This window comes from Suricata suricatta, chromosome 6 (assembly GCF_006229205.1).
Source record: "Suricata suricatta isolate VVHF042 chromosome 6, meerkat_22Aug2017_6uvM2_HiC, whole genome shotgun sequence".
Lineage (NCBI taxonomy): Eukaryota > Metazoa > Chordata > Mammalia > Carnivora > Herpestidae > Suricata > Suricata suricatta.
In genome coordinates this window covers 66,646,481-66,718,569 of record NC_043705.1, presented here as the reverse complement: position 1 = coordinate 66,718,569, position 72,089 = coordinate 66,646,481, and positions in this window count along the sequence as shown.

The following is a 72,089-nucleotide window of genomic DNA, read 5'->3' as shown; positions in this document are numbered from 1 at the left end:
GTTGTCTCCATCTACTTCCATGAGGAGTTATTCTGTATTCTCTGCAAAAGTAACACCCAACTGTTTTCATCTTCTCAGAGTGGGCATTAACTAAGATTTAATTTGAGGATCTTTTCTGCATAGTCTTTTGTCTGTATTTACCTCTGTATCACCAAAGACGAAATCAGTGCTTGGAATTTCAAAGGTGTTCAAAAATATGTGGTAAATGAATGCATGAGATAAAGCTGAATAAACTATGATGGATGTAGAGGGCATAAAGCAGGAGAAAAGGGGACAGCAGGGGAATAAATACAGGAAGTGCTCCATGAGAGCACTTTTGCCACATGACACACTGAGATCACACACACTTATAAAGTAAATCATGGCTCTATTAATAGTAAATGGAACCTTTGTCTGGTTAGAATTTATTGCCAAAATATACACGGTTGCAAGAGAAACAATGTATTTTTTTTTAACTTATCCCTTTATTTTCAGTGCCTTGAATAATGCCTGGAAACATAATACACATTCAACAAATATTTCCTAAGGTAATAAATGAAGCCTCTCAGTTAAACTAATTTGTGAGTAAAAATAATATCAACTTCTTTTGTTGTTTCATTATTTTAGAGAGAAGGAGCATATGAGTGCAGGAAACGGGCAGAGGTACAGGCAGAGAGAATCTTAAGCATGGTCCAAGTTCAGTGCGGAGCCCCACACGGGGCTCAATCTCACGAGCCTGATTTCATGTCCAAAGCTGAAATCAAGAGTCGGATGCTCAACCAACTGAACCACCCAGGCATCCCCAAAATACCATTATTATTATCATAATACAATCAGTAGAATTTACCCCGAATGTGGTGCAGATAAATACCTGTCATCAATTCAACAAATCACAATCACTGCTCAGGGAATTTCTTGAATTTTGGCTTTCTCTTGTCTACATTTCTTAACCTTATCTGACTGTGTTTATATTAACACTCCAATCACAACAGAGGTTCAAAACTCATCCTAAGAATAAGTTTAATCTGTTTATATTGAGATCTAAGTGTCCAGACAGACACGTGAGACTGCTGCAAATATTGTTCACCATTTCCTACGCACAACATGATAGGTCAAAAATTTAGCTTGTTACTGAGATATTTTAACTTCCCTTAAAAATAGAAGTGGTGTCACATCTTACCATACACAGCATCTAATTTTTCATTTTTCAAATAATTGATGTTTTATTAATATCTGTTAACTAATGAATGATGAAATATCAGGGTTCACTGAGACTTTATGCGTCATTCTTTCCAAAGTTTCTTTAAAGTTTGAATTATTTTCCAGCTTGAATCCACTTGAAAGATGACGATGCCGGTGTTGATCATCTCTTGACCCTTTCTGCCAATGTGGCCTCCCCCTCCTTAATCCTAATCCTTATCAACTAAGAGTTGAACCTGATTATGCCAACGACCTAAACAAAATTTTACATCTCTTCCTTGCTTTTCCTAAAGAAAAGTAACCTATATTGTCTATTTTCCTAAAAAGCCAGTTCTCTGAAATATGAGAATGGTCAAGTCCAGTCTTCTGAAATATTTCTGTCTTTACCAATGCTCAAGTGCAATAAAGATACTGTGCATTGATATTGTGTGTATAAATAATACCTCACTGGACTATATTGAAACAAAGACATTAACATATACATAAATTATACAGTTTTACCAAGTAGTTGAAGGTTTTGAATAGTTTTTTCCTTTTCAGAATTTTTTCATTATTGAACATAATATATTATCCTCCCAACAAGTGAGATTAAGACACAGAAAAGTGAACTGAAATGGACAGTAAGAATTAACAGATGAGAAATTTCAAGCTTAAATTATATAATTGTGTATCAGGACTTTTGTTGAAATTCAACATTGATTTTTGCCAATAATGACTTAGATGGAAAGAAATCAAAAGTTCATTCATGAGGATTCTAAAGTTAGTTTTTTAAACTTAAAAAATTCAAATTCAAATAAATTGGATTACCATCTTATAATGCCACGACAAATAAACTAAACATGCCTATGTCTTGTTTGTCCATCTTGAAAAATCGCTATGTCAAACTGACTTGACACATTTCTAAGTTCAGTTATAAAACTACAAATTGCATTTAGAATGTTAACATCAATAACTGCATAAGTTAAAAAAGCTCCTTTCTGGTGTCTTGTCTGGTCTTCTAAAAGTTCCTGGATGGGTAATAAAAATCTCTATTAATAATTGTATAATGAGCCCTCACTATAAGAAAAAAATATGTAGCATTTTAAAGCTAGCTGTCATGTAATGTAAAGTAGTGAACACATTTGTTATTCATTACCTGATACTTCATCGTTATGAATTTTTCATATCCCTGTAGTGTCATCTTACCCCAGCTGCCCTGGCATACATCCTGGTTCAAATCAGGGCCAGCCAAACATAAATAAATAAATGAAGTTGAACAGGTAGCCTTTGGAGGTCCTTTTCTATGAGATAGAGAAAAATCTTCAGTTTGATTTTAGAAAGGCTGTAGTCAGCTAGGTATTGATTAAAGGGATGGTTGGTTGATATAATAAATAATTCAAAGTTTTTCATATTTTAAGACAGCTGTTGGATATTAACTCTAGGCACCTCAGAGTGTCCATAGAACTAAATCATTTACATGGAGCAATGGAAATTAGTAAGTCCTTAGGTATCCATTCTGCTGTATTTGAGACATGATCTTCTGATTCCTAGAAGTCATGTTTTTTTGCCTTAAGAATTGTATTAAAATGTATTTCATAAAATCCTCTTATTGTCCTTTACGTGGCAATAATTTCCTGTCATAATAGCTTGTTACTATTTAAATATCCTTTTCTAAAAAATAGGTAGATTTAGAGGCCTTCCTTAAATTGGGATTTCCTCCATTAACAAATCATGTATCCTCTTCAGTGAGTGGGTTCTGTTTGCACTCTTATTTTCACGTGACATATAAGAAATAATATCGCCTGAAAGATACATTGTATCAGTGCTATCTACAACTTCCACAAACTTACTGTAACTTGATTATCTACTTTCTTGTTCAAGAATAAAATATCATCAAGTAAGGGTAACAATAGTTTTTTAAACCTTGAATCGTTTCTCTTTTTATGTAAAATAATCACTGGCAAACTTTCATATTCTAGTTTTTATTAAAGGCAAACCACTTGGGATGACCATCTCACATAGGATTTTGCCGTATGCTTCTCTAAGTGTTAATGTAATGGAGCTGCGTTCTAAGTTAACTGGACTTTTGCGGAACTAAAATAAATTGTTCCGGTATTTTAATCAAAACAGTTTCAGTGTTAAGCTCGTGTTAATGTTGAAGTTCCACTGGCTCCTGTGTAGAAATGGGCCTGAAGTCTGTTCTATTAAAGATGATTCAAAGTTTCTTATCTCAACAATTAAATCAGAACCATACAGGCTTTCTCACATTTTAATAACTTCCAAATGGTGGATGAACTAAAATAAAACTATGATTTCAACAAAAGTTTGGGAAAATATTAGCATAGTACAAAAGACTAAGAACACTAAGGAAGTTATTTTCAAACTAGTTTTTCCTTGCTTTAAAAAATGCCACTGGCAAGAATAATGATGCTTCCATAATGTTACTAGAGTGCTATATTTGTAAAGCAGCATGTAAGCCTCATAAAAGGGTAATGAGTTCCTTAAGTGATAGTAAAATAAGCTTTCATGTAGAGATATGCTGAGGTATTACTGTTCATGGCCAGCAGAGGAGTTGCATTACCTATTTTGTATTGCAATTTTCACTAACAGAAAAAAAGAAAAAAGAGGAATTACGGTAATGGTCACAATTTCCTTCCTCTGACACAGAAAAGGACTCTCGTGGAGTTCATCTAAGTAGATGAAATGATAAAATCTTATATAACATTTATACTTATTTGGCCATTCTTCTTTAGATAAGCATGTTGTTTGAGCAGACTAGGAGTAAATTTTGCTAGCTGATCTGAGAATTACCCCCCAGATATCAAATTTTCAGTTGATTTGGTCTGTTATATTTATCAATTACTGCAGCTTCATAAAATACGCATGGGTTCTTTGGCATTTATATTAACACTTGACTTCTCCCTTCCATGGTTGCATGTAAAATAATAGTCCATAAAAGGAATCACTGAGTTTTGGTGAAATAATTTATTTTAATTAAAGATACGTAAAAAAAATTTTAAAGTCTTTCAAGTTTACCTTATTTCTTAGAAGGGGCAAAACTTTGCCTGTCACATAACTGAGATTCCACAAGATTTTAAATTCCACATTAAATTCTACTGGCTAATTGCCTATAAAACCAAGACAACTATTCCATCCTCTTTCACCATTCTTAATTGGATGGATTTCTTGTTCTTTAGCAGCAAGAGGAAACAGATGCTTCCAGAATTCAGAAACTTCCAGTCAGTGGCAGGTACATGAAATATACTTACTATTTTGTCACATTAAGTTTGGCAAGGCAACATGTAGAGTGAGAGAAGAGATTATATCTAAGAAGCTTGAATGCATGGTTCTAAAGGATTCAAATGGAAATTATGACTTCTGAAGCAGATATTTAAAGACAAATGCCTTTGAATGACAGACTGCAGATAAATATAGATGACGGTGTTGAGGGAAAGCTCTCATTCTGAGGCCTAAAAGATAAATTACTCCCCCAAAATAGCAGAATCCAAAAGCTAGAAGAGAGAACTTTCTATGGTTTCACAAAAAGCTAAACCCATTAGCACCAAATTATTCAAGCGCTTTGCTCCAAATATATCAACTTTTGCATGAGTGAAATCAAGACAAACACAAGTGCCCAAATGCTCAACTCCATTTTCATTGGACAGAATAAATGTACATTCCTAGTATTTAAATTACATACTTGATAAATAGGCTAAGCAAGAAAACTGGCTTTGCTCTGAGTCACTAATGAGTACAGACTTGTGCATGTTTGAACATAAAGGTGGCTTTTGAGTTCCCACGTTGGAATGGGCTATCTGCTCAGCCTGAGAGCAATGATTTATTTCCTCAGCACATAGACTCAGGGCAGAGAAAGATACGTGGCATTAAAAAAAAAGTGCATTTTTTATGTCAGATGTCCTGTATTTAAAAAATTAAATCTTATCAAGAAACGTATACCTAAATGGCTATTTCCTTTATAGAGAGAGGCAGAGAATAAGACAAGTATGCTGAGTTCTTAGGAGAGTGGATTAAAAAGAGAAGAAAACGGTTATTGGATGCAATCATAATCCTTCATGATATTCAACACAGATTTTAACATCTTATAGCACAAAGCGTATTATAAGCCAACACTCCTCTAATAAGTCAAGATTTTTAAACACACGGGCAACAAATGCCAGCAAATATGAACACAAAGTTCAAAATAACAAAATTCTCAAAACAAAAAAACTGAATCAAACCATTCTATAATGAACAAAACACTTTAAAAAAAAAAACTTGAATTAAGTCCTATTTGAAAGGTAGATATTAAGGTTGTAAAACTTATGGAATAAGAAAAGGTTTATCTTAAGAACAAGATGACTGAAATAATATTCAGCAATTACCCTCACAAAATGGAGAGCAAATAAATGTGATGAGGCCCTTGTCTCTTATTTTACTGTTACGTATTTACTCATTTAATAGTAATTCATGAAATGACTGTTTAGGCAAGCAACCAGATATGAAGAAAAAGTAACATACAATGCATGTGTTCATAAGATATTTTAAGTTATTTGACAGTGTTTCTTCCTGTGGTTTTTATTACCCTAATTCTTCTCCATTGAAGCAAACCCTTTTGTCTTCCTATATTCCTTGGCTGAGCATGATTTGCCAAATTCTGAAATGGTGTCCAGGCCCTTTATCCAATGGTTTTAATCTTGTAATTATATTATGTGGGAAAGGAATTTTGTGAATATCATTAAGGTTACTAGTTAGTTTCCATTAAGATAGGGATATTATCAGAGCGTGCCTAACATAATCACACATGCTATTTAAAAGAACACTGTTTTCTCCAATTGGTAGCAGAAGCGAAACTTCGTGCCTGGAAGCTTGAGGGAACTCTAAGGAACTGTTGCTGGCTGGGAAACGGAAGGACCATATGAAGAGAACGTGAGCGAGGTCGTCAGAAACAACGACCGTGAGCTGCCTGCTAACAAGGAAACAGGACGTTGGTCTCACAGCTGCACAAAACCAGATACTTCAGTAAGGAGCTTACTGGGCGCCTGGGTGCCTCAGTCAGTTGAGCGTCCGACTTCAGCTCAGGTCATGACCTCATGGTTCATGAGTTCCAGCCCCACGTTGGGCTCTGTGCTGACAGCTCAGAGCCTGCAACCTGCTTCAGATTCTGTGTCTCCTTCTTTCTTTGCCCCTCCCCTGCTCACACGCTCTCTTTCTCTCTCTCAAAAATAAATAAACATTAAAAAATTAAAAACCAAAAACCAAAAAACCCCAAGGACCTTGGAAAATTTTTACCCAGAGACTCCAAATAAGAGCCCAGGTTTGCCGACACCTAAGTTATGACTGAACAGAGAACCCATGGGGCCCACCTGGACTTCTAACCTACAGAGCTGTGAGCAAATAAAGGGGCATTATTAACCTATTACACTTGTAATAATTTGTTACATGAGAAAAACAAAAACAAAAAACAGCATATGGAGATAGAAATGGTATAGTAAGCCAAGAAAATCATTTTCAATTTGGAAACTATAGGCACTGGGAGACATAAGCCCTACTCCATACATGATGATTCAAATGTGACCTTCAAGCTCCCAGTCCTTCCAACATAAGGAGATCAAGTTACTCATGACCTTGAAAGGGAGGATTCCAAAAGACACTGGTAATAATCAATACCATATTCAAGATCTCAGATGGTATTAGATATCTGAAAAGGAGATGTCACCCTTCCCTTCTCCACGAGTTGGCTACAATTAAGAACTTAATAACCATATATACCTGAGCCACAGAGAGATTGGTATCATCTTACCTATGAAGAGCCCAGGAAGGAGAAAGTCGGTATTAAAAAAGATAAATAAAGGAAGCCTGGGTGGCTCAATTGGTTAAGTGTCCAACTTCAAATCAGGTCATGATCTCATAGTTCATGAGTTCAAGATCCATGTTGGGCTCCGTACGGGAGCCCGCTTCAGATTCTGTGTCTCCTCTCTCTTTGCCCCTCCCCCACTCACTCATGCTTTCTTTCTCTCTCAAAAATAGATAAGATAAATAATAAATAAATAATAAATTTGAAACATGAGACATACATGGCAAATCAGGGTAAATAAATTATAACATTTGTTAAGTGTTCATTACATGGCCAGGCATGGATATAAAATACTTTCGTGTATTATTCAACTTAAAGACAGTAAAATAAAACTATTATTTCCCCTACTTTACAATGAAAACTTGAGGTACAGAGTAGTCACATATTTTCCCATGTCCCCAGAGCAAATAACTGCAGGACCAAGGTTTGGACTCCAGTATTCTGGCTCCTTGGTTTGTGCCCTTACACACTATCCTACAGCTTTAAGATAGGAGATGATAAACCAATGGACTACAGTAGAAAAGTACTCTCATGATGGTTTTAGGTAAACGGACCAAAAAGAGTCTGTCACACACCTGTTGCACCAATTCTAACACACACAGTTCTCAATGGCATGACAGTAATACAGTGATTCTTGTGTGTCCAAATATGCAGCCAGGGTAGGATCCCAACAGGATGGCCCCTCCATGTTTCCAATATATGGTGGGATCAGCACAGTAACTAAACAGAAAAGTGGACCCAGGAGCGCCTGGGTGGCTCAGTCGGTTGTCTGACTTCAGCTCAGGTTATGATTTCATGGCTCATGATTCGGAGCTCTGCATCAGGCTCTGTGCTGACAACAGAGACAATGGAGCCCACTTCAGATTCTGTGTCTCCTCCTCTCTCTTCCTCTCCCCCGCTCGTGCTCTATCTCTGTCTCTCAAAATAAATAAATGTTAAAAAAAACTTTTTAAACCAGAGAAGTGGACCTAACAATATTTTATTTATTTTTAATGTTTATTTATTTTTGAGAAAGAGACAATGACAGCGTGCGCGCAGAGGAAGGACAGAGAGACAGGGAGACACAGAATCCTAAGTAGGCTCCACCCTCTGAGCTTTCAGCCCAGAGCCTGATACAGGGCTCAAACTCACGAACTGTGAGATATAACAACAGAAAATATATCCTTGAATAAAAGTCTCAAAATAATGTGTTATTTTGATATTGAGATACAATGGTTATTCAAAATGATTATTGAAACTGTTATGGAAAAGATTCAAAAATGATAAATTTTACATTGTTATTGCAGCTACATAACCATGGATGAATTAATGAGTATCATGTGATATTGTAGCATTAGAGAATCATCTGGAAAATCTTAATTGTTCAAAGTTTTTCAGAATTGCTTTGGAATACAATTACAATTCAATTACACTTTTAACCTACTTGCATGCTTTATGAGTTTTATATCTGCATATTCATTTGAAATTTTATATATGTACAGAATTAATATTTTTCTTTTATTGTCAATCCGATTTTTGGTATACAACTATCAGCAACAAACAAACAAAAAACAAATTAAATGAACAAGGATTTTCTCAGAAAACCAATTAGGAAGTATGCATTACAGTCATACTTTTTTAAAAGAGCAGTTACGAATGAGATCATATATTATCCCCCATTTAATGATAAATGATGCCAGAATGTTACTTACATTTAGTTTTAAAGTGAAACCTAGAAATTGTGGTTAGATCTAAACTTAGCTGTGTCTCTTCAGATTCATCACTTCGTACCATATGCTATGTTTCTGATCACAATTATCATCTGTGGAGTGGTTACAGATGTCTCTTTTAAACAAAAAGTGATCATTTTGCTGAAGGATGGACATGGGCCACTTTTCTAAGTTGAAAAATTTGTTCCATTTTACAGATTTTTAAAAATATTTTATATACCTGATTATTCTAGACAGTCCATTTTTATCAGTTTGTCTATTTCAAGTAACACTTTTCAGAGATTCATCCTGAGGTTGTTTTGAAATTGTATTCAGTTACTTTTACTCAGTATTAAAGTGTTTTTTGAGCTTAGGTAAATTTATATTTCCTCTTTCCTGACCACAATTAGATAGTGATGAAATCAAAACATTTTCACTCTTTACTCTTAAACTGTGTAAATCTATCAGTGAATTGAAAATGTAGATTTTATGCTTTATGTTAATTCCAGGCATTCCTAGAAATCTAATCCCACATGTTAAGAATATTCAATAATTTGATGATTGTCATTGAATAATTTAACCAACTGATGGATAAAGAAATTAAGGTTTAGAGATACTAAGTGAATTGGGTCACAGCAGGAGGAAGGGACAGATTTAGAGCCAAATTCAGGAAATGTGATCCACTCAACTAAGAGCTGTTGGACTTTTACATAGTGTTATCTCACTTAGGCATTTTTTTTAAATTTCCAGGTTTCAAATACTTTGTTTTCCTTTGTTTAACCACTTCCTTGAAGTTTATCACACATGATGTGATGATCTGTATTTAAAAGAAACCCTAAAGTGTATACCATTATGTACATATGTAGAATCTAATAAATATTTCCAAAGCGTACCATTCAGAGGGAAAGCTCCACACATCCATTTGTACGTGGAAGTTTAATGAAAATAAATACTATTTCTGGATGCTGCCATATCTATTTCTAAAAACTTTGATTTTGCCTAATTTTATTGTAGTTCTATAGTAGTTGCTTACCAATAATTGAGTTAGGATCTCTCTTTGTTGCTCATATATTTATTTTTAAACTTTTCCTTAGGAATTCATTTCCTTCTAGTAATTTCCAATTAACATTTTTTAAAAGGTGCATAAATAGTTAAAAAATTGACTTCAGAAGAAATATATTTACTGGTTCAGGACACATCTGATATCCAGATTCAAAATAAATCAAGAAATATACTAGGTTGCATTAAAATTGTGTGGATTCTCTCCTGCACTATGATATTCTTTGACCATCACCTACAACTACCAGATAGCTAGACAATTCTGCTTAAGTAAAATACCATTGGTACAGAATATTGCTCCATTTGCTGAATATATGGGGCTTAAACGTTTTGTTGTTCATTAATTTATTCCTTAAAAAAATAATGGAGGATTGGCTACATACCAGGGTTTTTACTCTACACGAGTTGTGCTGCTTGTTACTTATGTGAAGGAACTCCAGGCACGGTGATCACTATAAGCATAACTCTATCATCATCACAGTGATAGGACGGCTACCAGTGTTTTCATTAGTTCTTATTTCTGCATTGCTCAATTACTCTTCTTCCTTACATATATAAAGAAATAAAACACATTTGATATGCAATTCTGTGATAATCTCATTACTATATCACTTTGTAAATTAGAACCACATTCATTGTGCAATTTCTTTTTCTACTGCAGAGTTGTTTTATGAAGCTGGTCAGTAGTTTGGAAAATGCAGTTAACTTCCCTTAAGTATTCCATTTTAAAAAAACAACATGTGGGGGCGCCTGGGTGGCTCAGTCGGTTGAGCGGCCGACGACAGCTCAGGTCATGATCTCGCATTCGTGGGTTCGAGCCCCGCATCGGGCTCTGTGCTGACAGCTAGCTCAGAGCCTGGAGCCTACTTCAGATTCTGTGTCTCCCTCTCTCTCTGCCCCTCCCTGCTCATGCTCAGTCTCTCTCTGCCTCAAAAATAAATAAAACATTTTAAAAAATTAAAAAAAAAAAACATGTGAAGTTTATTGATAAAATGAAAGGTCATTAAACTCAATACTGTTTTATGATTATTTGTTATCTATGAAATTTAGTTTTTAGAATATTGCTAACAATGTCTTTCATCTAAATAAGATAATGATTATGATATAATCTTTTTTATATTTATAATGTAAAAGCATATACGGGTGTCCAACACTGCATTAATAACACCTATGGCAAAATTGGATATGTCCCAGAAACATAAATTTGGTTTAATATTGAGAAATATATTAATGTGATTTGTTTCATATTTAAAATAGATTAAAGAAATTTATGGAGAAATGTACTTTAAAAACTCAATTTCCACTTATGATAAAACTGACAGTGAAATAGTTCAATATAAACCTTTCTTAAACCCTTACAAGTTATAAATTTAGATATAATTTATATTTGTCTTCAATATTAGAATCTAGAAAAAGAAACCCACTCTCATTGGTTCTTCATTCTACTTGAATGAAGAAGTCCTACTATGTAAAAACTGGATTGTAAGAAAAATACTTCCTTTGGAAGTGACATGAGTGAAATAAAGAAATGATAAAAAAATTACCAGGGATTTCAGTAATAGTGCTGGACAATGCACTGTATTATACACCAGTAACAGAAAATGTAATCGTAATAATACAAATAATAACAAATACCTTGAAGGAAAATAAAGTGTTGGCGAATGAAAATTCCATGACAAAAATAAACCTTCACTAGTCTGCAATCAGTGTAATTCCTCACAAAATCTTATAGACTGTTAAATGTGATTGATATAAAAAAAAAGGACCAAAAACACCAAGATAATTATGGAGAACAATGTGGGGATACCAGATTTCTAACTACGGAAAATACAGTAATTCACATTATTTGTAATTATCTATTATACATATAATTTCCATAATTATTATATTAATAATAACTAGAATTTTAGTAATTAAGAAAATGAAGTACAATCATATCAATGGAATACAACCAATAACCTAGAGACTAAACTATTCAGCATAGAAATCATGTTTATGAAAAAATGAGGCATTATGTATTGGTGGCAAAAACTTAGTACTTTTGTTTCTGTTATTTTAAGTAAAAAGACTCTAACTTAGTATTGCCCTTATCTGAATGTACCAGAGATATTTAAAATTAAAATTCACTTTATTTTTCTGTTCTTAAAAATGAGATTGGTCCTTAATACTTGATAACAACTATATAGAACTGAGTATACAAATTTGCCAAAAATACATGGTATACAAGTATACTTGCTAACAACTTATAAAACTTAGAACTCATAGATATAATGAAAGCAGTCATAAATTATTAAATATGGGCTTTGTTTCATCAACAATTATAGGCACCTTGAGGAATTTTATTTCTTCTATGCAAATAAGCTAAATTTTTTTCTAGGAAATGTATAAAATTAATTTAAATTCTTTTCTTGAAATAATTTCTAAAATGTTCCATTTTCTTAATCTGTGCTTATATAATCTTTGTTATTCATAATATTTGTGTCTACTGTCTAGATGACCCTAATTTTTCCCCATTTTTCTATTTCATTATTTTATAAAGAACTATTCTTTTTGCCTTGTGGTTCCTCTCTATTTTTAGCTCTTTACACCCTTAAATTTTGCTCTTTATCAATATCTCCATTATATATAATTTGGGTTTGCTCTGTCATAATTAGTTTTATCTCCTGGTCTGTTTTCTAGCTTTATTCCATTCTAATGTAATTGCTTAAGGCTATTAATTTTCCTTGAAGTTTCATTCTTTAAGTTTTTACATGCTGTACGTATATTATTGTTTGCTTTTATCTTCCATGAAAATGTATTCTTTGAAATCTAAGTTTAGAGGTATTTATTTTCAAATATATGGAGTGCTTACAGTTATTTTTATGCTGCATACTCATGTAATTTATACTGGAGTCACAGGGAACCATCTGTGTTAATATAGACTCTTGGGCTTTTATTAATGCTCACTGTATACAACAACATAATCAAAATACAGCAATGTTCTCGGTATGCTTGAATTTAATGGGCATCTTAAATAGGATATTTTACAAATCTTCTATGTCCCATTCAAATATTGATTTCTTGATCTACAAATATTGATAAAATCATTTAAAACCTCCACTTTGTGGGTGAATTTCTCAGTAACTTTGTGATTATCTTAATTTTCTCTATATATTGGTCTCAATTGATACATGCATTATGTGATGCTCTCTCAGATTATTAATTAATTAGGTAGGCTTACTGTGGTTTTCCTTTCTTGAAGTATTTTTCTAATACTCATATAGATATTATAATTTTCTTTAGTATTTGCTTATATTGCTCTCTCTTATTTTCAACCTTTCTTTTAGCTTTTTTAGCTTTTTAGCTTTTTTGATAAGTTTCTAAAAGAAGTAGGTAGGTTGATATTTTTCAACCTGGGACATATAATTGGAAATTTTATACTGCATTATTATGATTACGAAAATATTTTCAAAATTATCTAATTATATATATATTCACATATTATAGAAATATATATAATATAATTATATTATTCCAGCAGTAATTATCCTTTTGGTGGTTACTGCTAAAATTTATACTGCCTATCATAAAAATTATAATTTTTCAGTATCTCTATACATGGGCCTTAGCATAGTTTTTATATCTGGCCACTCTTACTTTATTATAGTTCTGTATTTTTTTACAACTATAACCTCTAAAACCTCTTTTTTTGCTTTATTATAAAGTTAAGACCTATAATTTACAACATACATTTACTAATTTTATTGCTCATATATTCTTGTATTACAGATACCATTTGGGGACTGTTTTGTTTTGTCTGTATTTTATCTTTAGAAATTCCTTTAATTAAAAGACAGGGTTATCGACATTTCAGTTTAGTTTGTTTAAAATACCAAAGGTCTGTATTTCCCTATTGGTGAGATTCTGTTTGGTTGAGTATAAATATCCAGATTACCAATCATTGCCTCTCTGATTTTTTAAGCTATCTTTTGGTTTTATCTATTGGTTTCTTTATTGTTGTTGAAGCTAAGTAGTTTATCATGTGCTAATTATTTTTATTTTTAGGAATTTATGTTTTGATTTTTTAATACTTGAGTTTAAAGTTACAAAGTTTTATTGCTCTGTGGAGAAGAATTACTTCATTACATTTATCCTGTATTTTCGTCTTTTAAAAAATTAACTGAACATGTGCCTTATTTCATTCTACTCTCCCGTATTTTAACCTCTAATACTTTCCATTATTATATGAATTACATTGCGCATAATTTCTTTGGACCTATTATCCACATCACTAATTCTCTCTTTTGCTATGTCTAGTTATTCAATATGTATATTGATTTTTAAAGACTCTTTTAAGGGCATCTGGGTGGCTCTGTCATAGCCACCACATAGACAGTTAAGCGTCTGACTCAGGTCACGATCTCGCTGTTAGTGGGCTCAAGCCCACATCAGGCTCTGTGCTGACAGCTCTGAGCCTAGAGGCTGTCTTCAGATTCTGTGTCTCCCTCTGTCTCTGACCCTCCCCTGCCCATGCTGTGTGTGTGTGTGTGTGTGTGTGTGTGTGTGTGTGTGTGTGTGTGTCTCCAAAATAAATAAAAAATTTTTAAAAATTTAAATACTCTTTTAATTATACTTGTTTCTATAAATATAGTTTTTTCAAATATACCAGTTTTATATTGTTTCAAATTTTATAATATTTTAAACTTGAGTTGCTCAAAACATTATTTTACCTTTTTTGATAATTGTGCTCACTAAAGCTTTTTAAAATCTAAGCTGTTTTTCTTTCCATACAAACTATTTGTTCAATATTTGCATTAAAGTCATGTTTAATGGAGCATTATCTTTGGAAATTTTGAGAATTCTAAGTTGAGGACTCATCCTTTCAGAGACGCCTGAATACCCAACAAGACTGCTTTAGGTTAGTTTCACATATTAAGGTTTAGAGAACAAGATGTTAATATAAGCTATATCTTCATACCTGTAATTAGAATTTCTTAAACAAAAATCTTTCTTCACACTCCCCTATACTCAGGAATTCAGGCTGAAACATAGTAATTACCTTCTTCTCTCCTTTTTGTAGTAGTGGAATTTTTTTTCTTATCTACCCTTTCAGTAAGATATAGCTTTTTAGTCTCCCTATTCATCTTAGTGGAATTTAAGTGATAGGTCTTACATTCTTATTAACAGAAAATATCTTATCTACTATGACTAGAAAATGCCTACCAGGCATCTGTAGCTTCAGCTTGGACTTAAAATAACACATTATATCCTACTATTTACTTCAGGCTCCTTAGCCCATATATGTGTGTGTGTGTGTGTGTGTGTATGTATGTGTATATACATATATATATGCATATATATACACACACATACAGGCAGGAGCCTAGAGCCTGCTTCAGAGTCTATGTCTCCTTCACTCTCTGCCCACCCCCAACTTCCCCTCTGTCTCTCAAAAATAAACATTAAAAATAAATTTAAAAATAAATATTCAGTAAAATGTTTAAAAACTTCTGAAAGGCAGTATGAAAACAGTCAGGAACTAAGTAATTTGAAGCACATTAGTTTTGTACAAATGTAAATTTCAATGCTACAGAAAGAAGAAAGAGTTCTTAAAAAAAATGACTCTTTTCCAAAGAAATCATTTCTGGTTGGAAACCTATCCAAGGAGTTTTCACAGGTTACAGGGACTCACTGTGACATTTTGATTTTCCTTTTTCCACCCTGATTTCATTTTTAATTAAAGTATAAGTAACATACTTTAATTTAGTATAATTTAGTATAATTATTAGCTTCAGATGTACAATATAATCATTAAAAAGTCTATACATTATTCAGTGCTTACCATAAGTATATTCTTAATCTCCTCTATTTCACTTATTCCCCAGCCCTCACCATTCCTCTACCATCTGGGAATGACCACTCTGTTCTCTGTATTTGAGTCTATTTTTTGTCTTTTCTTCCTTATTATTTGTGTCTTAAATTGTTCATGTGAATGATATCATATGATATCATAGGGAGATTTATCTTTCTTATTTCACTTAGCATTATATTCTCTAAGACCACCCATGTTGACTTGTAAATAGCAAGATCCCATTCTTTTTGTGGCTGAGTAATTTACCACCTTAAAGTCCCACTAATTTCAAAAAAATATATGTGCCCCTATGTCCATTGCAGCATTATTTATAAAAGCCAAGATAAGGAAGCAATTCACAGGTCATTCAGTAGATAAATAGATAAAGAAGATAGGGTATTTATTTTCCCTTGATTCCTGAGAAAGATGAAGGGGTTTACGTATAGGCAAACACAATTTACTATTACCTTGTGGGATAAAGATTTCTCTTCACAGCCAGGGAATACTCTAGATCTACTGGGACATGAAAAGATGACAGATATTTTTGACGGGAACAAAGAAATACACCAAGCTTTTTGAGGTATATAAGCAGCAAGCTTAAAGGAAATCATTAATAGTTACTTTCCTATTCCCTGAAGCATTGTATAGAAATAGTTTTTTCCTTAGATCAACATAAATAGTAGGATTGGTAAAACAGTGATTAAAAACAAGTAGAAATTAGGTAATTATTTAATTCTCACCCAGGTCATTAGATTTAAGGATGTGTTTAGATTGTGTAAACATTTATCTTATAAAAATGCCCTTTATTTTGTTAATTTATTTTTAAAAATCATAGTATCATTGAAAAAGGAACGGCCTTGGATTTTCTACATGATTAATAGAAACAAAAGTTTTTATGTTCATAATTGTTTTTATAAGTTTTATCTTTTTGTGGAAATAACAAAATACAATCTAATCACATCAAAATTTTAAGTGTACATTATTTTTACAATAAGTACAAAAATAAGAGTACTTATTTTTATAATAAGTATACTTATACAGCAACTTCTGGAGCTTATTCATCTTGATAATTGAAACTTTAAGCCTGTTGATCAGTAAGTCTTCATTTCTTCTTCTCCCTAATCCCTGGCAACCAGCATCTCACTTTTGGATTCTATGAGTTTGACTATTTTAGATACCTCATACAAGTGGAATCATGCAGCATTTGTCTCTCTGTGAACAGCTTATTTCACATAGCATAATGTCCTTGAAGTTCATCCATGTTGTCTCTTATTATAGATTTCCTCTTTTTTAAAGGCTGAATTGTTTAGCATTGTATGTATTCATGACATTTTCTTTAGGTATTAATCTTTGATGCATGTTTAAGTTATTTCCATATATTGGCTATTGTAAATTAAGCTACATTACACAGAAGTGTTACTACCTTTTCAAAATCCTAATTTCAATTATTTTGGGTAAATGCCTAGAAATGTGATCACTGAATCACATGGTAGTTCTACTTTTAATAACTGAGGAACTTCTATACTGTTTCCAATAGCAGCTGCACCATTTTGCACTTCCAAAAACAGTGCACAAGGGTTCCAATTTATTTACATTTTCATCAACACTTGTTTTTTTGTTTGGTTGGTTGGTTTTGATAAGAGCCATCCTGATAGGGAGGTGACAATGTAGTGAGAGCGCATTGTAGTTTTAATTTCAATTTCCTGATATTAGTAGCATTCAACATTTTTTTTTTCATATACATGTTGGCCGTTTGTAAGTCTTCGGAGAAATGTGTATTCTAGTCTTTAGCTCATTTATTAATCAAGTTATCAGGGTTTTTTTTTTTTGTTTGTTTTGTTTTGCTATGTAACTGTAGGGATTTGTAGGATTTCTTTATAAGTTTTGGAAATTACATCCTAATCAGCTACATACGGCTTGCAAATATTTCCTCCCATTCCATAAATTTCCATTTTGCTTTGTTGACTGCCTCCTTTGTTGCAGAGCTTTTTAGGCTGACATCGTATCTCTTGCTTATTTTTGTCTTGTTGACTGTGGTTTTGGTGCCATATTCATGAAACCATTGCTAATCATAAAGCTTTTCCCTTTACTTTCTTGTAGTAGTTTGAGGTCTTAGGTTTAAATCTTTTATCATTTTATTTTTGGCATCTGTCAGACCATGTGTCTTCTCCTCTAAGGCAGCTGCACTATGCTGGACCCATCAGAGCCCCAAATGGCAAGAGAGAAGTCAGGCCTCTGGCAAGTTGGGGCGCTCATTATGCATACTAACTTCTCCTCTCCCCTGGATGAAGCTGGGAGTTAGAGGTTTCTTCCTCATCATGTGGCATTACACCAGGGGTAGGGGCACTGGGGAGAGTATCAAGAGTCTCAGTACAGGCTCCAGGAGGCTGGTTTCAGTTTTTTCCGGGGTGTCGGAGCCTTTTATAGTTTCTGATCATCCCCAAAAGTGATTTGTCTATTAGTTACTGCCAAATGGTGTATTTTTCAGAGAGAAAAATAGTCTTTGGCTTCCGACCACACCATCTTGCTGATGTCACTTGTACTGTTTTCTACTTTTTCTACTTCTTTCAGTGAATCTTCATTCCTGTTCTTTGTATATTTTAATTATGAAAGAATAACAAAATAGTATGCCAATTATAATGTATTTGGATATACCCAGTAAATTTTTCAAGTAATAACTTCCTAAGTAGTCCCCTGGCCTTCCTCTGACTGTATTGTTCTCAATGCATTTTTATCAATGCAAGAAGAAATTATTATAAATTATCAATCATTGAAATAAATCCATAGGAAGTTCAAAATTTTTTGCTTAGAATTTTGTAGAAAATACGCTCTATAGTTTATAGAAAATCCATTTAACATGATTCTACCTTACTACCTCACTGTGTATTAAGGCTATTAATCTAGATTTTAATTCAAAAATATAATCATCAATTTGCATAGCTAATAAATGGTGGGCCCAACTATAGCATTCAGATCCTGTGTACACAGAGGATCCATATAACAATTCACTTTTTTCTACCTTTATATATGGCATTATTTGGTTCTAATCCATTTTTACAAGGTTTTTAAAAATTCCAGCTGGTTAGCATACATTGTAATATTAGTTTCAGGGGCAGAATTTAGTGATTCATCAATTACATGCAACACCCAGTTCTCATCACTGGGAGTGCCCTCCTTAGCCCATCATCCATGTAAAGAACTTAAAACTGAATACCCCAAAAACAAACAATCCAGTTAAATAATGGGCAAAAGACATCAATAGATATTTTTCCAAGGAAGACATCCATATGCCTAACAGACAGATGAAAAGATGCTCATCACTCATCATCAGAGGAATAAAAATCAAAGCCATGATGGGATATCACCTCATACCTGTCAGAATAACTACCACATAAGAAACAACAGGCACTGAAGAGAATGCAAGAGAAAGGCAAACACTCTTTCCCTGTTGGTAGGAATCCAAACTGGGGCAGTCACTCTTTAAAGCCACGTGGAGGTTCCTCAACAAGTTAAAAATAGAACTACCCTACAACCTAGCAATTCCACTATTAGGTATTTACCCAAAGGATACAAATATACTGATTCAAAGGGATACATCCACCCAAATAATTATAGCAGCATGATCAACAATAGCCAAATTATGGTTCTAATAGATTTCTTAATAGTCTCCAAATTATAGCAACTTAAAACCTTTAAATTAGTAAGATGCTTTTGCTTAGTTCATCTTTAAAACAAAATGAAAAGATCAATTCATACCAAAATATAACTATGAACAAAGAAACTTTTTAGATTGGAAATGAATGTTTGATTACAGGGTATTCTACTGGTACGATACACAACTATTTAGAGATTTCCTTTAAGCAGGAATCTAAAAAATATTTAGGAGTTGTATAACCTTGCATGTCGAATTCTGCTATAGAATCAGAGTTTGGCAGATTTTTCACTTTAATTTCCAAGTGAACCAGTTCACTGGAAATAATTTGGAAATTGCCTGAATGATACTATAAATTTTGAGACCATACTGGATCATCTCTTGCTCTAAGCCTTTTTGGATTTTAGAGCTGTAACCAATTCACTGGATGACCTAAAAATTGCTACTTTTCAGTGGGTACCAGAAGAGAAGGCTAGGAACATTCCATGCTACCAAATAAGGTACTCTGCCACTGGAGCCACATGATACAGCTGATCCAAAAGTTCTTGAAGTGTAAGTGTTAGCTAGGGATGTGTTTGGTGACTTTGGTGGGTGAATCACATTCCAAGCCCTTAGAATGTGGTGCAAAATCCTGTCTTACTCCATGGATAACTACTCTTGAGAAAAATCTTTTGGCCTGCTACGGGACCCTAGTAGAGACAAATGCTTAATGATGGGCCACCAAGTACCATGTGCCTTAAAATGTCCATCATAAACTTGGAGTTCTTTAACCCACCAAGCCATAAAATTGGACATACATAGCAGGAAATCATCATCAAATGGAAGTGGTATATATAGACTAGGCCCATACATTCCCTGAAGGCTCAAGTTACATGACAAAGTGGCCCAAATCACTATGGTTCCCACTCCCGTCAGCCTACCTCTCTCTCCCAGCCTGCTGCTATGGTCTTATGGAGTGTTCCCTACCACCAACTGATAGGAAGAAAAAGGTGAGCCTGGTTTACAATGGTTCTGCCCCTTATGCACCTTTTGCAGTCACCATGCAAAAGTGGACAGTTACAGCACTAAAGCCTCTTATGGGGATATTCCTGAAAGACACTGGTAAAAGGCCATCCTCCTGTAGGCAGAATTTCAAGCAGTGGATCTGGTCGTTTACTCTGGGGAAAAAAATGGCTGTACATGCAATTATGGACTGGCTTATGAACTGTGGAGAGCAGAATGCCTTTCGACTTGAAGTGCACTCTGTCTTGGGTATGCAGACTGCTATCCTATAGCCTAACTTGCAAATTTTATATTCACCATTTACTCATAACTGCATGAGCCAATCACTTAAACTCAATCAATCTCTCTCTTTCAATACACACACACACACACACACACACACACGTATAATTTGAGAGATAAATGATTATTAAAGCAAAAGAAAATATCAACACATTTTGGAGTTTATAACATATGTGGAAATAAAATGAATGATAATAGTACACATATTGGAAGTGAAAAATGGGAATACACTTTTTAAAGGTTTCTACATTAAGTAACAGATCGTACTATCTGAGTGTAGACTATGAAAAATTAATGATGCATATTAAAACTATAAATCCCATTAAGTTATATTGCCAATACTTCTAATAAACCAATCTGAGATACAATTAAAAAAAAAGAAAAAACAGAACAAAAAGAAAAATAAGAATAAAAACACATGGGATGAATAGAGAATAGAAAACTAGTATACTTAATGCTGAGAATATTAACATCATATTTGTAAATTATCTAATTGCTCTATTAAAAGGTAGAGATTTCAGAATTAATGAAAAGCAAAATCCAACTATATCTTGTGTTTAAAAATCACTATAATAACAAATAAAAAGGCTGAAGTCAAACTACAAGAAAACATAGAAGGCAAAATATAAATCATGAGACAGAATATATTAATAATATAGAAAGTTAGCTTCAGAATAAAGAATATTACTAGGTGTATAGAAGGAAGTACCTTAGTAATAAGGGATCAATTAAGAACACATATCAAAACTAAATGTTTGTGCATGGTAAAAAATATATACACACATAAGTATGTACATCTGTAAATAAATATACAGTAAATGTAACTAATACTACAAAGCTAAAAGAAGAAATAGACAATTTTGTGATTATACCAGAGACTATATTTTCCTTTTGGGAATTGATATATAAGCAGACACAAAATTAAACACATGGAAGACTTGAATTTAAAAAATGTCAAGTGTAAAAAAATTATAAAATACTACATTCAGCAAAATAATACACATTATGTGCACATAAGATATTCACAAATATAGAACATACACTGAGCCACAAAATAACTCAAATTTTAGGGACAGAAGTTGTAGAGAGCATTTTCTCTGACCACAGTGGAAACATATGAAAAATAAACTACAACAAAATGACTTCAAAGACCTTCTAAATTTGTCAATGAAGCATCATATGCCAAAACCCATAGAAGGAGAAATCACATTAAATTTAGAAAATATTGAAAACACCACTTATGAAATTTGCAGGACAAAGTTAAAACAATGCTTTTAGGTGAATTCTTAGTGTTATGTGATTAAATAAAAGATGAATAAATGAAAAAATCAATAATGCAAGAAATTATATATAAAATTTTAACACGTACAATTATGTAAAGGAATTACATAGAAGAGAGAAAAATCTCAAAGGAAATTAAAAAAGACCAATAATAAAGAACCGGGAATGACCTAGCAGAAGGACAAACAGGTAAAAAAAAAAAATCAATTAAATCAAAAGTCATTATTTGAAATTTGTAAATGAATAAATTATTCATCTGACCAACAAAATATAGAAAAGAAAAAACATACCACTATCAAGATTGGAGAGGCACCAACCATCCTATACAATGTGTGGATATTATAATGTTATACAGGAGGAATATAATCAATGTTACCAATAAGTTCAACAATTTAAATGGAATTGATAAATGCTTGGAGAGATAGCAGTTACTGAAATTGTCAAAATAAAGACAAATTATAAATACCCCATCAATATTAAAGTAATTGAACTTGTAATTTAAAAACCTTCCCATAGATGAAACCTTATGCCCAATGATTTCAGTGGAGAAGCCTATCAAATATTAAAAGAAGAGATTACTCTAAGTTTATACAAATGTATTCAGAAAACAGAAGAGGAGAAAACACTTCTCAAGCCATGTGTGGAGACCAGCAGTATTAGCTAGATACACCAACCAGAGAAGGACACGCTTCATATAAAAATCTGATAAAGACACTATCTAGAAAGAAAATTATACAACACCTAAGCCTAATAAATATAGATGCAGATATCCCTAGAAATTTATTGGCAAAATGAATCAAAGAGAAACCTTTAAAACACATGTATCATCTCAATTGAGTTTTATCTCAAGTTCTGCACACTCAAAATTACAAAATATCACTTAGAGAAATTTAATAAGCTCCTACCCTATACTGATGAAGACATTTACTACACAGAGCCTTAGACATGAACGCTCATAGCAGCATTATTCATAATATCTAAGAAGTGAAAACAAGCTCAATTTCCATTAACAGATAAAAAGATAATTTTTAATATATAGTACAGTATAAGGCTAGTTAGAAATAGAAAAAAAACTATGGATACATGGAACAATTTGGATCATTCCGATTAAGTAAGATCAGACCAACCAACAAATCAACCAATAAGCAATCAAGAATTGCTTGCATATGACACCTAGCAAGGTTTTTAGTTCGGGTGTTAAAAATGTTAGGATTTTGATTGTGATGGTGGTTAAACGGATGTACACATTTGGGAAAAACTCACCAAACTACATACATAGGATGCATGTAGGGCCCCCTGGGTGGCTTAGTCAGTTGAGCATCCCACTCATGATTTCAGCTCAGGTCATATCCCAGGGTCATGAGAACTAACCTCTTGTCTGGTTCCACACTGAGTATGGAATCTGCTTAAGATTCTATCTCAGCCCCATTCCACCACTCACACTTTTGCAGAAAAGATGCATAAATTTTTATTTGTTAAGCATAAATTAATAAAGCACATATCAAAGTAAAAAAGCAGTGTAATTATATTTCTTCTTACTTTTTACTTCGGTTAATCATTAGAAACTTTTTAAGGTAAGATTGTTGAGTAACTAGAGAACTCACATATAAAAAACTGTCCTTTAAAAACTCAAACATGGGAAATTGTTTACTAGGATTTTATGTTCATTCAAGTTATAATGACGAATATGAAAAACTGGCTAATTGAATATGAACAAGTTTAATACACTCTTCCCCTGGCCCCTCCCACATCGTAAACACTTGCTTTAACATCTGAAACTCTGGGACTAGATGAATTAACTTTCCAAAGGGGATCTTTGTGAATTCTCTTGTTTACATAGCCTTCACTAACTTTACCTTAAGTAAAGCGATCCTAAGTTTTCTTCTCACAAGGTTTTATTTTTTAAAAAATTAACATTTAAAGTCATCTAGATTATTAGTGGCTTTAGGGAAAACTAACTTAGTTTACAGACTGGAGTTTAAAAATCAAACATTTAGATATTTTATTCAGACATGATACTTCCTAGAAAAGAATGTTGAATTTCTTTTGACATTTATTTAAGCCTTTTCAATCCTTAAATGAGGCTTACAATACTGGTAAGTCCAATTGAAATGTACTTTTATGAACTTACCTATGTTAAATACATACTTACATGTAAAATGTTACATGTTTACATACATATAGATGTAGGAGCAACATTTACAAATTTAATGTAGTCACTTGGAGCAACAGATCCTAAGTTAGATATTGTTATCGTCAGGAAAAAAATAAACTGTAGGTTTCTAAACAAGAAATGAATTTTAAATACCTTCTAAGGGGACTCATGTATTACAAAGTCAAAAATTAGCACAATGTCAAACAGCAGAAGTGCACTCTGACCAGCATAAATCACTGTTAAGTCTAGAAATTCTAAAAAGATTTTATTATAATTCTGAAAACAATTATCTTAAGAGGTCTTAATAACAAAGAGGCAATAAATCTATTATGGTCACTCTAAGAAGTGTTCCCTTTCACCTTATTATTGAACTGTTAAAATAAAACACCAAAACTGTGCTGTATGCTCAGTGACCTCTCCATCAGTTAACACGAATGCTTTGTGTTCTGAGGCAAGGTCAAAACTCCAAGTCAACAGAAGATCAAAAAGGTCTTGTGGCGTAAGTAACATATATCATGTAATTTTCAAAGAGGTTGTGACCTGACTCAATTATAAACAAGATATAAAAATTGGTTTTTTGCTTTCAAAATATTGTCAATTTAAATATGGCAAGTATCACTTCTTTTCCCTTATGTAGTTCCCTTGTATCTGAATCTCAATTTGCAAAATTTTATCAGTAAGCACTGTTTCAGATAAATAAAATAGTACCTACTTTCTAATATTCATATGGTTAGTAAAGTCCTTTCAATTGCAAATGAATGTTTGCATTTAGCTTCGGACAACTGCCACTCATGGCCCATCTTTCTACAGAGAGCACATTGCTCGCCTAAAGGACACGTATTCGCTGAAAATCAAGGTCTTAGCTATTTAGAGTTCAGGTATTTACTCTCTTGCTTACTCCGAGTGGCTTTTTTAAAAATAAATTTATATTCTCTCTTTTTCTCTAAAAGAGATGTATATCTTCATAAGTTATGCAATATTGATTACCTTCATACTCAATTTAAGGAAAAGAATCTCCACAGTATTTGTTTTTGGGTATTCTGACCACAGTACATTTTCTTTTCAACAGCAAAATGTTCAGTCCTGGTTTTATGCTTAAGTGAGAAACTATTATGATTATGCATGGTATCATTTATAAAGTGATGCGTAAGACGTTAGATGAGTGAGCAAAAATGGACAAATTGTGCCTAAGGGGTGTTCTTTCATACTCTGAAGCAAAATTAGCTAAAATTGAGACTTCATAAAACTCACTCTTATAAATATTAATACTGTATTTTTCCAGACCACTATTTTGCTTTCTTTCTCAGATGTATCTCACAAATTATCATAATAACAATCTAAAAATATAGTAAAAATTGGTTGGTAAAATTGCCTTTAGGCTGACATTATTGTGTCAGTATTGAGAATGAAATGCTGAGTCAGGGGATGTGGGATAGTGTCTCCTAGAAATTAATTCCAGTTGAGACTTTGTGAAACCTTAATCACATAATCCTGACATAACCAAAAATCATTCTTAAGAAAATTTAGTGCTCAGGATAACTTCTGGGAATAAAATTTTATGATAATCTTTAAGAAAGGCAAAGGCAACATAAGATGCACAAGTTTTGGTTTGTTTTTTTTTCTCTCTCTGAACCTCAAAAACTTTAATAATATGGCTCCAGAACTGAGAAAGTAATTTTATTTCCTTATCCACTTAGTTTGTGGCCTCTGTTGAAACTGCTAGTTAATACCAATTGATGTTCTTTTAATATTACCATTTTGTTCACCGAGAAGTGCACTGGCAAAACCAATTTATTTCACACTGTTAACTGAAAAGTCTAGTTTCCATTTAGTTGGAAGATCAGGTATAAAGTGACCATGAACCGTGATAACATATCCTGCTTATACTGCATTATCACCCAATTTTTTGTTGGGGAAAAATAAATCACATGAAGAATCAGGTCTGTACACGTACACAAATAAGTAATATCAGTAACAAATGAAACCAGTAAAATTATGATATTTCTGAGACTGGAAATATGCTTCTTCAGTCTCAAATATGGGTTGAACTATAGTGTTAAATATACATTTAACAATTTAACTCACATTATTTTCCTTAAGTTACTTATTTAACTTAATTGTAATTCAGTGATTGAGTTCAACAGTTGTTTGTGCATTTTTAAAAAGGTTGGTACTTTGGAAGACAATTTGTCTTCACAGAGTAGTCATGTATTAAACAAAGTTTGAACAAAAATTCTTTATTGAGAAGTAGGATCTCTTTGGTTCAACAGGAATTATAAGCTTCTGGAGGGTGAAAATGTGTCATCTGACACATTTGGATCTTATTTATTCTATAGAATATTTGAGGTACTCAAAAATTTTTGAGGTATTCAAAATTCTGTAATTTTATTAGTTTTAGGCAAAAAAACTTTGTGTAAACTATAATGTAATACAATTATCAAGCTGTAGCATTTGCTGAGGAACATGGTAGGAAGCAATTTGCAAGCAAGCTACTCATGGTGAATTTTTTTTCTGGTTAGAGATGCAGTGTTGCTCAACTAAGGTTTGGTTCCTAGTTTATAGTGTTTTATTCAGTAACAGTCTTTATTCTTGGGTCTTTTCCCTTCAATTTTTATAGAGATAATTCCTACTTTTCTCACTTTGTAAGTGATTTCTTTTTTCTGTACGAAGTCTGAAATTTACGAGCATTTTAATTTCACTTGAGAAGAAAAATATAGAGAAATAAATTATTATCTATAAGCATGTGCATATAATCTATAGATCATAAATACAAGCATAACATCAAAGATATAAGTAGAAATATTTTGATAAATATATAGAATACCTGAAATTTGTGCATAATTACTTGAAAGCCCTATGTAATTTTGGGTAAATTTGTGGACTGGTAATGAATTAATAAAGGAACATAAAAATTTATTCATTTAATTCTGATTGGGAGAACACTCCTAACAAAAGGCTGACTTCAGCAAGGAGAAAAAAGGAGATAAAGAGAACACTCATATGTTTTCACTTTATGAGGAAGAGAAAAAAATTTAAACCTAACTTCTTTCCAAATATTTTTAAAAAAATTTTTTTAAAGTTTTTTTAAATTTATTTTTGAGAGACAGAGAGAGACAGACGAGCAGGGGAGGGTCAGAGAGAGAGGGAGACACAGAATTCAAAGACAGGCTCCAGGCTCTGAGCTAACTGTCAGCACAGATCCCAACATGGGGCCCAAACTCGCAAACCACGGGATCATGACCCGAGCTGAAGTCAGACGCTTAACCGACTGAGCCACCTACGCACCCCCCAAATATCTTTTTTAAGTGTGGTTATAGTTCAGCCAGTGAATGCAGGTCTGGTTCTTATTTAAAATCAGATTTCACACTTAATATATGTAACTCAAAAGATGCATGTGTACACATCCATAAACTCAAATAAAACATACGTAAAGGTGTATCTGTAAATTCATATGAGCATTAATACAACTAAAATTACTTGTTGTAAAATTCTACAAGCATAGCTAATATGTAGATTTTAATCATCTAAGATACAGTATTTTATGGGAGGCAACTGACCGTTTTGGATAAATTTCACATCTATGTATTCACAAGGATAGGTTAGCCAGGAACAATTTGCCTTTAACAGTTAGATATTTGAAACTGTCATTTAATGGAGTTGCATTTTGAATTCTTGCTATCCTCAGATGTTTACGTGTCAAAAATTGGCTAGAAATCTAACCCTTAATTCTAGTTTCCTTTGTGTTAAAAATATCAGCATTTCAAAAAAAAAACCACATAAATCTTCTGAGGGGAATTTTATTTAAGGAAATTTATATAAATATAAAGGACCTCACTACCCAGTATTGTCAATCCAACACTTTTCAAAGACAACTCTTCGAAAATCTCCAAACAAGAACAATTTCTATGATTCTTATTAAACTGGGAGTGGGGAGAAAATGAGAAAGCAAAATATCCCATGTTTAATATTCCTGTATATGATCTACTGTTTATTTTCAGAATGTTTTCATAATATTCCTAATAAAATTTTAGGATTCTTCATAGCCTCAGAAAAAAGAGAAGCTACTCTTGATCCATCTCTTTCATTGTTTAATATAAGTTGGCGGAAACGATCAAGTATCTGATTCAATGCTAAAAAAAGAAACAAGAATCGAGTGAGGAATTCCAGGTAACACTCAAGCTTTACAAAAGGTTTGCCACCTGCTATTCATTCTCCATAGAGTTAAACTAAGTGTCCATTTGCGTTCACTTTTGCTAATATGATGTATCTAATTGCATAAAAAGACGTCCACTGTCTCATTATCATACCATAATGGGGGAGTTACATTGTGACAGGGGTAGAATGTGGAGGAATCATGTTGAGAGCTTCAAGTCATTCACTTGTATTGAACTATACTGCAGTCCCAAATTTCGGTGAGAAGGTAGTATTTTATTCCACAGATTTTCTTTTTGAATGAGAAAGGAAAGACATCCTAAACATAAATTTACTGTTCTCCTAAAATTCTTCCTGAATATGTCATCATGTCCTCACAATAAATATTCCTTCTGAAAAAAAAAAAAGTAAAATATGGGGGTGTGTATTAAATTACAAACCCTGATGATAATAAGGTATAATCATTTAACAGAGATTATTTCTTGGGAGAAAGAGAAATATGTTGCCAGCATATTAGACAAGTGTCCTTCTTCAGGCAGTGATCTCATCCTAGAATGCTCCTTACTTTACTGCAAAGTTTAACTGTTTCCTCTGGAGTGTTAATACTATTGTGGCATCAATTTCTAACAAATATAAAGTACCCTACCTTTAAAAAAATGGATTAATATAAGGCATAATGCTGAAGTATGTGTCAAGTGTAACCTTTATAACTTTGCTTGTCAGGTTTTTCCATTAGAGACCTCATAAGCAGCCCTTGCATATCAGTCACGGTGTTCCCTGACAGGTTTAACCTTCCCAAGTGGCTGAATACACCATCTTCACTGCAGCCTATTGACCAAGGCAATAAGCCATTCTATATAGTGTATTAAAGTCATTTTCCACATGCTACCTCAGCACGACCCATTGTTCATGCCGGCTCCTGCTGACCATGGAAAACCCGCACTCCACACTAAATTGCTACACTTTACACCGTTACACCAGTTAAGCAATAAGCCCCCAACTGAATTGTTTTTTTCCTTCATAGTCTAAAAAGCACAGCGATTATCACAAGTGCTCAAGATGCAATTTTAGACTGTCAAAAATCTCTGCAAATAATTTAAACACTTAAAATATATGCTGACTGTGGAAACTTTATTTTTGTTATAATTCACCAATTCTTTGTTCCCGGATGCCTAAGGGTGGCAGGCCGTCTGTGCAACTCTGAGCAGCCCTGGGCACTCAGTGTCAAAGGTTGCGTTTCAGCCCCATGAAATTCACCCCGTCTCTGCTGAAATCAGCTTTGTTGCTAGACCCTGTGACAAATGAGTCCAATCTAGGCTGGGTGCCCTTGACTTGACCCTGGCCAAGGCAAACAATAGGGCAGACTCAGCCAGTGGAAAAGATGTTCTGCACTAATGAACCCAGCGGTGGCCACAGGTCAGTTAAAAAAGAGGGGATAATGTTCAATCTTTTCAGGTGCACATTCATAATGAGCGAAGCACACAATCTCTTTCAGGATGGAGCACATATAACAAAGAAAGTATTTGTACACTCATCAAGGCTAATGGACCCTGAGGGTGCAATAGGAATATGTTTTTAATTTAATCTTTATTGAATGACCTTACACACTTCATTTTCTCTGCACGGCACCATGAAATGGACACATTCTTATCAAGTTGAGAACTGAAAACAGATGAATATATAAATGACCTATCTACCTGCTGGGTATGTAGATGAATTTTTTTCCCTTATTTTCACCTCTGTCCATCCTGCCGTTGGCTCTCAGCACCTCCTAGGGACACTTGCCCTTAAACTCTTGCCTAGATTAGCTAATCATGTAAATAAGAGAGGAGCCCCTCAAAACCTGGCCAGATGAATCTTGAAATCATTAACTGTTCAGAGAAGGAAAGAGCGATGATCATCACAGTAAAAGAAAAAATACCTTTTCTTACCCTTCCAGAGGAAAGACGGAAAGTGAATAAGGCCCAGGGGTAAAGGGACAGTTGTTGTGCATCCAGTCTAGGTCCAAAGCACTTTCAAGTAACTAGTAATGACAATTAGAAATGCTATTTTAGCCGAACAGCAAAGAGATCGATTTGAAACTTCCTCTAGAGAGCTGCTTCCCAATATATTTTTGCAATTTTTTTAGATGAGCAGCACAATGACAAAACAAATTCTATAGTTCCTTTTAAAATAATAGGAATTGTTTCCTACAGGTTTCTGATCAGGCAAGTGTGGTATAAAAACTTGAGGCTCTCAACATTACTCTGCAAAACTGAACAGAGTAAATCGAAAACATAAGCTTATCTTTAACATGTTTACCTTAGCACATCTCAGAATTTTATATTATTTTCCCCTTATTTTCTTAGTGCGCATAATAACTCCTAAGGAAAACCAAATCAATCCTTTGATTAATAATGAAACGAGCGAGATAAAAATGCTTTAAAAGTTTCTATTTTTCATCTCCTTAACCCCTGATGTTAAAATCTCTTTTTTAGGATGCATATTTCAGACACAAATTTAGAAGGCAGAAGGTGGTACCAGTGGGTAAGCTGGTGTGCCAAAGTTTGTGAGGTTTTTCTTGTTATTAAAATGATACCTCTTATTTATGGACTTCATCAATCTTACAACATGTTTCATTCGTATTAAACACGCAGGCCTTGGCAAATGGTTAATTGCTAGCCCAAGGCAAACGACTGCGAGCAGGCTAGGCTTTGAGAAGTTCAGTTTACCCTGTTGAGAAAGTAATGGGTCACTTGTAAATCGTGGCACGAGTCATTTGCATCCCATTCCTTCTTGCCCAACTGCTGGTTGATGAGAAACTGTAATAGACCTCTGTGCAAAAGGCTTTGATTTAGCTTGAGTGTGTTCAGAGGTCATTCATATACATTTTAAGAAAATATTATATTGTTTAAACTCATTTTTGGCAGCTCTTTTGTTAGACGATCAAATCAAATTGAAGTTATTTCAAAAGTTGTCACGGATCTAATATTTAGCATCAAAGAAATTTTATATAATAATTTTGAGTCACATTTCCGTGTTGGTTATTGGCCATGGGAACAACTGAAATATATATAAAAAGAAGTTGATCTATTTTTTTTCAAACTTTTAAGGGCAAACATACTTATCCTCACAAACTGTATGACAAAGTTTACGGTCATTATTGAACATTTAAAGCCACATATTATAAAGAAAAGGGGTGAAAGAATTTAGAAAACCAAACCACTTTTTAGATGCCACTATTAATTTTTTACTCCATTTAGAAAACTGATGTATATTTTATCTCGGACTCCTCAGTGCTCCCACAGCAGTATGTCTGTGTACCTGTGCACCTTTTGGTCTTAATGTAGGGGGGGAAATACAACAGGGTCTAGTGACCAGTGAATGATAACCTCCAAAGCCCTGTCCTTTGGCACAGGATGCTGCTTTCTTAACAGCACCATGGTTTACAGACACAGAAGCTCCCAGGCTCACAGGCCTACATATATATACCTTGTCCATTGTGAATGGCTTCAAAACTATGAAAGAATGCTTCTTTGGCACAAGTCGACATCATCTATGTCTGTGGACTGTGAAAGCACTTGATTTATCCAGTGGGAAGAAAGGGCCTGGCTGACAGGACAGCCTCCTAACAGGGAGCCATACTGTCCGGATTGGCCTTAAGCAGAAGACATGAGCTTTGGTCAAGGCCAAGTACTAACTGCTCTGTCACAAGGGAAGTATCCTCACATCAGTTCAATTATTCACACAACCCAGAAATCGCTGCCACTCTCAGCAGTGTCTCTACCTCCCACTTGTCTGAGAATTTTAAAGGCAACAGACACTCTTCAATCCACTTTTTATGGTTTCTGTCTGCAATATTCCATGGGAACATCTCTAGCTGAAGTCTGTAATGACTTCCTTGACACCAAGGAAGTCGTGGTGTTGCAGAAACAGTGGAGACCACCTGAGTTCAAATCCTCAATGCTCCATTCACTAACTCTGTGACCTTCGGATTTTATTTCCTTTCTGTTCTTCAGGGTCAGTAACAGTATTCATCCCTTAAATTTCTGTTAGCATTAAATAAAGTAATCCATACCAAGAGCTAAGGGCAGTGCTTGGCAACTTGTAAACATTCGAGGTTATTTTTAATTGCTGATTCAATCAGCATTTGAGGCTGATCACTATGCTTCTTAAAACACTCTCTTCCCTGACCTCACATCATGTCACTTCAGTATTCCCTGAATACTCAGGGTTCCCTGAGTTCTATCCACAGACTTAAACCACGAGTCAGCCTGCAGTCATTCTGATGGGGTTAGAAGAGGCCTATTTGTCTCCATTTATCCACACTGTCTGTCCCTAAAGATAGGGTGCTGTTGTTGCTATGTGAATCTGATATTTTCTCCCTTTATTCAAAACTGTCCAACGTCCTTCAACTAGTCTTACAACAATGCAAAATCTCCTCAAGTGGCCTTGTCAAATCTGTGTATTCAGTCTCTTCCCACCACAGGCTAACACCTTCTCTTGCCTCTATTCATAGAGGAACCTCTCTGATCCTTTTTACTTACCATCTTCCTCTTGCCATACAGTTTATGCCTGAAATGCTTTTCTCTTCCTCCTTTTCCTCAATAGTGCTGACCCATCCTTCAGACCTCAGCACATTGACCAAATTTTTGGAGAGGTCTTCAGGGGCCTTGCTACCTATTTCAAATAACATTACATGCTCCGATTAAGAAACATACCTGTCCTTCAAATCAGTTATCCTATTTTCAAGTTTATGTTTTATTTGTGGCTGTATCTGCATAAACCACTATTTGTTCATTCGCATAAGTTCCATGAGGCCAGGATGGTTTTGGGTTTTCATGTTGCTCCATGCTACAATCCAGCACCATGCTACGTTCACACTACCCCTTGCCTTTGGATTTAGAAGAAAGGCTGGCTGAGTTCAGTAGATATTACACCATCTCCTTTTATACATTTATCATATTCTACCTTGTACCCTTTAAAAACTTTTCCTAATAAACCATACCTTCTTTTTCAAGTCTCATAACCTGTGTTTTTCTGATAATTCTTTTATTTTTACTTCTCCCCAATTATTTCACATATATTTTCATAGGACAATACTAACATCAAACATGACAGCCTTCTATGACTGAAACTTCCTCCTATGTGACTATAAACTCAGTGAATATATGTACTATATATCATTACTTTATATTAACTAGTGCCTTCACAGTGCATGTTTAAAAAAATATTTGAAAGAGAGAAAATGAGCAAGGGATGAGCAGAGAGGGTGAGAGAAAACCTAAAGCAGGTCCACACTGTCAGCGCAGGGGCCAACACAGGGCTCCATCTCCTGACCCACGAGATCATGACCTGAGCTGAAATCAAGAGCCAGTCCCCTAAGTGACTAAGCCACCCAGGCGTCCCATGGTCTTTATACAACACAGATACATAAACAAGGTTCTTAGCTTATTCACTTAAATCATACCCATAAGAACCCTCATGCTTTTGAAATACAAATATAAATTATTTAATTGAAATCATGACTCATCTTTGGTATTCTTGGATTCTTCAGCGTGCTCTCATGCTTGGTGCCCTCGAGACCAGTAACTACTCTTTAAGACACGGGACAATGCAAACACAGTGTAAATCTCTCACAACCCTTTCTTTTTTCTTAATATAGAACCTCCATCTCTTAGTACTATTTTTTCAACTATATTTGTACACAAGTATCAGTCTTAAGTAGTACTATTTATAAAAATGGCAAACAATATAAAATTACAATATTATTGATTTCTAAAATCAACACTGATGCAATGCTGTGGAAAAAAGTACGGAGGTTGCTCCAAAAAATTAAAAGCAGAAATACCATATAACCCAGTACTTTCACTACTAGATAATTACCCCCCAAAATGAAAACACTAATTCAAAAAAATATATGCACCCCTGTGTTTACTACAGCAATATGTACAATAAACAAAATACTGAAGGAACCTGAGTATTCACTGATAGATGAGGGAGTAAAGAAGATGTGTATATGTATATATGTACATAAATCCAATGGCATACTACTCAGTCATGAAATAGAAGATCTTCCCATTTGGGATGACATGGATTGACTCAGAGGTATTTACTAAGTGAAATAAGTCAAGCATAGAAAGACAAATGCCTTGTGATTTCACAAAGACTCTTAAATACAGAGAATAAAACTGAGAGTTGCCAGAGGAGAGGTGGGTGAATGGATGGGTAAAAGATATAAAGTGGATTAAGACGTCTAAGCTTCCAGATATAAAATAGGTAAGTCACAGAGAGGAAAAGAAAATATAGTCAATAATATTGCATTCTGAGAGATGATGACTACACTTATTGAATAACATATATAGAATTGTCAAATTAATATTGTACAGCTAAAACTAACATTATATGTCATTTATACTTAAATAGAAAAAAATATGTATAAGGAAACAGTTTCCAGACAGGAGACAAACAGCATAGTACTGTTATCCTTGAGATAAACAAACAGGTAAAACTCATGGTCACCACACAACACCTGGTATCAGTAATTTATTAGAGGTGATAATCACCAGACTGAAGACTGCAGAAGAAAGGGCTTATAAACTTGAAGACGAGTAATATATAGTATCTAATCTGAAGAGATAGAAAAAAGGAAAATAAAAAAGTCTTAGTAACATAAGCAACATCAAGTGATTAAAATTATATGTATTGGAGTTCTAGGAAAGGAAAGAGAATGGGGCAAATGTGCATATGCAACCACAAACACACACACCCTCAAAGGGGAAAAATGACCAGCCTAAATAATGGGCATTTCTCCAAAATTTGGTGAAAACAATTAAAACTATACCTACTCACATCATAGCAAATCCTGCAAATTAAAGGAAAAGGGAAAAATCTTAAAACAATGAAAAAAATCTAGTTAATAATATTTTAATAGTGATGTGGTTCCTATAGTAGTGGTGAATGTACCATAATGTAGAACTTTGTCAAGTCACACACACAAAAGGCATTGCATTCACAAAAACAGTAATACGCAATGGCTAACTTATGATAAACAATAATGGGTCGAAGAAAATGGAATGAGATCCCCAAAGTATTGAAAGAATAAAATGGTATCCTAAAACTTTGTGACCGCTGGAAGTATCTTTTCTTTATTTTTCCTACCTTTTTTTTTTAATGTCTGTTTATTTATTTATTTATTTATTTATTTATTTATTTATTTTTGAGAGACAGAGGGTGCAAGCAGGGGAGAGTCAGAGAGAGAGGGAGATACAGAATCTGAAACAGGTTCCAGGGTCTGAGCTAGCTGTCAGCAGAGAGCCCGATGCAGGGCTTTAACCCACGAACCGTGAGATCATGACCTGAGTGGAAGCCGGACACTTAACCAACCGAGCCACCCAGGCACCCCAAAAGTATCTTTTCAAAATAAGAGTGCAATGAATATATTTTCTGATGAAAAACGTTGAGAAATTCAGTTGAAAATTGAGATTTAAGAACACCAGGAATGGTAAATATATGGGTAAATTTAAGAGACTGTATTTAGTACCAAAGTAAACTGTAATACATCAAGGAAGCACATTATGTATCTTGGCAACCACAGAAAAAACAAACACAAATAGACATAGCTAAAAGCAAATCAAGTAATTAAAATGAAACTGTGAAACTTATTAGATTACCTAAATGAAAGCAGAAATGAGGAACCAAAGAACAGGAAAGATTATCAAAGAAACAATAAACAGCTGATACAAATCCGAATTATCTAAGTATGACATTTTATATTTATACATAAAATACTTATATTAATAACAGTATGTTAAGAATTTTTTAAAACATAAGATATAATTAAAAGCAAGATATGAGATGTAGCTTAAGTATACAGATAAAAAGCAGGTTGAAAGTAAAAAATGGAAGAAAAATATCTATCACTGAAATTGTAAGCCTACAAGAGCTAACGCAGTTTTACTAATTTCAAACAAATTAAATTTAAAGACAAGGGTTTAGATGATATGTGTCAATTGAGCAATCGATGATAATAAGTAAACTCTGTTGAGTGATGTTAGTAAAAGAGGAGGCCATACATCTGTGAGGTCAAAAGGTACCTGGGAAATCTCTGTTCCTTCCTTTCAATTTGCTGTGAACCTAAAACTATTCTGAAAACCTTTTTAAGTTTAAAAAATTGGCAGAAAATAATTTGTAGAGTAACTTCGCAAAGAAAGGTATATGAATGACCAATACGCACGTGGAAAAGTACTCCATATCTTCAGTAATCATGACTATGATTTAAATCACATTAAAATATCATTACACACATATTAAAATGGTTCTACTTTACAAACTTACAATTCCAAAATTTGGCAAGGCAGTAGAGCAAGTAGGATTTGCATACATTGCTGGTACAATTTTGAAATGGTACAAACACTTCAAAAAACTATTTGGCAGTTTCTCATAAAGCTAAATCGACACCAACCTGATGGCCCAACAATTCCACTCCTGGAGATTTATGTAAGAGAAATCAAAAGAAGTGTATACCAAAATATTTGCATGGACATTTTTATACCTGTTTTATTAATAACAGATAAAAACTAGAAACCACCAAACTATCTGTCAATGTGAATGGATAATCAAATTGTGGTATACGTATACAATGGGGTACCATTCGGTAACAAAAGGGATAAACCATGGATTCATGCAGTAAGATAAATGGTTTTTATTCAGAAGGCAACTCAAGAGAGTAAGTCTATGTACACAGACAAGAGAAACAAATGACAAGTATTCGGAAAATCAGGATTCTACTGTCAACTAGGCATACCATAAGATTTATGGCCAAAATTTTGTAGAGTTAATAGTCATTATATGTGTTCCCAAAAATTCCCATAAAACTGTCAATTTTCGTCTTTCAGTAATAGTGTGATGTTTCAGAGCCATTTTTCAAAGAAGAAAATACTAACAATACTTGTATAAAGAAATTACATTGAGTGAAATAAACCAGATACAACACTATCCACTGTACGAATTCATTCATGTGACATCAGAGAACAGGTGAAACTAATGTACAACAATAGAAAGCAGAACAATGGCTTCCAATAGAGGAGTAGGGATTCCCTGGGGGAAACAGTATTGTTATCTTGATTGAGGTATTGGTTACAAGGGTGTTTATGTTTGTCAAAACTCAAAATTGTACACTTAAGAACTGAGCATTTCAGTGTTTACATTTTATCACAAAATTTAAAATTTAACAAAAGAACCCATTCCTGACCAGTGATTTGGAAATTTAGTATAAATCTCTGATTTAAATAGTAACTTTGAACATACTTTTCACTGCATGTAGCTATTACTTGGAACAAGTAGTTACTGGCCCATACTGTATCCAAGTCCTAATGACATAAAAGGTTTTAACAAAACTGTCTTTATTATATGTTGGCCAAAAGAACAGGTGGTCAGTAAAAGGTCCTTCCTTTCTTCATCCTCCCCTTTGCTACACATTTTAGAAAAATTCTGTGACCCTTTTTACAAATCCCAACTGCCACTTCTTGTACATAGCAGCAAAACAAAATTTTTCAACATAATACTTATCTGAGACATGACTCTACACAAAAAGTTGCTTTGTAGAAATTACTGTAAGATAAGGCTTTCCAACATTTCTTAGTATTTATCCAAGAGCATTTTTAAGAAATACTTAACACTCTGGAGGGGGTGGCATGTGGCAGGGAGACATAACCTGGGACAGAATTATTTCCTGTCTGCAGAGGCTTCTAGCTTACATTCTGCAAGGAAAAATTACCAGTTGTTCCAATTCATGCTGTACATTTTAAAGTCCACAGATTTAAATATAGAGCCATATCACTGTTTGCAATTACTTCTGTCCAATCAGTATATGTGATACCAATCTCATTTAAGGAAGGAATTTTTATCTCTTAACTATAGAAACCATTATTTTAGGCTGTTGTTTTCATTAGACTGATGTGGAATCTGAAGTTTTAGATATGAATTTTGAACAGAAGGCATAGAAGTCTTAGAAGTTGATATTCACTCAAAGCAATGCAAAACACCTGCTTGTCTTTTACTCATTAGTAGAGAGATTTATTGAGGTATTACATAAACATTAATAGAAATTCAGTGAAGTCATCGACTTTTCTGAGAAGGGGATATTTATGTCCTTCCTTTTATAATTTCAAGCTACTGGGATTTTGAGAACTTTAAGAATACCTAGATGTTTGTATAGGAGTTTCCCTGTATGGAGACACATTTTTCAGACCTTTTCCCAGTATAAGCTCTGATAAAGAGTAAAATAACTTCAAAATCTGAATTTGGGGATCTAAATTCTGAGGATAATTAAAAAAATTACCTAGTTTTGACTTCTAAGGTATAAAATAGATTTACAGTTATGGTCTTAAAGTGGTTACAAACAAAATGTTTTCTAGTACAGCTGTTAAGTAAATTTCTTAAAAAAGAGTAATAGTTACAATGCTAAAATTTCTAATCAGAGTAAAGCTGCATTTTGAGAAATTTTCCCAAAACCAAAAAATGTACGGTGAATTTTATCCATTGTAAGCATTAAGTAAATGCTACGTACATAACTAAGTATGGAAAAACATTTAAAACCAATAAAACTGTATTTACATCAAGTTTTTTAGTTACATGTTAAAAATATGTGCAAATCTATGGACACAAGTGCGTGTTTCCTAACTTTTTCACCATTACGAATTAAAACAAATTTTATCTCATTTTAAAGTTCAATCTTTTAAAGCCACTTTTTAAAATTTTCATTTGTTTTTGTCTGCTTGGGTTTGGGGGTCATTACATGTGTTTAATTACTGAATAATCTCAGCTGAACCACCTGCCAACTGGATTTTCCTACGTCTCTAATTAAAACCATGTCATTAAATTTGTGATAAAATATAATTAACCAACATTTTTGGCCAGATTTGAACCTTCGACTTTGCCCAGAAGCCCCCAGTGACGTTAAAGCCTCATGCAAATTCTAAAGGTCAATGCTCCCTTAGTTACTTCATACTCAGAGACTGCATTTTACTAAAAACAGCTGTGGGGTTGTTTGGTTGTTTGCTCTGTTTTGTTTTCTCTTTCAAGTTATCTGAACATCCTCCCTTGCCTGAAGGCTTCCTTTCCTCAAATCCTCTTCCCACCCTGCACATTCAGGCCAGTAACAGAGAAGACCCTCTTGTGAATTAAAAAAAAAAAAACAACCCACACATAATTGGAGTCCTTTGGACAAATTATAGATATGGACAAAAATGTAGAAAGAAAAAATTTTAAGGCTACACAACTTAGCTTAAGATGATGAAACCTCACAGGGCCTTTCTTCAATCAGAACAAAATTACCGATAATAAGCAATCATTTTGAGATACCCCTCAAACTATATGGGAAGTTAAAAATCTCAACACTTAGAATGCATTTCTTAATCCTTATAATTAGCATTTATGAAACTGTAGTTAATTTTTGAATGATTCTGATACTTATTTTTTACAGAATACCATCTGTGTATGGGACGTATAAGGGCATAGACAGTCTTAGGAATACTAAGTGAAAAAGAGACAAGGAGTTTGATAGTGTGTTCAAAGAAAGAAAGAAAAACATGTATATAACTTAAGGGAAAAAAAGCTTAATAATATTATTTAGAATTCCACAAAGATGTATATATTTTATATTTTATGTTTTAAGTTTTAATTTGAATCCCAGTTAGGTAACATAGAGTGTAATATTAGTTTCAGATCTACAATACAGTGATTCAGCACTTCCATATAACACCCAGTGCTCATCACAAGAGCCCTCCTTAACCCCCATCACCTTTTTTACCCACCCACCCAGCCACCTCCCTTCTGGAAACCAAAGTTTGTTCTCTATAATTAAGAGTATGTTTCTTGGTTTGTTTCTCTTACTCTGTCCCCTTTGCTTGCTTGTTTTCTTTCTTATATCTGACATATTTTCATTTTTCAGTTAACTAAAACGGAGTTTAAGCACACTATAAATATCTTATGGACACTGCCCATGACTTGCCTTTCTTAGCAGGCTCTGATGAAGCCACAGCTCCCTGAAGAATCTCAAATAAATTATCTAATGATTTGGGTACTAAATAGATAGGAGGAAGAGGTGAGACATGGATGATTGGTAATAGAGATTTGGAAATAATTCTTTTTCTGGCAGAAATCAGAAAAACACTATTGCACACAATATTCATAAAGTCCAAGTATGCATTATTAATGGGATTTCTAAGTCATAATCATAATCAATGAAAAGCAACCTATTCTACAAACCATATTGGTAATCTAGTTTGTTTTACAAAAACAAAAAAGAAGCCAACAATCATTCAAAAAATAATGATACAGATGAGATCTAAATGCCTAAATAAGATATTTGGAGCATGAGATTTTTCTCCTGCGGTATCTAAGTCCAGAAGCTAATTTTGAAAGACAAAGTTTGTTAACAATTTTACTCCAATAAACTTTTTTTCATGTGAGTGTCACAGTCTTATCAACTTTTATGAAACACTAGGAAGCTCTACCACACATATAAACGTGAAAATGTTGGTAGATGATGTAGTTTACCCAGGATACAGAAAGGAAAAATTAATCATCAACATTGGTACAAATCATAGTAACAGTAGTAATACATTTCATCAATTACATAACCCAAAGTGCCATAAAGATATTAAGAACCACTATTTCAGTGAACCGTAACTTGTTATTCTAATGTACTTTTAAACTTATTATTATTTTTTTTTAATTTATTTTTGAGAGACAGAGAGAGACAGCACGAGCAGGGGAGGGTCAGAGAGAGAGGGAGACACAGAATCCGAAACAGGCTCCAGGCTCTGAGCTAGCTGTCTGCACAGAGCCCACACGGGATTCGAACCCACAAATCGTGAGATCTGACCTGAGCCGAAGCCGGATGCCTAACCGACTGAGCCACCCAGGTGCCCCTCTAATGTACTTTTACGCTACTCTAATGCCTCTTTTCTAATATGAACTATCTGTTGCCTAAATGCTATTTTATTGTCATCTCTTTTTATGGAAATCAATAGTAATTTCACCCTAAGAACACTTCAGCTACCAGAGTTTATTATTGTTCAGTATCATAGCAAAGTGATCCTCAGGAATTATATATCCATCTATACCTATTGGTACATATATAATTACATGTAATATATAACAATTTACATAGAATTTTAAACATGTGAAACAACTGGGAAAGTACATCTCATATATAAAAGTGAAAATGTTGATGGGAAAATGTAGAAACATAAATTTGAATGGAAAACCAAAAAGAAATAGTACATGAAATTATAACCATTTTTTGTTGGAATCTTTTCTAAATTCCTACATTTTGTAATTTTTCTTTGAAGAACATGTACCACTTTTAAATTAAAAAAAATTAGCAATTCATAAATTACTTTGTGCTTCTCATTTCTGTTATTTCATACAATGCTATCCTTACAAATTTATTGGTTTTTAGAATCAGTAAAAGATAATGTTGACTTTTTTTATTCTATTAGATTTGGTCCATGTTCTAGTCAGTCCAACTTTTTTCAAACAGATGTTATTACTTCATAGATCCAGAACCTTGTCCAGGTTTGTGTCACCCAAACTCTAGTAGAGGCAAGAAAAAACCCAAGGAGTTTTATTTTAACCTAATATAAATTCATTCATTTAAATCCTTTGATTCCCATTACTGAGCCGATAACCAATTCACCTAACTGCCCTTGATTTACAGTCATGTTTTTCTCCCTTTATTCACAATTCTGTCATGAGAATTTAACATGAAATACGTTGCTGAGTTTCATATATGTCCTGAGGATTACTTTGCTCTCATCTACTTTGATACACCAGTCCAAAAAAGACGAGGTTAATCTCACATATTTTGTCCGTATTTGAAAATCTAAATGAAAACTGCTGATGGGCTTAACAAAAAGTCAACAATATTTAAAAATATCAGTGTATTCTTAATATCTATTAAAATATAAATATTCTCATCTCAACACTAAAATCAGCATTTTGCGGGTTGAATAAATATTATGAATATAGAGAGCATATAAAGTAGAAATTCTAACTCAGTCACAAAATACTTAAGCAAGTTCTAGGATTTTCATATATTAAAATGAAAGTTTAAAGAGTAAACCTGCAAACTCCAAACATGATTAAACTGTGAACAGTTGCCACTGTGAACATATTCTGTGAAAACGTTTGTTAAGCAAGTAGTAGGTTTTGGTTTAATTGATCTATGAGTGCTGCAGGAATTAAAGCCAGCAGGACAAGAGTGAGAGAGTCAGAGCTTTAAACCAAGGAAAGTGGAGCCATTTCAACTTAACAAGCTGCTCCGCCAAGAGACCCAGAGGCATAGCGGAAATCAACAAATACACGGGCTTGTTCTGGTTACAGAACATACAACATAAGGTACCCCACCCCACGCATTGTTCCTTTGCGCACTGAAGATGCATGATCACTTTACTGCATGTATTACAAGCATTACATAATACTTAGAAATGATCATCGTTTGAAAAAAAGTTGGGCTATTTTTGGAAAAAAATGGTTTAATGATGAAATCATAGCTCACCAGTGTGTATTCTTATACTTTAACACAATTTTCATATACTTCTTGGCCAGATATTCATAGAACTACTCTGATGTTTTCTCAAGGCTGAAAAATAGCAAATTAATTCTGCGTTTCCAACTCCATAATGCTGGACATGGTTCCAACTTAATGTTTTCCAATGAAGAATTTGAAAGAAATAGCTGAATGTTCACCTCTGGGTAACTTATAAAGATCTACACGGTTATCTCAGCCTAGTAGCTTATAGAAATTAGTGTGCTCCTTGACTTAATCAAGGTAAGTGAATAAATGAATGGAACATGAGCAAATGATTAATTCCTCACCAAGAGTTAAGGAAAAGGATAAAGTGGAGAAAAAGGAGAATGTATACTTTTTCTAGATGATATGATTAAACCAACCATAAATTAATATGGTTAGGTAGGATGTATTTACCTATCCCTAGAGCAAACACATGGATAGCCCAAGGCAAAATACACGTGAGGTCTGCTAGGTTTGATCCTAAACTGTTTCTAGCGAGTGGAATTATTTAACTTTAATATTTTCATTACTGAGTGTTTATCATAAAAAGAATATTTTAGTCACATTAAGAAGTTTATCTATTTGGAATCCATCAAATTATATTTAGAGGACATTTTCTAGACATTCTCTGCTACCACATAATACAGGCAAAGTGGTAAAAATTTGACTTAAAATAGACCAGGTTTTAAAATTCAAATCTCAGACTTAGTAGCTGTGAGACCCCTAATGAGTGACATTAACTATCAGTCAAATAACTTGTAGTATTTCAATAAAATATGTGAAAGAACCAAGTGGCATCTAGTAGGGCTTAATATTTTTTCTATATTTGATTCATATAGTTTATCATTAATATACACAACTGACTTAGAGACCATCAGTTTATTTATAATTACATACACTGGTCTCTCACTATTTTAAAGAATAAAATGTTATCCAGGCACTTAGCAAGTGAGAAGGAAGACTATGTATGTTTACACTAATCACACTACTTAAAAGGACCTCCTCTAACAGGGTTTGTTTTGTTCTTACCCAGTTGGTATGAGAGCATTGTCCTTGCCAAAAGTAGAGCAGGTTGGAAGACTGTCATTTTACAACAGCTCAATTTAAGAAAAAAGTATGTATAATATATTCACAGCTAATCCTTTGGTAGCATCACCCAGGGACAAATGAGAGCTGTAGCTTTCCAGCAATGCTAGCATTATAAATTGCTCCATCCAACTTAATCCTCTGTCTGCATATGTGCTTTGGATTGCTTATCTGTCCTTTCTGTTCCATATCAACTCCAACTTCTATAAAAGTGGGTTGTCTATCCATAATTTCATTTGCCTTTTTAAGTGAGATTTTCTTGGTCCTGCTTTCATGTTTCTCTTTATATGAAGAACATAGGCTTAAATCCACATTACTGCTGATTTTAGTAAACCAGTGGTTCTTAATCGGGGCAATTTGGCCATTCCTCCCTCCCAAAAGCTGCGAATACCTACAGACATTTTTTAGCTACAATTAGAGTGCGACCTCTACTGACATCTAGAGGGTGGAGGCTAGCGTGTTGCCAACCACCCTACAGTGCACAGGACAGTCCTCCACAACAGAGCTGTATCCATCTCAAAATGTTAGAAGCCCTGAAGCCAAGATGCCATGTATGAAAAACATCTACTGAGAGTCATCAAGTACTGTGACCAAGGGAGAGAAAGTCCCTGTTCTCAGAGAACTTATGGTCAAATGAGTATAAAAAAGAAATTGAAAACAAATAAGTAACATAGCTTTGGAATTGGTAAATACTATAAAAATAAAATAGTATAGGGGTGCCTGGCTGGTTCCCATGCTTAAGCATCCGACTTCAGCGCAGGTCATGATCTCTCAGTTCATGGGTCTGAGTCCTGTGTTAGGCTCTGTGCTGACAGCTCGGAGCTGGGAGCCCACTCAGATTCTGTGTCTCCCACTCTATATGCGCCTTCCCTGTGCATTCTTTCTCTCTCTCTCACTCTCTCTCTCTCTCTCAAATAAAATAAACATTTAAAAAAAGCAGTGTAAATAGATGAAATATAAGTGATAGCAGGGGTAGGGTTGGAGATAGTAACCAGAATATTATGCTTATTGGAAGAACATAAAATTGCCATGTAATGTTCTTTGTCACTGGTCTTACCCTCTTCTATATAATTACCTTGGTCATAAATGAAGTAGAAAGTACAAAGGGGAAAAACAACAACAGCAGCAAAAATAACCAAAAATATTATCTATTAAACTCTCATATTTGCTAGTCTTCAGGTTATATTTTGTTAAGTCTTCATGATAGTATGTTTGATTGCTTAAAGACTGAACAATAATAGTTTTTAATAGAAATGATTACATATATAGATTAACACACTTAGCTCTTCTTTGACGTTTCTCCTTTATTTAAACTTTCTGAAAGTAAGAACCACCCACAAAGTATGTTATCGAAGATAAAGTTTAAAGGCTGAAAAGCAATATTATCTAAAAACCTAGGTCAAAAAACAGTTAAGACAAGGGTATAGGAAATACAAAAACACTCAGGACAAAATGCTCTACTCCATGTAATTGTTGTTGATCAAATTCCACGTAATAGAGATGGAGCTGCAAAAGCCTTTTTACAGTAACTCAACCTGCATTATGATTTAGAAACAGGTAATTCATGAGATTAAGGTGCCCTTTATATAGCATCAGAAAGCAGTCAACCTAAAATATAATCAATGTAAAATAAGCTATAAATTTAGAAAAGTTATGGAAGTGTATTGAAAAATGAATGGATGAGGTTGTAAAGGGGAGTACAAATGGACAGTGGTCAGCAAGGAGCCTGTCCGGAGGTCTGCTGGAGGGGAAGGATCTGTCCGTGTGTCTCACTCAGAGTGGATGCATCTCCTACCTCTCTATGGAGTAGGGCATCAATTCACCCTGTAACTGTTTTTAAATTTTTTAACTTTTATTTATTATTGAGAAACAGAGAGAGACAGAGCATGAGCTGTGGAGGGGCAGAGAGAGGGGGAGACACAAAATTCCAAGCAGGCTCCAGGCTCCGAGCTGTCAGTACAGAGCCCGATGCAGGGCTCGAACTCACAAACTGCGAGATCACGACCTGAGCCGAAGGCAGAAGCTTAATCGACTGAGTTACCCAGTCACCTGTGACTGTGAATCTGTGAATCTGTGAATCTTTTACAAACTTTTCCATTAGAGCTAAGAAGAAAGAAACTGAATCCGTGGGGCAGAAACTGGTCAGCACTACACCTTTTTGGCACAGAATCTCTCCAAAAATAAAAGTTTCATTTTACATTTTATCTAAAATTACTAATTGTATGTTGAATTCCTAGGCATGCTCTATAACATAATTGTCCTTGTTTTAATACAAATAGTTCCAAATGGCTTACCTATTCCTCATAAAAAAGAAAATCTTCTTGTAAAATTTGTGTTCTAAGGCAATCCACCATGCCCTCACACATACTCCAAAAGTACTCTCATTTGGAAAGCACAGTTTAAACTGCCAAATGGAATAAAAATATGTATTCTCCTAAAGCTACATCCACTAAGTAGATTTCTCAATTTAAATAGGTTTTCCATTGCCTGGGTTCTTGGAACAGGATCCCTTAAGTACCGGACACCAATGTTTTGTCATTATAGCAGGCTGATTTCCAAGAGAAAATAGTAAATTGACAAATTCATTTACAAACCAATCTAAGAATGGTGGTTATAAGTTGCACACTTGTCCCTACTAAGTATCATAATTTCAGTCTTTCACAGGGCTAAAATATCAGATGTCATACCCCATGGTTTTGACTTAAGAAAACTATTTCATTCAATTCACCCTTCAATTGACTGCTGGCTTGCATTTATGCCTTGGTTTGTTCTTTGCATGGACAAGAAAACTCTGTAAAGAAATGAAAAACACAGGGGCACCTGGGTGGCTCAGTTGGTTAAACGTCCAACTTGGCTCAGGTCATGATCTCACAGTTCACAAGTTCAAGCCCTGCAATGGGCTCCATGCTAACAGCTTGGAGTGTAGAGCCTACCTCACATTCTGCATCTCCCTTTCTTTCTGTTCCTCCCCTGCTGGCACTCTTTCTTTCTCAAAAGTAAATAAAGAATTTTTAAAAAAATTTTTTAATGAAAAACACAGGAAGGCAATAATCCATTTTCTCCCTGAGAACCCTGTAAACTCTAAATCGAAAGCTACATCACTATCTCATCCAAACAAAATTTTACCCATCTAATCCCCCACCTTACCCTTAATTTGGCACAAAGAATACAGTCTATAACCAAGAGATCTAGCAAAGATCACTCTTATACATGAAGATTCAAAACCTATACAAAACAGTGTGCAATTGGAGAATTGTATCATTACTTGTAAGCCAGAGAGTTACATTAAGTGAAGATCCAAGTTTAGTGTTATATACCACGGGATCGCTTGTTCTCTCCCGGTCCATCCTATAAGGCACATTGTCTGATTCCTTTTTCATCTCTGCTCTACACACTGCTTCAGGACTAATCAACACTTTATGTCTTTTAGCTCCTTAGTTTCCTCTCATCTCACCCTGAACCTCAATGGTTTTGTTTCATTTCATGCTTGGCCCTCAGAATATGGGGGTATTATGCAAGGACTTCGGATTCTGTCATAGAGGGGAGCTTGGGGTTATGGACCCTGAAGGTAGAGAAAGCTTAAAAGCAAGAGATCCTGCCTTTGCTACCCTTAACAAAGTGTTCTTAGTATTATCTCAGTCTTAATATGTGACTTAAAAAAATGTGGGAGTGTAGTGGGAATGATTGACAATATACAAATACATACCAATATAGGCAGTCTTTTAAAAAAAAAATCTGCATTTGACCGATATCTTAAAAACAATAAAAATGGCACACCTGGGTGGCTCATGTCATTATGTCACTGCTTGGGAGTTCAAGCCCTGTGTCGGCTCTGTGAGGACAGCTGGAAGCCTGAAGCCTGCTTTGGATCGTCTCGGTTTCTTTACTCCTCTCCTGTTCATGCTCTGTCTCTCTCCCTCAATCTCTCTCTCCCTCAATCTCTCTCTCCATCTCTCACAAAACAAAAAGCATTAAAAAAAAAAAAAACCCAAAAACTTTTAGGTAAAAAAAAAAAAAAACCCACCCACAACAAGCTAAATCCCTGAGGTACCATGGGCACTAGAATTAACCTCTGTGAATGCAAGAGAAATACTAATAGGAAAGGCTGGCCAGAGTTCTGTTGATAGTAGAGTGAGAAGTTAAGAAAACCTAAGACATATTGCAGTTTAAGACCTAGCCAGCAGCCATTTCCAGATACAATAGTTCTACTACTGAAGTAAAGAATTCTGGAAGCAGAGTCTATGGTTTTATTTTAAACTTAGTAACCTTGTGGAAAGGTAGTTGGTGAAGGTAGAAGAGAAGGCAGAGAAATTTACGTGGATAACCATTTCTGCCATGTCTTCTGAAACCTCTCAGTGACTAACAAGTTGGTCACCTTGATGACACTTGACATCATTTACAAGCCTGGAGGTAAATTTTAGTATCTCTGGTGACTCGGCAGCCTTACATTTTACTTTATGATTAACAATTAGAATAGTTTGGAAAGAGTGTGAGGTAGAATCTTTTCTAATATAACACAGCATTTGTCATGTTCAAAAGTTCATGTGTGACTGTTGGAGTAGCCAGAATTCAAGTAGAATATTCCATGTACTAAGTTCACTCTTTCCCAACAATCAATAAACATTTTTCAGTAAACCATGAGGGCCTCATTTATTTTGTCAGTTTGACTTCAAATTTATAATTACATAGTGATTTCAAATATCCAGTACATGTTATACTATAATATCAGGTAATTATTTGTGCATAACAGATAGTGTACAAATACATAAAAAGGGAAAACGTGGACTTAAAATGTAGACTAGATGGTCAAAAAGCTGCTGAAAACCCAGGTTAATTTAAAATCATCATACTTCATACTTGAAGAGGGCAGATTCCTATGCTCAGAAAGTATAGACCACTTGTTGATAGCTCATGAATGGATTAGCACATGGCAATTTCTCCCAAAAGTCATACACTTTCAAGTTTGATGATTACTTTTAGATACTTTTAGTTACTTGCATCTAGGAACATTGAACTATTAATAACATATATTTTAATTAATTGCTTTCCCTCAACTATTTTTCATTTCCTTGGAATAAAACTTGCAAGAAGCTCTGATATACAAATACTTCATCAAATTCTCAAGGGACAAAGGCTGAGAAAGAAGAGAATACCCTTCCTATTTCCAGGAAGGAGACTGTAACAAATGGTTAGAGTTAAGAAATGTAAAATCTGGAGCATCATCTCCACTTCAGAGCCAGTCTTTCAAACCAAACATTCTGGAACCATGGAATGTAAGAACTAATTATTTGTTAATTTAACATAAATTTTAAGGACAGGAGCACCTGGGTGGCTCAGCCTGACTTCAGCTCAGGTCATGATCTCGTTGTGTCTCGGTTGGTTTGGACCCCACGTGGGGTTCTGTGCTGACAGCTTAGCCTAGAGGCTGCTTCAGATTCTGTGTCTCCCTCTCTGTCCCTCCCCTCCTCAAGCTCTGTCTCTCTCTCAAAAATAAACATTAAATAAATTCTAAGAACAAATAGAGAAAATAATATACTATATTAATAATATACTAAATAATATATACTGGATTAACATTAGTTAATAGAATAAAAATAAGACACAAAATAAATTTGGACTTTAAGAGAGTTAGTTAATATTTTTATTATTCCACTCTTGCTTATCTCCCTTTTGAAAAGTCTCTTGTTCCATGTCTATTGTTCTCTCTCTGTATTTATTATAAAGACATTTTTTTCTTAAGAGCTACAAAAATATTGCAGGTAATTTAATGATGCCTCTTTATGCAAGATTCAAGATGTTAATTAAAGCAACATAATTATCTAACCTTTAGAAAATAAAATATGTGAATTAAAACACCATTTTTTTTTACAGTTTTCCACAGTCATTTTAATGTTTTATTTTTTGACAGAGAGAGAAAGCACATTTATGAGAGAGAAACAAAGCATGTGTGCTGGAGGGACAGAAATAGAAGGAAACATAGAATTTGAAAAAGGCTCCAGGCTCTAAGCTGTTAGCACAGAGTCCAACACAGGACTTGAACTCATGAACTGTGAGATTATACATTTAACCAACTGAGGCACCCAGGAACCCCTACAGCCCTTTTTAAGTTAAGTACATAACTTACAGTATTTTTTATAAGTCTCAACAAAGAAATAAAGTTTTATTACAACAAAAAAATCTTGGTTAAATATAACCAAATTTAGGTTTCTAAAAAAATTCAAAATAGAATTATCTATTAATGTTCTGTTAAATTTGGTATTCTGAATAACTGAGAATCACCACATATGTTTTCATGGAGTTCTAAGTTTCAAAAACTAGAACAAAATAAAATCAAGCACCAAACTATAATAAATACTCTTCCTTAATTATTAATGAGACACTTCAGGATGACTAGTTATACTGAATTTCATTTAGCGGTTTTATACGCTAACGCTTTCTGATTCTTCTCTTTTTTTAGGTTGAAGACAAATAGGAAGTTACTATAATAGCCATTCAAAAATGGCATGCAAGGTATTTATATTTTTTAAATAATATTAACCACTGTTTTCCTAAAAGGAGGAAAGGCTCCACTAACAAGGCTAAAAAAAAGACAGTAGGAGCTGTTAAGGCTAATAGGAAGCAAGGATTTTTCTCATTTAACAAATGAAAGAAATGTCATTCTGGCTCATGTTGTCATTTTTTTTGTACGTCGGTATATCATTTTTGGTAACTTCAAAAATGTCTTTTCATAATATTCTGGCTCGCATTCAGCATCTTGTATTTTTATGTTATCTCACGTGACTTTTTGTTAAGAGACACTTCAGGATATTTTTCATACAACGTGTTCAGTTTAGAGCCTCAGGTTTATTTTATTTTTTACAGTAATGCAGCATTATCTTTGCTCTCCTTACAAGAACAAAAATATCTCCAAAGAGTAAAGCTTCCCAAGGTCATTGGCCTGTGTCTTTCCGACTCCTCAACCAGGTATTCATTTTTCTTAGTTTCTTGTCAGTGCACCATGATATCCTTCACATCTGTCTGTGCCTTTGCTTTTATTAGCAGAAAATACAGCTATAGCTTTAGTGTCATGTGTACTATAAAGACAGGATTTTCAAGAGATTTGACAACTCTCATATTTCCCGAAGTATTCTCAATGTAACACAGAAACAGTTTATTACTGTTAAGTAGTGACTGTCTCTCCAGCTTGAATAATGAAGTTCTCTAGGTCAATATTTTATACAATGATACATTTAAGGACGCATTCCTCTTCAGCTTGGCACTAAAACAATGGCTGTCATAACACAGATCTATGGATTATCAATCTCATATGCCACCGTAATCAATCTAATTCGTGGGGCAGGGAAAGTGTAATACGTTATTGAGTTAAACCAGGAATTTTCTTCTACCAAAATGTTTATAAAGGAGCATAATAAAATTATTTACAGAGATGAGTTCCTACTCTACGGCGTGGAATAAATTTAACCTTCTGCGAAGAGTGCTCACAGCCGCAGTGATTTACCTGTGTTCCTGGAAAAGGCCCATCAGGTAGGAAAGCCTCCAGCCCAAGCGTAACAAAGCCAGTCAGAGTAGTGAGACAGGAGAGAGAAGGCAGAGATGCATTAAAAAATCTGGCTCTTGAATCCAACAACTACAACAACAGCAACAAAAAAACCCCAAAACAGACCACAAAGAGTGTTTTATGGAATCATTAAAAATCAAAACCTTGCCTGTCTTTCGTTTGAATATTTCATGACAAGAGACCATTTCTGAGGGAGGAACGTTTCCTGGTTGGTCAGATAACAGTGGGTTTTAGCATGGAATAAATTCACAAACTTTTCTCAAGGAAGAGAATTTAGGCCATTTCAGTCTAAAGAAGCCAAAGCGTACATCTGCATCGATCCTCTTGGCAGCAAAAAGCAAGTCCCTTTGAAGCTTTAAGTTTGTACCAACACCTGTTAAGACTCTGCCTGCCCTCGATTCCATTTTCTATCTGGCAGCGTCACAAGTGTACTTCAGCTGAGACGAGTCCACAGGATAAAGAAAATGTACCTTGGCCAGAGATACACATTTTTTTTTCTTTCCCATCCTTTCCCTCTTCACATATATTCTGCTCTGGTTTGCTGCAAGTGACGAAAAACTCACCAGGATTTGTCTTCTCAGCTCTATGGGTTGGCAAGTAAATTCATATCAATGGGAACACTATTCTGACTTAGACTTTGATTTGCATTTTCCATTGAAGGTTTCTGTATTATCAAGCTGACTTCTATTTGTACATTTTTAATTGGTTCAGAGCCAATAGGAGAAGGATATGATTGGCACTTGAGAACAAAGCACAATAATGTGTTCATCATTTTCAACATTCTTTTGACTTCGCTCATGTGACAGACGGCACTGCACCAAGATGGGTGCCCCTATGTATTTTTTTTAATGTTTTACTTTAATGTGACAGTAATACATCTCCATCGAGTGATGTAATCCAGGCTCTTTTCTCTTGAACTTGGGGGCACCTCCATCACTGCCGTAAACAGGGTTTAGTGGAATGAACACGATGACTTTGGTGGCTTTATTATAGAAGATGAAATGACTTCTGCCTGGTTCTCTTTCTCTGTCTCTCCGTCTGTCCGTCTATCTGAACCTAGCCAACATGCTGTAGGGACGACTAGGCCACATGGAGATACCACATTTAAGTGTTACAGGCAACGGTTCCAGCTAAGGTCCAAGCCAATAGCCAGCATCCACCACCAGACATGTGAGTGACATATATTCAGACTGTTCCAGCACTCACTTTTCAACTTTTCCAACTGAAGCCCAAAATGTCACTAAACAGACGAGCCACGTCCACTGTGCCTTATACACATTCCTGACACATGGCAACTAGGAGAGAAAATCATTTTGTTTTAAAGCACCAAGTTTTAGGGTCGTCTGTCGAAGTAATAGATAACTAATATAGTCCATCACATCTTTTAATATCTTATCTCAAAACTATGCAGGTCATTTTTACAGTCTACAAAACTGCATCTGCAAATTGTTATTCCATGTTCTATATGCTACGTCTTTCTCTCAACCACACAACTTTGTCCCTTGCCAAAACCCTTCTCAGGGGTGGCCATCTCAATGTCAAAGGAAAATACCTCTTATTCCTGCATTTTCCCAACGGGATATCTACAGAGACCTTAATGAAGTAATTATGTTTTTCAAAATATATGGGTCTGGGACCTGAGAAAATAAAAGTGTGTTTCTGACGCCTTCAGAAAAATCTTGTCTATAAAAATGCCATTGGGCAAGTCACCTTGCCCAGAGCACGATGTGGAAGTTGCCAGAGCAGAGGCCTGGAAGAATCTGGGAATTCAAGGGGACTTCTTTCTGCTCCACCTGCTGCAGGCACTAGGCGCCTGAATACGGTGGTTACTGCATACCCTCAAATCCCCATACACAAAACAATACCCAAATGGGGTCAAGTCACGCCTTCCTGTGAAGACCTAAAAAACTGAACCAATGCTGGGAAATGAGGATTTTGCTATGTACTTAATCCTAACATAAGCGTATTCAAGAATTGCTAATACCATCAAGATAGGATTCCCAATTCTATAGTCACAGAATTATCACTTCAAACAATCTTCTAACAGTGAGCCCGCTGTAGGAACCCATAAAACAGATGAATGGTTCAGGTTTGAAGCAGCAATTAGGAATAGAAAGCTGGAAGCGCGCTGCCGGCCTCTCTTCCCTACGTCCAAAGTCCCAAGGAATGCTGCACAAATCCTTGGCTGGTACAGGGGAGACTAGTTTTAAACTACTGTTTTAATTTCTCACTTCCTCTTTGATAGTGGACTAGTAAAAAAAATTGTCTACAGTGTTTAGGGTTCCTGTGTTTTCCATACAGGCATAAACTGGTCAGCTCACATGCTCATATAAGAATATTATCATTAACTTCATACAACTCTGTCTCTATAACGGCTCAAAGTATAGATTTTAAAATCTGAATTATCTGTATAACTAAGAATGTTTTACCTTTTCAGCAAGGTCTGCAAAAAATGTGTGATTATTAAATATTACTGAGGAAAGTGTCCGGTCCCTTGTGTCCTTGTGCCACTATTCAATCATTTTGTCCAAGTTCTATCAATTTAATCTACTCACACTTACCACTTCTTTCCTACTCCTACAAAAACTGCTATAGTTTAGTCATTCATTACCTTAGACCCAGCCTTTTACATCCTAACTATCCTCCATGTGTTTAGTCTCCTCCCTTTTCCATTTATTTTTAAATATCAATGCCTGAGTAATTTCCAAAATTTGGTTATGACTCTACCCTGTTCAGATATTTTTACCAGTCCCTCATTGGCAAAGAAAAGGAGTCTGTGATAGGTAAGCACAGCTTTCATTAGGACTCTTCCTAAGCCCTATACTAACCAAAATCAGTATTACCTTATTTACCTAAAAGGATTTGATGAAGCTTAGGGAACCTCATTGCCTAAAAGAAAATAAAGGTAACGAGATGAAGATGGTTGAGGGGTAAAAGTCCTAAGAAATATCAAATAAAATTAGTACTTTATCAAATACAAATACATAGTACCAAGCCCATTGAATTTTCTGATATTCCTAAAAGTCAAAATTTAAGTTTAAACATCATCAGTGTTGCTGTATATATATCCATATGTAAAAAACAATAGCAACAACAACCACCTGTGTTCAAGGGACCATATATACCCATTTCTGATTGTACTGCCTTTTAGAAAAATGATTATTTCATAATAATAAACATTTTAGCAGCAGCAGAAAGTGCTATTGTATAACCACAAGTTGTGCCAAACTAGGGAATAAGTCCAATTTATACTACCTCCAAGAGGTAGGGGGACTGATGAGGAGAAAATTTATTTAACCATCACAAGGGACTCACAAATGCTTAGTGGTGGCGGGATATCAAGCTAAGAAATCTGGCTTCAGGTCAAAAATTCTTCACCGAATTCCTAACTGCTTTATAGGGTCTCAGGGAGATCTGCTGAGATGCTGGACAAGAGAGCTGTATACACGTTTCCCTCCAGCGCTCCCACAGACAATTGGGGGGACATTAAAACACGCCGTACGGTATGGTGCATGTCTCAGGCCACGTGTCCATGTAACCTTCTCATTTGCCACTCATACCTTTTGTTCCCTGTTCTGGGCCCATTCCTGTGACTCCTGCATCTGTCTCTGAACTGTTGTGCCCAATCTGTAGAATTACTGTGAACTGTTAGAGGATGGTTTGCACTAACATGCTTATCTTGCCCTTCCTCTGGCCTCTGCTCTGCTACCTCCATTCCTGTAGTGCCTTGAATTCTGATATGAGGTCTTCCTAATAGGCATCTTTAGCCATACTCAATAATCCTGCCCTGTCCCTAACTTGCCCCTTCTTTTTTTCCTGAGCCTTTGGCTACGGTGAGTATCTATTCTTTTTAATTTTTTTAAATGTTTTTTTATTTATTTTTGAGAGACAGAGAGAGACAGCTTGAGCAGGGGAGGGTCAGAGAGAGAGAGGGAGACACAGAATCTGAAGCAGGTTCCCGGCTCTGAACTGTCAGCACAGAGCTCGATGCGGGGCTCGAACCCACAAACTGTAATATCATGACCTGAACTGAAGCTGGAGCCACCCAGGTGCCCCAGTGGGTGTCTATTCTGTGCCACTACATACAAGCTGCCTCACTACAGCCTTCAAACATGCATATGGCTTTGGAGATGGAGGAAGGTCGGAGTTTCTGACCCTCAATATCCAGCACTGATTCTCTTTTTAAAATATTTTCCAGTAAACCTCAACCCCCCCATGTCTTTGGCTTGGTGATCAGGCTGAGCAGAAAGCCACATGTTCAGTTTTGTGATCATTCTAAAAAAGCCCAATTGTGATCACCATTTTTTTTGGAAGGAAAAGAAAGAAAAATGTAAAACTTGCCAATATGTGAAATTTCACCAGTGTTGCATGTTCCATTTCTGTGATTTATATTCAAAGTTCCCATGGACACAAATATTAATATTTAATGTTAAACAGAAATTAGGAGGCATGCAAGATGTACATAATTATTAAGCTACCTAGAAACAAAATACCTAAAGGCATGTGTGTTAATATTAAAGTAGTAATATTGTGTAACTTTGTATGTAAGAAAATGATCCTGTTGAGAACATAATGTTCAGTTTCTGGGTTTATTGTCAAAAACTCAACAATGAAACTCTAGGGATGGCTTCATCACTGAAAAGACAACAGCAAAATAATATTTTTCCCATATTTATTTTGTAGATGTGTTTCTATAAAATGATGCAGTAATTGCTTCTAAAGAGGGATCATTTTTGTTTGGAAAAAGCTGTATTAATAAGAGATTTCTATTTCATGAAAATATATTGGAGTAAAGTCATAGAAATACACTGAGAGGAAAATCAATACTCAATATTATAAAAATAGTGATTGAAGAAAACCTCTTAACATTCTCTGTATATTAATGTATACTTAGTATAAAGTACATAAAACATAGAAATATATGAAATAATCATAATTTCAGCAACCTCATGTTTTAATTTAAAGAATACCATAGTATCAATAAACACTGTTAATATCATTATCAAAAAGTTTTAGGTGTATGAATTAGAATATGCTAGCATATGCTGTATTCAAAACAGCAGCAAAATATTAATGGCATATCATAATGAGTTAACTTCTCAGTCACATAAATTTCACTGTGGGTTCCGGTATCTCTGCCGGGCTGTGTCTAGCATTCCCAGCTGCTCTACGGTTTTGGCCCCTCCCCTATCAATGGATACTTTCACAATTACCTCAGACACACAAGATAAGAACATGGAGAATGACACAGATCATATCTTAATGTGATTCAAATTTCACTGGCCAAGGCAAGCCCAAGACCACACAAGAGGCAGAGAAGTAAAATTCTTTTTCTATGTAGAAAGATACTTTGGTAAATTGCCATAATCTAAACCAAGTAAGTCAACTGGATTTTTAAAGTTGCTGACCAATACACTTTCTCTTTGTTAGTAAAGTCAAATGGTAACCAGGCTACTTTGTAAATGTAGGATGAGAACAAGGATGACTTTCCACTCTTGTGCCATCAAGTAATTATGTCTATACCAGTATACATCCAACACAGATACAAGATTCATGTAAGAAGTACCTGAGTTTATAAATGGCTACTAAAAATGTTAAAGGAATTAGATTAGCTAGTCAAAATATATTATGAGAACCAAGAAGAAATTTCAGAATATTTAATATGCTTGGAGCATGGATAAAACCAAAAAATAAATGATCAGACATAAATAAGAAACAAGACATATATGTGGAAATTAAAAAATGGTTTGACCACCGGAATATAATACAGAGATCAAGCTGTCCAAGTCCTTCATTTGCAGGAAAGTTTATATAATTGAAAGGAATCCCATAATGTGTTAAGTGAACTACAAAAATTTCAGTTGCATAATATATATCATGTCTTTATTTGAGGTTATTAAGGGGGTAGGCACAGCTACATAGCCAGGAGTTTGTAAGACAAAACTGAGCTTTCCCTGTTTGTCTTGATTCAGCTACAACTTTGTGTTACCAGAAACTGTACATTTTAGGTACACTTAGAAATGCATCAAATCCTGTAGCTCTGCAATTTCTAGCCCAGTGACCATGTTTTTAATACGTTTTATGATTAGAAGATGTACGTTTTCTAAGACCATGGAGTTTCGGGAAAGAAGATACTAGGGTTAATAAGAAAAGCCATTCTCCTCCTCCTTCCACAAAAGGGACCACCTGCCATCTCTCTACATGGCCTCGCTTTCCAGGTACTCTTTTCCCATGTCCAACAGTTACAAAACTTAATGTCCATTGATTTGAAAACAGGGCTGTTTCAAATAGCAGCTTGTAGAAAATCACATTGAATCTATTTACATGTCCAAGATTTCAGGATTAGTTGTTAAAAGACTTAAAGTCTTTCCCATATCTCCACCTATTTTCACTCTCCAAACACTTAATTCTAGCAATTCAGATATGGTGGCATATAGTTTGAATGTGTCATACAAAACCATAATACCATTTAATAACAATAGTAAGAAAACAACACAGAATATCTGACTTTTATATTGAACAGTGTGAAAGAATGTGGTTATTTTACTTTATTTTTTGAAGTGTAATATATAAAAACCATTTTATCGATTCAAAATAAAAGTAAAGTTTTAAAGTGTGGAGTTAACAAAATTAGTGCTAATAGCTATCAATTCAAAATGAAAATAACATGATACATTACATTTGGAGATCTGGATTTCCACTTTATGCTCTCAAATAAACAAAATTTTAAGTATAAAGAAGATTAGGCCATTAACAGTTTTTCAACCTGATAAAGTTTTACTATAGATCTCACTGGAATGCTATTAATTTACAAATTCAGTGGAGCTTAATCATTAATAATTTTTAATTCTCCTAAAGTTGGACACCACCCATTGGAGTTTCCAATGAATTAGTCCCAGTAACTCAACCAGCAGTCTTATAAGCAGAGCTAGCATTAAGCAATTAGTGACGTTTTAGAAATCACACAGCTTTTTGTGTAATTTTTTCACCTAATGAATTTAGTTCTAGTAATTCGTCCTGGCCTTTGTTCTAAAGGTTGAGTTCAGCAGCCCAGTATTCAAACTTGATTCCTCCTCTCTTGTCCAGTGTGCATTATTGATTTTATATTGCAAAAGGATTAATCTTCCAACCCAAACATGGCCATGTCATTCCACCACTAAAATTTTATTGGCTTCTGCTTACATATAGGATAAAACCCATTTCCCTCATCTTCATCTATAAAATGCTCTTTGTTTCCTAATTCATTTCATCTAGTCCCAACCCCCACCCCTGTTCACTAGTCTCTAGCCACACTGTTAAGTTTTCAGATAAATTATAGGGGAAACACCAATATACTATAGGCACTGAGCAGATATTTTCTCAATGGTACTCCTGTGACCAGACAGAGCTCTTGTCACTTCAAAAGCTACACATCTTATTTCTCACTGTTTACTACTTGAATCAGCAGCAATACTAGGCATTCCTGCATCATATATTTTAGTCATTTTTATAGTATTTCTAGAGGCATCTGTCATAATGTTCAAGTAGAAAAGAATTCAATTTCTGCCCTGCAGCTTATACTATAAGTGCATGTAGGCATCCGTTTAATATTAAAAAGAAATTTAAATTTTCCATTTCTAAGATTATATGATCTTAAAATTTAGGGTTCACACATGCAAGGCTCTACATACAAAATTAATTATAATTTTATGAAACAGAAAGTCTATACCCTAATTTTATAATTATTTATATATCAGCCTTTATTATTTAAACCATCACCTGGTAACCCTGTATTCTTTTAATAATGTTCTTTATCCTAGAGAAAGTGTAACCCAGAAAGATTCTTAGCTGTTACTCTAGCTTCTCCTTAGGACCTCAGGAGATTTAATGTGTCAGTCTAGCTCTTGTAAATGCCCCTGCTACAGTTCTTTTTATTATGTTCCATATAATCTTCTCATGTCATGGGTCTTCACTCACTTGGAGCATACTTTTGGGCTTAGACAGAGACTCTACAGACTCAGCATATTTCTGTATTGTGTCTTTGAGACCTATTACTGGAAAAGACTTGAATAACTGACACAAAACAGCCACTAGATGACACACAAAGGATTCAATGAACTGGTTAGATACCCTCTCAAGTAAATTTTAGAAAATCAGAATTCAAACTCTACTTCTAAGTAACTGAATTAAAGAAATATATTTTCTTATTCTTTTTTTAATGCTTTTGCTATTTTAAATCTCATTTTTAGAAGGTCCTGATAAAATCTGAACTGCAACATTTTCTAACATGATTCAAATCCATTTGTTTATAATAATTCTATAAATAACAAATCTGAGTAATTCTTAAAAAGCAAAATAAATCCAAAAACCTACTAGATTTGATAAGTAAAATCAGCATAGTCTCAGTATAAAGATCAATATAAGGGTGTCTGAGTGGCTCAGTTTAGCATATGACTTTTTTTTTTTTTTTTGAGAAACAGAGAAACAGCATCAGCAGGGGAGGGTCAGAGAGAGAGGGAGACACAGAATCTGAAGCAGGCTTCAGGCTCTGAGCTAGCTGTCAGCACAGAGCCCAACGAGGGGCTCAAACCCATGAACCATGAGATCATGACCTGAGCCGAAGCCGGACGCTTAACCAACTGAGCCACCCAGGCACCCCACCATCTGACTCTTGATTTCAGCTCATGTTATGATCTCATGGTTGTGAGAGTGAGCCCTGTGTGGAGTGTCAATCCTGTTTAAGATATTCTCCCTCTTTCTGCCCCTCTCTCCCTCTATAGTAAAAAAGATCAGTTTTTAAAATCTGTTACATGTTTACACAACATACAATAGCAACAAACATACAAAAAACAAAATTTCAATATTAATGTTGAACTTTACTGAAATTAAAATTCCATTCATGGAAAGACATTTAAATACACAAGTAAGCTACTAAATGGGAGAAAATGTTTGACAGTATTTATGAGACAAAAAGGTATGTATCTAAAGAAGAGGAGGATGGCAGCAGAGTAGGAGGATGCTAGGCTCACTGTGTCTCAAGAAATACAACTAGATCATTATTGTGTCACCCTGAATACCCTAGAAAGCAACCTGAAGACTGACAGAACAAACTCCATGACTAAATATAGAAAAGAGGCCACAACTTTGTAGGAAAGTGGATGGACCTTGAGGGTGTCATGCTGAGTGAAGTAAGCCAGGCAGAGAAGGACAGATACCATATGTTTGCACTCATAGGTCTAACAGGAGAACAGGAGAGACCTAATGGAGGGCCAGGGGGAGCGGAGGAGGGAGAAAGAGTTGGGGAGAGAGAGGGATGCAGAACTTGAGAGACTATTGAATGCTGAGAATGAACTGAGGGTTGAGGGGGAAGGGGGAGGGGGGAAAAGAGGTGGTGGTGATGGAGGAGGGCACTTGAGGGGAAGAGCACTGGGTGTTGTATGGAAAACAATTTGACAATAAAATATTATGGAAAATAAATAAATTTAAAAAAAGAAAAAAAAGAAAAGAGGCCACAATGAAGAAGGTGGGGAGAGGGGAAACTAATGCACAGGAGAAAGCAAAAGGAAAACAAATTCCTAGAGCAACTGGCTTGGAAATCTAGAGGGCCCAATTTTTTTTTTGAGTTCTTGCAATCAGCCAACCTTAAAGCCTTGACTTTTAAAGGTCAACAGACTTGGCTTAGATAGAGTTCAGAGGCATTGGAACCACTCTTGGAGAGAAGGCAAGGCAAAGAGCACACAGATAAAAGGGTGAAAACAGTGATCTGAAGAGAACCTGGCACGCACTGGGGAGGTTTTTCACTCATTTCACAGAGTACCCAGAGGGGTAACATTCGTGGAGCAACTCCTCTAGGAACAAAGGAGCTGGCAGGTGTCATTTCCTTCTCTGCCCCTCAGCACAAGCACAGGGCCGCCTACAGCAGTCAGCACAGTGCCAACACTCACTCACTAACTTGCTTATACCAAGCCCCACACTTTTATGCTTCAGTGGAAGTGCCCTCCCCAGTCACACTTGCTTCAGTCCCACCTCATCAGGCCCCCTCACCGAGAAAACAAAACCAAACCCTTGACAACACCGCATCTCCATCCCCAGGAATTTTGCAGGGCCTCAGTTCCAGTGGCAATATTGATAGGTCTCATTTAGCATGCAGACCAAAGCAAAGCACACCTAGTTAAAACCTGCCACATTCAGGTAACGGACAAAACACTGCTCACAAAAGACAAAGATAGCTTCGGCAGATGACTGGCCTAAAGGATCAAGAGGCCAGAAGAAAACAGCCAAGCACACACAACACACATTGGAGACACTCTTCAAAGTGCCAGGCCCTCAGGAACAGGGGACATTACATGACGGGGCACTGCAGGATTTTGCATAAGGCCGTTACCATCCAGAATAGCAGACACAGATGACTTTCCAAAAGCAGAAAAACAGGCACACAGACTTAGACCAAATGAGAATACAGTAAATGTCTCTGACATGTAAGAATAGGACAAGGCCATGGATGGAAATTTAAGTGAAACAGATAGAAGACATCAGTGATATCCATAGCACAGAGACAAATAAGAACCAATCAAAGATGGAGAGTGAAATAAACAAGATTAGGAACATGCTTAATGAAATGAACTGCAGACTATATGAAACAAAGGAATGAATTAAAGACCTGGAAAAGTAATGGTAAGTGGTCAAGCTGAACAAAACAAAGAAAAAAAGAATTGTGCAATTCAAAAATAGACTTGGCAAGGGGGTGCCTGAGTGGCTTAGTCGGTTAAGCATCTGACTTCAGTTCAGGTCATGATCTCAGAGCTTGTGGGTTTGAGCCACGCATCAGGCTCTGTGGAGACAGCTCAGAGCCTGGAGCTTGCTTCAGATTCTGTTTCTCAAAAATAAACTTTAAAAAAGAGAAAGAGAGACTTAGGGAATTCTGGAATTCAATCAAATGTAGTAATAGTGGTAATATACAAGTCCCAAAAGAGAGAGAAAAGGGGGCAGAAAATTTATTTGAAGAAATAAAAGCTGAAAAATGTCCCTATTCTGGGGTAGGAAATAAATATCCAGATCTAGCAAGCACAGCAAACTCCCAACAAATTCAACAAATGTAGATCACACCAAGACATATGGTTAAAAAAAAAAAAAAGGTTGGCACAATATAGTGATGAAGACAAAAATTTAAAAGCAGCAAGACAAAGGGTAATAACATACAAAGGAAACCCCATGACGCTATCCGTGGTTTATTTAGTGGAAACTTTTCAAACTGAAAGAAGTGGTATATATTCAAAGTGCTAAATGGGAAAAATCTGCAGCCAAGAATACTCTGTCTAGCAAATTTATCAATCAAAATAGAAACAGAGATAAAGAATATCCCATATAGACAAAAGCTAAAGGAGTTTGTGACCACCAAACCAGTCAGGCAAGAAATACTAAAAGGGATCTTTGAGAGGAAAGCAAAGACCAACAATGACAGTATAATGGTCAAAAACACAAAAGCAGTATAAATCACTATTTTCGTAAAAAATGAAAACTGACAAAGTGAAAGGATGTAAAATATGAATCATATGCCTAAAACATGGGGAGGACATGAGTAAAGAATGGGTTCAAACTTAAATGACCATCAACTTAATAGAGACAGCTATATGCAGAAGATGCTACATACAAATCTATGGCAACCACAAATCAAAACCACTAATAAATATACAAAGAATACAGAGGAAAAAAACCTTACTGTACCACTATAGAAAATGAGCAAACCATGAAAGAGAATCAGAGAACATCTTCAGAAACCATCACAAAACAAGTATTAAAATGGTAATAAATACAAATCTGTAAATAATTACTCTGGGTTTTTTCCCCAAAGAAATGTAATGTTTATTTTTGACAGAGACAGACTGCTAATGGAGAAAAGCAGAGAGAAACGCCAACAGAGAATCCAAAGCAGGCTCCAGGCTTGTTGGTATCAGCACAGAGCCTGACACAGGACTCAAACCCACAAACCATGAAATCATGACCTGAGCCAAAGTCAGACACTTAACCAAGTGAGCTACCCATGAAACCCTATAAATAATTGCTTACAATGTAAACCAGCTACATGTTCCACTCAGAAGATACAGGATGGCAGAATGGATTAAAATCAAAACAGAAATAAAACAAGAGTCACATATATGCTGCTTACAAGAGACTCATGTTAGACCTAAAGACACCTATATATTCCAAGTGAGGAGATGGAGAAACATCTATCATGCAAATGGAAGACAAAACAGACTTTAAAACAAAGACTATAACAAGAGACAAAGAGGGACACTATCTAATAATAAGGGGGACAATTCGATAAGAAAATATAACAATGGTAAATATATCCAACAGAAAAACAACAAAATACATAAAATGGTTAATAACAAACATAATGGAACTACTCAATAATAAGAATACAGTGATAGTAGGGGACTTCAAAACCCTACTTACATCAATGGACAGATCATTAAGCATAAAATCAGCAAGGAATAAAATGGCTTTGAATGACACACTGGATCAGATGGATTTAACATTTTTTCAAAACATTCATCCCCCAACAGCAGAATATACCTTCCTTTCAAGTGCACATGGAATATTCTCCAGACTAGATCACATACTAGGCCACAAAACAAGCCTCAACAAATTCAGGAAGATCAAAATCATAACATCCATCATTTCTTTTTTCTTAATTTTTAACATTTATTTATTTTTGAGAGACAGAGAGAGTGTGATCAGGAGAGGGGCAGAGAGAGACAGGGAGACAGAGAATCCAAAGCAGGCCCCGGGCTCTGAGCTGTCAGCATAGAGCCCAAAGCGAGACTTGAACCAATGAACCATGAGGTCATGACCTGAGCCAAAGTTGGATGCTCAACTGACTGACCCACCCAGGTGCCTCACCATGCATCATTTTTTACTACAACACTATGAAACTAGAAATCAACCATAAGAAAAATCTAGAAAAACCGCAAATACATGTAGGGTAAACAATGAGTGGGTCAATCAGGAAATAAAAAACTGCAAGAAAACAGATGAAAATAGAGCTGTTCAAATGCATCAGAAACAGTTCAAAGCGGGAAATTTATGACATTACAAATATATTTCAAGAAGCAAGGAAAATCTCAGTTAATAACCTGAGACCTAAAAGAGATAGAAAAAGAAAAAGAAAACCTAAAACCAGCAGAAGGAAAGAAATAATAAAGATCAGAGGAGGAATAAATGATATAGAGGGGCACCTAGCTGGCTCAGTCAGTTAAGCATCTGACTCTTGCTTCTGGCTCAGGTCATGATCTCATGGTTCTTGAGACTCTGTGTTGGGTTCCACACTGGCAGCAGGGAGCCTGTTTCAGACTCTCTTTTTCCCCTTTTTCACCTTCTCCCTGGTCACAGTCTCTCAAAAGTAAACAAACATTATAAAAGAAGAAATAAAAGACAAAATTTAAAAAAATAGCATCGATCAATAAAACCATAAGCTGATTCTTTTTAAAAAAAAAATTGATAGGGGTGCCTGGGTGGCTCAGTCAGTTAAGTATCCGGCTTTGGCTCAAGTCATGATCTCATGATTCATGGGTTTGAGCCCCACGTTGGGCTCTGTGCTGACAGCTAGCTCAGAGCCTGGAGTTCTCTCTCTCTTAAAAATAAATACAACATTAAAAAAACTTAAAAAAAAAAAAAGAAAATTGATAAACCTCTAGCCAGACTTATCAGAAAAAAATAAAAAACAGAGAACAGACTCAAAATCACAAATGAGAAGGAACATCACAGGAATATAATTACAAAAGAATATTATGAAAAAGCAATATGCCAATAAATTGGACAACCTAGAAGAAATGAATAAATTCCTAGAAAAATATAAACTACCAAGATTGAAATAGGAATACATAGAAAATTTGAACAGACTGATTACCAGCAATGATATTAAGTCAGTAATCAAAAATCTCTCAACAAACAAAGTCCAGGACCAGACAGCTTCACAGGTGAATTCCAGCAAACATTTAAAGAAGAGTCAATACCTATTCTTCTCAAACTATTACAACAAATATAAAAGGAAAAATAAATCCTAAGTTCATTCTATGAGGTCATGATTACCCTGATATCAGACTCAAATAGACATCACTAAAAAAGATTACAGGCTAATATCCCTGGTGAACATAGATGCAAAAATCCTCAACAAAACACTAGCAAACTGAATCCAACAATGCATTAAAAAAGTCCTTCACCACTATCAAGGGTGGTTCAATATTCACAAATCAATCAATGTGATACATGACATCAATAAGAGAATTACAAGAACCACAGGACCATTTCCATAGATACAGAAAAAACATTGGACAAAGTACGGCATTGATTCATGATAAAAATCCTCAACAAATTAGGTTTACAGGAAACATACCTCAACATAATAAAGACCATCTATGAAAACCTACAGCTAATATCATTCTTGATGAGAAAAATGGAAAGCTTTTCCCTGAGGTCAGGAACAAAACAATGATGACCACTCTTACCATTTTTATTCAACATAGTATTGGAAGTCCGAGCCACAGCAATTAGACAACACATATAAATAAAGCATCCAAATCAGAAGGGAAGAAGTCAAACTTTCACTAGTATCAGATGACATGATACTATATAGAGAAAACCTGAAACACTCCCACAAAAAACTGACAGACCTGAAACTAATTAGGTAAAGTCACGGGACCCAAAAATCAATGTACATAAATTTGTTGCATTTCTATACACAAATAATGAAGGAAAACGGAATTAAAACAATCCCATTACAGTTGCACCAAAATTTAAAAAAATATGTTCCTAGGGAAAAAAACCTAACCAAAGACACGAAAGACCTGTACACCGAAAATTTAAAAACACTGGTGAAAGAAATTGAGGATGAAACAAAAAAATGGAAAGATACTCGATGCTCATGAATTGGCAGAACAAATATTGTTATAATGTGTATTATCCAAAGCAGTTTATACATTTAATACAATTCCTACCACAATATCAGCTGTATTTTTCACAGAACTAGAATTTTTTTTTTCTAAAATTTGTATGGAACCAAGTGAGACCATGAATGGCCAAAGCAATCTTGAAAAAGAAAAGCAAAGCTGACAGCATCACAATTTCAGACTTCAACTTATATTACAAACCTGTAATAAATAAAACAGTATGGTACAGGCACAAAAATGGACACATAGATTAAAAGAACAGGAAACCCAGAAGTGAACCCACAATTATATGGTCAATTAATCTTCAACAAAGCAGAGAAGAATATCCAATTGGAAAAAAAAGTCTCTTCAACAAAGACAGTTGGGAAAACTGGAGAGCAATATGCAAAAGAATAAAACTCGATCACTTTCTTATGCCATACACACAAATAAATTCAAAATGGAAGAAAGACCTAGATATGAGACCTAAAGCCATTTAAAAAAAAAACAAACTAGAAAGACACACAGGCAGTAACTTTTCTGACTTAGCCATAGCAACTTTTCTAGATAGATCTCCGGAGACAAGGTTAAAAAAGGAAAAATAAACTATCAAATAAGCACATCAAAATAAAAGGCTTCTGTACAGCAAAGGAAACAATCAACATAACAAACAAGTAACCTATGGAATGGGAGAAGATATCTGCAAACATCTGGTTTCCAAAATATATAAAGAACTTATAAAACTCAACACCCCAAACCCAAATAATCAAATTTAAAAAGGGGCAGAAGGCATGAACAGAAATTTCTCCTAAGAATACACATAGATGACCAACAGATACACAAAAAAGATTCTCAACATAACTCATCATCAGGGAAATGTAAATCATAAGTATGGTGAGATATCACCTCACACCTGTCAGAATAGCTAAAATCACAAATATAAAAAAGTGTTCATGAGGATGCAGAGAAAAAGAACCCATGTGCACTGTTTGTGAGAATGAAAACTGGTACATCCAGTGTGGATAATAGTATGGAGATCCCTCAATAAGGTCAAAATAAAACTACTATATAATCCAGCAATTGCACTACTAGGTATTTACACAACAAATATAAAAACAATAATTAATTTTTTTTCTGTTTTTGGTTGGTTTTTTTTTTTTTTTGAGAGATGAAGAGAGAGAGCACAAGCAGGGGAAGGTCAGAGAGAAGGAGACACACAATCTGAAACAGGCTCCAGGCGCTGAGCTAGCTGTCAGCACAGAGCCCGACGCGGGGTTCGAACCCAGGAACCATGAGATAACGACCTGAGCCAAAGCCGGACGCCTAACCAACTGAGCCACTCAGGCGTCCCTAAAAACACTAATTAAAAGGAATACATACACCTTTATGTTTATAGCAGCATTATTTACAGTAGCTCAATTATGGAAGCAGCCCAATTGTCTGTCAATTAATGAATAAAGAAGTGGTGTATACACACACACACACACACACACACATATATACATACATACATACACATACAAGAGGATATTACTCAGGCATCAAAAGGAACAGAATACTACCATTTACAACATCATGAATGGAGCTAGAAAGTATAATGCTAAACAAATAAGTCAAGGACAGACATATTATTTCACTCTTATCTGGAATTTAAAAACAAAAGTAAAACAAAATTAAACAAATTAAAAGAGATGAACAAAAAAATCAGACTATTTAATACAGAGAACAAACTGGTGGTTGCTAGAAAGGAGATGGTCAGAGAGAGGACTGAAATAAAGGGGATTAAGGGTATTCTTATATGGATGAGCACTGAATAATTTATAGAATTGTTGAATCATTTTATTATAAGCCTGAAACTACTATAAAACTGTATGGTAATTACACTTCATTTTAAAAAAAGGATTTTTTTTAAATAAGGGAAGGTGATCAATGTTCTCAGATATCAAAGATACACAAATTAATAACAAACACCATCACCAGTATGCACCCATCCAATAAGATAAAATAAAAAGTGCAGTTACTAACGTTGATGAAAAGTTCAGAGTAACTGGAACATGTATGCACTGTTTGTGAAATTGTAAATTGGTGTAACCACCAAGAAAAACAGTTTAGCGATATCTAATAAAGCTAGATGTGTGTCTACATTATAAACTGTCACTTCTACTCTTAGATACTTATCTCAAAAAATGTACACATTTGCAAAGAGACATATAGAAGAATGTTCATATACTGTGTACTATTTCCACTAACTCTAAGCTGGTAACAACCTAAACGTTTTCTAATATTACAGAAGGTATCGGGCACCTGGGTGGCTCAGTCTGACTTAGGCTTAGGGTAAGATTTCATGATATCATGAGCCATGTTGGGCTCTGTAGTGATAGTTCAGAGCCTGGAGCCTTCTTTGGATTCTGTATCACCCTCTCTGCCCCTCCCCCACTCTGTCCATCTCTCTCTCAAAAATAAACATTAAAAATGAAAAAAATATGCATATTACAGGAGGTATACCAGTGTGCTTGGTTGGCTCAGTCCATTAAGCAACCAACTTCAGCTCAGGTCCTGATCTCATGGCTCACGTGCTTGAGCCCCACGATGAGCACTGTGCTGACAGCTCAGAGCTTGGAGCCCACTTCAGATTCTGTGTCTCCCTCTCTCCCTGCCTCTCTCCCACTCATGCTATGTCTCTACTTCAAAAATAAACATAAAATGTTTTTAATATTACAAGAGATAAATATTGATATGAATGTCTATACACAAGTAAAAATAACCATATTGCAATTACTTGCAACAACATGCTTGTATCATACCAAAATAATTTTAAGTGAAAGGACATGGGCAGGAAAACAACGTATACTCTGTGATGCTATCGATATAAAGTTTAGAAACAGATAAAACTGTTCCATGCTTTTAGGATAACAATCATCTTTTAGAGAAGTATAGGAAATGAGTGGAGGAGCTTCTGAGATGCTCATGTCATTTTAGGTCTAAGTGCTATTTATATAGCGTGTTCGCTTTAACAAAACTCACCACCTCTGTACAGTTCTGATAGGTGCTATTTTTGTTTTATTAAAACATTTACTTTAAAAAATTAAAGAGTCTTTGCTTAGCACAATAGAACATTAAGAAAGTGAAAAGACAGCACCGAAGAATACATTTGTGGTACACGTAATAGACAATTTTTTATGGGGAAACACTTTTAGAAAGATTCCAGTGAACTACTAAATGGCTCCTTTAGCATTAATCATCTCAGATAATCACACAATTAACTCCATTTTACTGAAGAAGAAACTGAGACTTAGAGGGTTGGGGTGACTTTCCTCAGGTCATAAAGGCAGACAGAATCCAAACCCATGCTCTTAAGTTCCTAAGTCATTTAATAAACTGCTGCAGGAATTTGGCAAGTCATTCCTCAAGCCCTGATTACATGTCTTTATTTTCTCATAGTTATGTAACAACTATAAAGACAAGATAGATTTTTAAACGTATATTTGTATTTACAGGTAACATATTCCTTGGATCACAAAGATAAGCAGTTAGGGTGTAACAGAGCACAAGCTTTGGAGTCAGGTGGAATCCTGGACCTACCCATTCACTGACTGGTCTTGGAAAGTAAGTTCTGACTTTGGTTCTCCTCTTTGTTAAAATGGCAGTATTTGCATATGCATCTAGAATACTGCTCAATACTGTGGAGCAAGTGAATACTCTTAACATTAAAAAAGTGGTAAATACTTACAATGGATATTCTTTTTAAAATGCTGAAGTCGAAATATATTATTGACATGTAACTCCAATCTGGCACACTGTTAAACCTGGAGCTGAGTGGTAGTTTTTTGCTGCAATACTTTATCTAATATGGGGCAAAGTTCTATTGTGTAATAACACATGGAATGCATCACGCAGGAGAGAAAATAACGGCTGGAAATATAAACATTTATTTTTAAAAATCATTATATGCATAGCATTAAGATTATATTGATTTTAAAATAAATGCAATATAAAGCTTGATAGCAATTTGTATCTCCTTTGATTTAGTACCAGAAACGGACAACTTTGAGTCCATTTTCATAATATTTGAAATTTTAAAAATACATATATATTCAGTCTTCAATACTCCAGTTTTTGGAAAGCAATTCAGGCCATCACTTTCATTTCTGGAATCAGATTTCAGTATAGAAAATTTGGACATGTTATTCTCTTCCAAATGAATTGAAGCACATATTTGTGTAACTACTTTTGAATTCATTTGCAAAGAATTATTCAAAGTGTTTATTCAGATGAATTATGCCAATTAAAAAAAAAAAGCCGAATCTTTGATCCAATCTTTCCTAGTGAGCCAAGACAGGGATTTTCTCTCAAATGATATTAACAAGTTGGTGTCTTTCATCAGTAAGAAGCAGCTCTTGGTGTACTTGGCCAACACTGTCATCTCGTCTTCCTCTAGCACACCAGACTACGACATTCACCAAAGCCTGTCATTTACTGTGACTTAAATCATAGATTATTTAATTCACCGTCATGACCCTGTCCATGACTTGTTCCATTTTTAATATTTTACTCAAAAAAATGATTCCTGGTAAATAGTACAATGAAGAGAACTATATTCAAAATCATGGTACCCTGAATCTAATCTTTTTGTCTAGAATAACCTCATTAGTAGACAACAAAAGAGAACCATCTTTCATAGTCAATTTTGACAATTTTGACTGATTTACACTAAGACATTTCTCAACATATAAAAATAAATCATTTATTTTGTTGTAGTCATTAGTGTCCTTAGATCCAGAATGTCTTTAGCCACATTGTTATGGGTTAAATTACATACCCCTCTATTCATCTGGTGAAGTCCTAAGTACCTGTACCTCAGGGCATGGCTTTATGAGGCAACTGAGTCACTGCAGATGGAAAAGAGTGAGCCCCCGTTGCAAAATGTGTGGTATTCTTACAGAAAATTTGGACATGGAAGCACACACAGGGAAAGTTCCATGTGAACAGTGAACTACCAGAAGTTATGGAAAACACCTGAGAAAGATCCTTTCCTTGTACCTTCAGAGGGAGCATCACCCACGGACACCTTGATTTGAGGCTTCCGCTTCCAAATCCTTTATCATTATTTAGTTCACTCAGTTTGAGGTACTAGTAACAGCCCTAGAAAACTATTACACACATCACATTATTAATAGGGCCATCAGTAAAATTAGGTAACAAGAGGTAATTGAAATGGACGGCACGAGAAATTATTTTTTCACTTAACTTCCACGATCAGCTGCATATGTTAGATTAAGTGAAGCAATATTGCTATTTAGATTGTCTTTGGAAATGTTTTCTATTTCAAACATACAATTCTTACACTGCTAAGTAGACTCTTTTTTAAACTTCCCATCTGAAAATTATTGTATCAAATTAAAATTTTAATTAATTTTATATTTCATTTACCTAACAAAATAAATGCTTGTTGAAAATATTCCATTTCACTCAAGTTTTCATTATGTATCTTTTCTAAAGTATAGAGTTCTTACAAAGTTTTTCACAATAACATTTTCAATAAAGATAACACTCTGTACATTATACAGGTGGAGATATTCTGTACCAAAAAGTGTTTATTCCAATATTCCATAAAACATGTAATTAACTTGAGCTGTCTCTTATATACAACTTTATTTTTTTTCTTCCCAGATTTTATTTAAATTCAAGTTAGTTAACATATAGTCAGTATTGGTTTAAGGAGTAGAATTTAGTGATTCATCAATTACATGTAACAACCACTGCTCATCACTAGTGCCCTCCTTAATAGCCATCACCCATCTGGCCCATCCCACCACTGATCTACCCTCCAGTAACCCTCAGTTTGGTCTCTATAGTTAAGAATCTT